Source organism: Papilio xuthus, unplaced genomic scaffold, assembly GCF_000836235.2.
Source record: "Papilio xuthus unplaced genomic scaffold, Pxut_1.1 DF825946.1, whole genome shotgun sequence".
Classification (NCBI taxonomy): domain Eukaryota; kingdom Metazoa; phylum Arthropoda; class Insecta; order Lepidoptera; family Papilionidae; genus Papilio; species Papilio xuthus.
In genome coordinates, this window is record NW_013532703.1 from 6,151,160 (window position 1) to 6,221,801 (window position 70,642).

General features: G+C 33.2%; 9 protein-coding genes and 1 long non-coding RNA gene across 14 annotated transcripts in view; 5 read left to right on the top strand and 5 right to left on the bottom strand.

The window, feature by feature from the left end:
* LOC106124721 (zinc finger protein 286A) overlaps positions 1-365 on the top strand; it is a 9,557-nt gene extending 9,192 nt beyond the window's left edge. Inside the window, exon 7 of one of the 2 annotated variants that reach the window (XM_013321645.1) lies at positions 1-365. This exon is cut by the window's left edge and continues 66 nt beyond it. In XM_013321645.1, the coding sequence (XP_013177099.1) occupies positions 1-25 (25 nt within the window). In that variant the 3' untranslated portion in view covers positions 26-365. The other variant, XM_013321644.1, reaches the window with a different exon arrangement.
* Positions 366-5,195: 4,830 nt separating this feature from the next.
* LOC106124035 (uncharacterized) lies at positions 5,196-5,772 on the bottom strand. Its single transcript, XR_001228180.1, has 3 exons — positions 5,615-5,772; positions 5,350-5,535; positions 5,196-5,271 (listed from the first exon to the last, which is right to left on the bottom strand). It is a non-coding gene; the product is annotated as an uncharacterized LOC106124035 (long non-coding RNA).
* Positions 5,773-6,103: 331 nt separating this feature from the next.
* On the top strand, positions 6,104-9,164 carry LOC106124949 (reticulocyte-binding protein 2-like; the record flags this gene model as incomplete). Its single annotated transcript, XM_013321993.1, has 2 exons — positions 6,104-6,456; positions 6,540-9,164. Coding segments are annotated over exons 1-2 (2,898 nt in total), but the record flags the coding sequence as incomplete, so codon positions are not given.
* A 339-nt stretch (positions 9,165-9,503) lies between these two features.
* LOC106124920 (breast cancer type 2 susceptibility protein homolog) lies at positions 9,504-14,988 on the top strand. The gene is made up of 8 exons (XM_013321948.1): positions 9,504-10,336; positions 10,588-10,765; positions 10,922-11,129; positions 11,238-11,347; positions 11,964-12,065; positions 12,697-12,889; positions 13,266-13,362; positions 13,833-14,988. Exons 1-8 carry the CDS (start codon positions 9,549-9,551, stop codon positions 14,935-14,937), a joined length of 2,781 nt encoding a protein of 926 aa, XP_013177402.1. The 5' UTR covers positions 9,504-9,548; the 3' UTR covers positions 14,938-14,988.
* A 761-nt stretch (positions 14,989-15,749) lies between these two features.
* On the top strand, positions 15,750-27,782 carry GlyS (glycogen [starch] synthase). Its single transcript, XM_013321579.1, has 18 exons — positions 15,750-15,948; positions 18,615-18,759; positions 19,575-19,652; positions 19,890-19,996; positions 20,446-20,637; positions 21,063-21,157; positions 21,336-21,438; positions 21,550-21,658; positions 22,016-22,169; positions 22,591-22,711; positions 23,073-23,239; positions 23,729-23,843; positions 24,229-24,306; positions 24,450-24,624; positions 24,972-25,101; positions 25,529-25,610; positions 26,143-26,275; positions 27,583-27,782. Exons 2-18 carry the CDS (start codon positions 18,621-18,623, stop codon positions 27,678-27,680), a joined length of 2,076 nt encoding a protein of 691 aa, XP_013177033.1. The 5' UTR covers positions 15,750-15,948; positions 18,615-18,620; the 3' UTR covers positions 27,681-27,782.
* On the top strand, positions 26,679-27,249 carry LOC106124673 (uncharacterized). The gene has a single exon (XM_013321580.1). It carries the CDS (start codon positions 26,852-26,854, stop codon positions 27,137-27,139), a length of 288 nt encoding a protein of 95 aa, XP_013177034.1. The 5' UTR covers positions 26,679-26,851; the 3' UTR covers positions 27,140-27,249.
* Positions 27,783-30,013: 2,231 nt separating the features above from the next.
* On the bottom strand, positions 30,014-35,323 carry LOC106123863 (uncharacterized). Its single transcript, XM_013320272.1, has 6 exons — positions 35,231-35,323; positions 34,774-34,946; positions 34,332-34,493; positions 33,489-33,839; positions 33,325-33,397; positions 30,014-33,248 (listed from the first exon to the last, which is right to left on the bottom strand). The coding sequence occupies exons 2-6, from the start codon at positions 34,901-34,903 to the stop codon at positions 30,014-30,016; spliced, it is 3,951 nt and encodes a 1,316-aa protein (XP_013175726.1). The 5' UTR covers positions 34,904-34,946; positions 35,231-35,323.
* A 1,536-nt stretch (positions 35,324-36,859) lies between these two features.
* LOC106125005 (uncharacterized) lies at positions 36,860-41,266 on the bottom strand. Of its 3 annotated transcripts, none has more exons than XM_013322093.1 (8): positions 40,899-41,266; positions 38,873-40,633; positions 38,656-38,775; positions 38,419-38,523; positions 38,050-38,085; positions 37,867-37,929; positions 37,439-37,556; positions 36,860-36,932 (listed from the first exon to the last, which is right to left on the bottom strand). In XM_013322093.1, the coding sequence occupies exons 1-8, from the start codon at positions 41,203-41,205 to the stop codon at positions 36,893-36,895; spliced, it is 2,550 nt and encodes an 849-aa protein (XP_013177547.1). In that variant the 5' UTR covers positions 41,206-41,266; the 3' UTR covers positions 36,860-36,892. The 3 variants fall into 3 exon arrangements, with proteins under 3 accessions (XP_013177547.1, XP_013177546.1, XP_013177545.1); XM_013322092.1 differs by having other exon boundaries at positions 37,439-37,553; positions 38,419-38,526; XM_013322091.1 differs by having other exon boundaries at positions 38,419-38,526.
* Positions 41,267-42,433: 1,167 nt separating this feature from the next.
* LOC106124969 (solute carrier family 22 member 13) lies at positions 42,434-49,649 on the bottom strand. The gene is made up of 13 exons (XM_013322017.1): positions 49,508-49,649; positions 46,064-46,214; positions 45,640-45,862; positions 45,265-45,451; positions 44,917-45,046; positions 44,613-44,741; positions 44,320-44,512; positions 44,120-44,225; positions 43,695-43,942; positions 43,471-43,550; positions 43,206-43,381; positions 42,696-42,868; positions 42,434-42,526 (listed from the first exon to the last, which is right to left on the bottom strand). The coding sequence occupies exons 2-13, from the start codon at positions 46,131-46,133 to the stop codon at positions 42,493-42,495; spliced, it is 1,749 nt and encodes a 582-aa protein (XP_013177471.1). The 5' UTR covers positions 46,134-46,214; positions 49,508-49,649; the 3' UTR covers positions 42,434-42,492.
* Positions 49,650-54,102: 4,453 nt separating this feature from the next.
* LOC106124092 (organic cation transporter protein) lies at positions 54,103-69,910 on the bottom strand. 2 transcript variants are annotated; one of them, XM_013320551.1, is made up of 12 exons: positions 69,772-69,910; positions 62,156-62,630; positions 58,824-59,016; positions 58,554-58,683; positions 58,288-58,416; positions 57,468-57,660; positions 57,220-57,325; positions 56,634-56,884; positions 56,339-56,418; positions 56,095-56,270; positions 55,573-55,745; positions 54,103-54,589 (listed from the first exon to the last, which is right to left on the bottom strand). In XM_013320551.1, exons 2-12 carry the CDS (start codon positions 62,551-62,553, stop codon positions 54,400-54,402), a joined length of 2,019 nt encoding a protein of 672 aa, XP_013176005.1. In that variant the 5' UTR covers positions 62,554-62,630; positions 69,772-69,910; the 3' UTR covers positions 54,103-54,399. The 2 variants fall into 2 exon arrangements, with proteins under 2 accessions (XP_013176005.1, XP_013176006.1); XM_013320552.1 differs by lacking the exons at positions 62,156-62,630; positions 69,772-69,910 and adding an exon at positions 61,464-61,580.
* Positions 69,911-70,642: the final 732 nt, after the last annotated feature.

Sequence of the window (70,642 nt, forward strand, 5' to 3'; positions counted from 1 at the left end):
GAAAATGCACAGCGACAGTGAATAGACCTTACCGCTAACCAAATAAGGTATAATATGCTTTGACATTAACACGTTCACCACTATCACTTTTACAATGTATCGAAGCCCGGTGAGGCGAGTCGTCGGCACTCAGCGTGTTAACACAAAAACTATTCTGAAGGTAATAGTTTACAGAAATATTACAATTTTGACACTTCAATACAAAAACGTTATGTCTTTGAAAAAAATATAGAATTTTTAAAGAAATTTTTGTAGGAAAAGTTATTTGGTTTTTGATATCACGAGTATTTGAGTCATTTTTTTTTATATTGTAAGTTGGGAAACGAGCGAGTGATCACCTGAAATCGCTGAAACAGCGAAGTGACCGTTACCCATAGACACACGCAATTGCATACGCGTTGCCTACCTTTAATCCACGGAGGAGAGGATGCACAGAAAGAAAATATCTTCCCTTTCCATGCATTCTCTCATCCGGAAAGTTCACTTCCACTTCCCGTCCTTTCCTTAAAAGAAAAAGGGTAGGAAGGGAAAAAGGACTAAATTAAGCCTCCGGGACGCAATTAAATATTTAATATTACGGTACAGAATGTTTTTAAATCACTATTATTTAAATGTCTTTCACAAATACATAACATAATCATTTGTAAAAAAAATAATATTTTTTGAAAAATAATCCTATCATATGGTTACCAAAACAGTACACTATACTTTGAAAATAGACAAATATTGGTCCTTTGTAAGAAATCTTATGTCAAAAGTGGTTTATTTAAATCAAAACTGGTAGCAAATATCCATTTAATAAATTATTTTAATGGCAACATTTTTTTTGGCTATATTTAACCAAAGACTCATTCACAATTTTTCTTTATTTAAAGTTTATATAAAATACTCATAATAAATACATTTTGTATGAACCATCGAGATGCTGCACATATCTGAGAGGAAATTCAAAGATATGTGTGAAGTCAACCAACCCGCACTTGGCCATCGTGGTTGACTATCGCCTAATCACCCTTAACTTAGGGTAGGCTCTGAGCCTCTCGGTAGGGACGTATACCTGATGATGATGATGATGATATAAGCAACCTGTCCATACCTTTCCTAACTAATCCGGAGTACAAAAGTGATACAAAAAAAGGACTCCGGCATTTTTTTTGGTTAAATCCTCAATTTTGTCATTTAAAATATAAAATAACAATTAAAAAAATTGACTTTCGCTTAGACATTATACTTGAATTAAAACTACATCGTTATATTAAATTTATCTATGAAAATCAGTTTTGATTTGACTAAAGAATTTCTTATAAAAAACCTTATATTTTTGTTTCTTTTAAAATTTAAAATGGGATAAATTAAGTTGATTTTAAACCACTGATAATAAATAAACTTTGACTTATTATTTTAGTTTTAAGTACATCAAAATAATATACTATTTGTCCGAAATTCAAATATGGTTGACGTCATTCATACGTCAGATAATTGACATTTAAAAAAGTCGCAAATAGTGTTACCAGAAAATAAATTTTGGACAGAATTATATTGATTTATATATTAAATTGGAAAGCATATATAATTTGTTATTATAAAAGATATAAGAAGTGTGGGTAGAAATAAAAATAACGATTTGTACAGTATTATTGTATTCTTCTAAAGATTTTTATGTGATTACATTTAATGGTCAGCGGGATTTTAAGATATAGGAAACTTTCATTTTAAATATAATATTTTATAGTCATAAACTTATTTTTCTTTTAAGAAAATAACATTCATAAAAACCTAATTGGAATTTTAAATACTATCTTATATTTCGACTAAAATGGTAAAGCTTTTTTTAACAACAAAAAAATGTAATGCTGTTTGCCGTTGGACTGATCAATCGGCCTAATAGGATTTTTTCCATACAGTCAAAAAAATCCCATTGGGCCGTATGACCGTTGGACCGATCGGACTTCGTTTGAGAATAACAATATGAAATTATTTGTTTAAATTTTCGACTTTTATTGAGAAATATAAACACTTTTGCTTTCTCATTTCTAAATATCATACATATCAATAAAAATATTTTTTTATAGAAAAATTTACGTGATTCCTGAAAACTATTTAATTTTTTTTAATAGTACTAAAATTTTTCAAATAACAAATGTCAAAATATCGTTGAAATTTTAGCTGTATGGATAGTGTGGCTAGATATTATTAAAAATATATTAATACTATAATGTAAAAGCTTAGAATTTATAAAAAAAAATCTTCGAATGTTATAAGGGTAGACTAAGAAAATTCAATAAATCATAAAATTTTGCCATATGCCTGAATGGAGATTTTTTCACAAATTTTAAACAGTCCAACAGTCAAATTTTTTGACCACATTATTTAGTTAGATGTTTTATATATGTAAAAATGACCATATAGATTTATAACATCGAAACTTCTCGAAGTTTCTAGTAAATACATAATACAGTCCAATTTACTGCCAATGGCCTAATGAATATCAAATACAATATTATAAAGGTACGTTTCCATTGGCCCGTTCCGCACGCACCGCATATACAGCCCGCAACGGATTGCTTGATGATAAATGCCGTCTTTCAATGCGGGCTTCGCGAACGATGAACCCAGCGCTATGTAAAATCATACAAAGCACACTAAAATCCGTTGCGGACCGTGCGTGCGGTGCGTCCGTCTTGGGCCAATGTATGCGTTAAGACAATAGAACATCACAGGAAATAATGATTCACAAAAAAGATTTGCCAACTTACAAGAAAAGTCTCTGGTTTATTGACTCATCTGACAAAATTGATGTTTTTTTAGATATTTTGGCAATAGAATACCAGGGAACATAAGACCATTATGTTGTAATTTGGCAAATCATAGTTTTAAAGATATATAGATATAATTATTAATGGTTGGGCTTAATAATAGTTATTTGGTGTCACAAAACATTTTGCAGTTTTGTACTTTTACAAAGATTTTGAGGTTAGATTTATTGGAGGGAAAATTATTTCGTTATGTTGCTATTGTGCAATTTATTGTATTTTATTGTTGTATAACCCTTAGATTTTATTTTATTTCAGTAATATTTTTTTTATAATTAATCATAAAGAAAGCTACAAAAATCTAGAAATTTACAAAAATCTTGTTGTAAAATTCCATTTGTATTAAAACAGAGTTTTTTTTTAATAAAATATATTGGCGGAGGTAACATGTGGAAATTCAATTATTTTTTTTTTTAGATTTTGTTTGTATAAATGTAAATGATCAGTTCTTCCTATTGTAAATGTATCTACTTTGTTGAGCACTTTGTTTTATGTAAGTATCTCGAATGTACCATATTTTTGTTATTAATTTCACTTATAGTCATAAAAGTGTGTAAATATTCCACAAACTTTATTATTGTACATTAAATTTGTATAGTATTTTTGTGTGTTTTTTTTATTTTATACACCATCGAGCTGACGCCCTTGACTCCGTCAGCGCAGTTTAAAAAAAAAACTTTATTGCCTATGTCTTATTCCAGACTATGTTTCTATATCTATGCCAAATTTAAACAAGATCCATGCAGCCGTTCAGGACATACCTTCAAACAAACATCCATCCATCTAAACATTCGGATTTATAACATTAGTAAGATTTAAATTCCTTTTTCACTTCATACTGTTATTTTGCAATAAAATGTTGTAAAGAAAAAATGTTGATGAAATTAATATTGAACCACCAATAGCCTAATGGTTATGGGGACAGACATCCAATCTTATGGTAGAGGGTTCAAATCCCGACTTTCAAAGCCTGGACCTTAGTTAAAACGGTACAAGATATACTAGTAAACAAAAATGCTACTTTACTATATTAAGGGGTAAAAGGAAACAATTAAAAACCAATTACAAAAATTATCTTATTTATTTAACTTATGACAATTAACAAAAATGAACTCAACCTGTGCACAAAATATGACTTCAATGTAAATAAATTGTGCACCAAAGTGCATTATACAACAATTGTGGATAAGAAAATTACTAGATATTAATAAATAGTAATACAAAAAAAGACCCATATAATGAAAAAAGTAGTTTTTTAAAGCATTTATCTGCCTACTTTATCAGTAAGTAGCAGGGCTAGAAGACACTCCAAAGTGATTCCATAACGATCTTCAAAAATGTATATAATCGACAATTTACATAAGTCACGTGATTTTCGAGCCTGAGTTCCATTTTTGAAATTCGTCATGAAACGCTTCCAAGCGAATGCACTTTGTCTAGCCCCGAGAATAAAAAATATATAAAGACTGCTTAATCTATGTGTTATAGATTAAGTCAGTAACCTAATGTCAATCAACAGAAATAAAGACACTACCCTTACTTGTAGTAAAAACATTTTTTAGTAAATTAAATATTTGTTTAGATTATTAAAAAAAATCAATGGTTCATTGAAACTTATGTTTATTTTATTATATAGAAAAGTATTGCTGTAATTTTTCATCAAGTGCTTTTTTTGTATCAAATTTAAAAAAAATATATGTGATGGCATAAAGTCAAAACAAGACTTACAAATTATCAGATAATGTTTCTTATAAACATTGACCGTAGATCAACTATTGTAAGTCAAAATAGACATGTATTTATGAAAACAATTTTATATGCTGTTTTGTTAGGGCCATGAGAAATCACACAAAAATTATTTTAAATATTAACCAAATTATCATTTTTACTGGATATTAATAATAGAATAATTTGAAGAACAAAGAGTTATAAACATAACTCTTAGTTAAATATTTATAACTATAATCTGAAATACTAAATAATATTTAAATTTGAGATAAATGAACTATCAAATTGATAAATTGCTGTTTTTTATTGTTACAATTTGTAGTGTATTTTTTACAAATTTACCAAACCTAATATTAAGCTTATAGTTGTATCACCAAATCTTATTAAAAACTGCACAAAACTATTAATAGTTTTAGTAGTTTAAACAGCAGTTTTGCTAATATAGTGGTCAGTCATCAATCGTTATTGCTTTTCCATATTTGTACCAAATGAATTTCTTACTTTTTCATCAAACTTACTGCTACTGCCCAAAAATTTTCAAACATTATCATTCAGTGTATTTTGCACCACAATTAAACTATACACAAACTTAAGATTACTGTCTCCTCTAGTCGCTTTGACCAGCTGCTTGACGAAGCAAGATATAGATTTTTTCTTTTATCCAATCTTTATTATATGGAGCATAAGTATTTGTTGATTTCTGATATACTAAACAACTGAGATCTGCTAGCTGTAAATAATTACGACAACATTAGCAACAGTACATTTATAATGTATCTAGAAGTATTTTTTTTGTAAACTACCTTACCTGATCAACGAAATCAAACAACTGGGAAATATCGTAAGTTATCGTCGGAGTATTTGGGTTTTTTCTCTTTAAATGCTCCTCGTATATTTTACATACGCCTTCCATACAGTCATTGACGCTCTCATAATCCGAGTACGTTCTGGTTTCTGGCCTGGAACCAGGCTGGACTAGAAGAATTGTGTGCGACTGAAAAATCAAACATAACCTTAGTTTTACCTCCATTTTTCATTTCCCGGATATTTTTCGTAATATTAAAAGTATCTACCATTTTAAGGAATGAAAAGCGCAAGCGTGGAAATTATTTTGCTTTTTGCAAAATAGAAGTAACAAAACTTCTAGAATTATCTGTAAATTCACAAAATATAGGTGTATTTTTTTACTCTCAAACTCTGCTACAGATTATATTCGTACCACAGAAAACATAAAATGAAAATAGGCGGTCAGAAAGACAGATTATTAAAATAATATGGACCATAGACAAGTTAATATTTGAGAAAAGAAAAGCAAGTTTCATAACATCAATTTTGATTTAAAATTATTATACTGGAACCATGAACGGTGGAACTGAAGAACAACACAAATGAAAAACATACATTTACATTTTGTGTTGCCTTTACTCTTAAAATTTATTATTTTAATCTGCTTAATGTTATAATCTGCTAAGATTCTGATGTCAGTGTCAAAAGTCAATGTCAATAGATTAAAACTTGCTTGGTGTTTGTAAAAATAAAAGTTAAAAAGTGGAAACATAAAATCTAAACAAAAACTAGAAGTATAAAACAATTAAATACTGTTTATTACTCTTTAAGTAATGTTATATAAATTTGTACAGTAATGGCTGAAGATAGTGAAAATGTCATAAATTTTGAGTCGATACTCAAAAACAGCAACATAAGAAAACAACAATTGATCTACACTAAAGAAGTTGCTTCTAAGCTTTGTTCCAAAGAACATTATACTCCAAAGGATGTTTTATCAAATGTTTCCAAGCAGTTGAATGCATTACAAAGAGCGGATGGTATTAAAAGCTATAAAAATAGGCTAAGACTTATGAATGTTGTAAAGCCAGCTTTGGAACCAGTTAATTTATTATTTTTAGACAGTAATGTAAATATATTGCTTACAAATTACGTACAATCGGACTTTAGACTTCTTGCATTATTTTTATAAATGTGTTTTTAATTTTCCAGAGACCACCACAAAGTTATCACAAGTTTGAAACCCAAGGTGTATCAGATACACAACTTATAAATATTGTTGTCAACGCTGAAATATTGGCAACACCAAAAGGTGCAACACAGGAATTTGAAAATTCCTTCAGTGAACATCATATTGAAGAAAAGAAAAACTTACTAAATGTGTCACCTGTAATAGCAACCAGAATAGAACCTAACTTAGTAGTGCATAAAGCACCAGATTCTATGGATAGTAAATTAGAAAATGTACCAAGTACATCTAAAATCTGTAATGATAAGGAAAAACAAAACACACATTCAATCGGTGAAGACTTTGAAAACAATGAAGAAGATCCTAATTCTGAAAATAGCATAACATTGAGTCCTATTATTGGTCATAACAAATTACAACTTCCTGAAACTTCCCAATCATTAATTTATACATTGGACGCTTTTGAAAATTTCGAAACATTAGCATTTCCAGTTATCGAACAAAATCCCGATGTTAATTTAGCTAAGGCAATTATAAATTCACAAATTATAGACAAAGAATTGTGTATAACATGTGTAAATGCCACTATAAGAAAAGAAAGATCTAAAAGTCCAATACTAACAAATAGAATATTAGGAAACACTAAGAATAATGAAGTAGATTTTAACAGAATAGATAAAGAACAGTTCAAAGAACCTGATAAAGTTATAAATGATATAATAGAAACAAAACTAAAGAAATCCTTTGAAGAAGATATATTTTGTAGTGATGAAGAGTATGACGAAGATGGTAATTTTATAAAATTACCAGAAACATGTAGATTAGAAAACTCTTTGACAAATCCATCAAATATCAGTCCTGTCTTAGACAAAACAATGTATGTAGGTTTTCAAACAGCTAGTAATAAGAGTATACAAATTCATACAGATACATTTTGCAAGGCTAAGAATATTCTGGATGATTTAGATCTGGATGATGATCACAATAATCCAACGATTATGGAGTTAGTTGAATTATGTGATGATACAAGTAAGAATCAATCAAATGATGGTGTTGACATAGATAAACCAGCATCAGTGTATAAAACGGAAAACCTTTACGGTAAAGAATATGGTGGCAATATTTTAAAAACTAATACAAACACTAGTTGTGCTACCAAAAAACTTAATTTAACAACCGAACAAATTAATTTTTATAACAAACTTGATGATGGTGATTTCAAACAAGTTGTAAATAAGCCTACAAACACAAAAGATTGTTTAATTGGATTTAAAACAGCAAGTAGTAAGAAAATCAATTTATCTGATAAAGCTTTAGCAAGATGTCGTCAGGTTTTTCAAGATATAGACATTAATGAAATATTTGATACTAACGAGCCAATAACTAATTCATGCAGCACAATACATAAAGCTGTAGACATTGATGGAACAAGCAAAATTAAAACTCAATGTAATAATAATAAAGATCAAAATGAATCGCTTGAAGTATCAGAACAAATAGCATTAAGTGATCAAACAATTCTTCAAGAATTTGAAAATGACTTAATAGCACCACCTATTAATGATCTACAGAAGAAACAACATAATAAGAGTGAAAATCCCATAGAAAATAAGAATAAAGGCTTTAATAAAAATATGATAGAAGACATTAAATCTAAAGAAAAGCTTTCAAAAAGTAATAGCGACAAATTACACATTAAACATAAAATTGTAGATATTAATAAAGAAAAATTTGTAGGTTTCAAAACGGCAAATAATAAAAAAATCAAAATTTCCGAACATGCTTTAGCGAAGACAAAAAATATTTTCGAAGATTTAAATCTCTTTAATGAAGTTGACAATGATGAAAATATAAATAGAGAAAAAGAAAGTCATAAAAATAAAGACGCAAATGATCAACTAAATCAAGACATAAATGAGGAAATTTCATCAGATATTCTATTAAAAAACAGTGTTAATATAGAATGTAACACAGCATGTGGGTTTATAACAGCTAGCAAGAAACCCATTGCAATATCATCAGAGGCTATGATAAAAAGCAAGAAGATATTAGAAGATATTGACAGTTGCATAAAGAGTGAAAGAGAATGTGAGACAAGACAGAGAAGAGATACAGAACGTAACGATATTAAAGTTACACTGGAAAGTAACTCCAATATGTGTAATCAATTTAAAATACCGAATACCAATCAAATGAAAATATCTGACAATATTCACACAAGAAGTAAACTTAATAATTTGATGGATGAATTTGTTGGAAGTTGTAAAGCAAAAATAAATTATCAAAGCAAAGAAATTATTACGAATCAATTTTTTAAAGGTTTTCAAACTGCTAGTAATAAGAAAGTTAAAGTTTCATCAAAATCTTTAGCTGCAAGTAAGAAATTGTTTGAATATTTACAAATAAGTGATAACTTCAATGAAACTAATATGAATGAGAGAAGTCACCCAATTATTCAAACTAAATTTGATAATATACAAACTGAAAGTGAAAATTTTCGTAACTTACCAAAAGAAATGCAAATCACAGAACAAGACTTTGCAATTCATCAAGGTTTTAATGGTTTTAGATCAGCAAGTAATAAACTTATAAATGTGTCAGAACAAGCTTTAGTCAAAAGTAAAAATTTGTTTTTAGATTTAGATTTAAATAATGATAAAAATGAAGAAAATAAAAACAACAGAGAAATAACTGAGCATAATTTTATAAATACTAATGAACGTGATAAGAAAATTAACGTATTTAAAAGATATAATCCCAAAAACAATCAATACATGTTTAAAGAAGAAAATAGAGATGTACCAAATAGTAAAAGAATTAAAGTATCCAATACATTTATAGTTGACAACATATCACAAGATTTAAACGAAGAAAACAAACAAATTCCCTTTAAAATTCCATCAATAGAAAATATTACTCCAATTAGTAAAATTTCAAGCAAAAAAAATAACTTTGAATTATTATTTAAAACTGCAAATAATAATAATATTAAAATCTCTGAAGAAGCATTTATTAAATCTAAAAGAATATTGATGGATTTAAATGAAAATGATCAAGTTATTGAAGATAATTTATCTCAAAGTACCCACAGAAAAAATGAGGGTAGCATAGAAAATATAATTAACACTCAATTATTGAATAACTTTGAAGATACTTTTTATACTGAAGATTTTTGTAATTATATACCAAATAAAAAGAGATGTGGTAGCCCTATTCTGTCGTGTCCAAGAGCTAAGAAGCCTAAAAAATTTGAGGTGCCATACAGTAAATGGGAAATCCCCGAAATAAAACCCAAAGAAAAAGATACTTATGAAGAAAATTCTTCTATAACGTTTACATTTGATAAAAATTATAAGAAAAATAATAAATTGTCTTTGAAATCATTAAGGAATATTGAGATTAATAAGTCTATGGTTGATGTAGATCCATATATTTTGACGTTTAATTACGATAACGTATTAAATTTCGAATTTGCAAATAAAAGAAATGAAATTAGCGACGTAACTTGGAATACAGAAGATTTGAAGAAATATTTTTTATCTTTAGTTAATAGTAAAATAATACCCAATGGTTGGTTAGACAATCATATGAAATTGGTAATTTTTAAATTGATTTCATATGAAATGGAATATAGAAAGTCTATGCAAGGAATATGTTCTGTTAAAAATGTATTAGAACAATTAAAATATCGTTATGATAGAGAATTGTACAGTGTAGAAAGGCCTGTGTTAAGAAAGTTGTTAGAAAAAGATGACGTGTCTTCAAAGACAATGGTATTAAGAGTGGTCGCAATTTATGTAGACGGTGTGATAGCAAAGAGGTTCGTAAATATAAGGTTTTATTTTAAACTTTAAACCCCTATACGAATTATTTACAAAACGCGACTTTGATCGTTTGAGACAAACTTCGCCTAATGCCTGAAAAGTAGCTTCAAAAGTCGCGTGGTTAGTTGCCTTAGAGGAATTAAGGTTTTAATATGTCATGACGTGCCGACTTATTTGTTAAATTTATAGTATAACCTCTTTAATTTCTTTAACACAATAATTATGCAATAAAAAAATAATATTACAGTATGCCTGATACAAACAATATTGAACTGCTTCTAACTGATGGTTGGTACTGCATAAAGGCAAGTCTAGACCAGATGTTGATAAGACTGGTCAAAGACCAGAAGATAAGAGTCGGCACTAAACTAGTCACAAATGGCGCTGAATTATTGAATTGTGAACAAGGAATTGCACCATGGGAGGTAATCTTTATTGATAAAAGTACTATGTCTTCTCTCTCTCTTCGCTTTTTCACTTTCTATCTGTTTCACTCTCTTTTGCTGCGTCGTTTGTTTCCACTCTTAGCGATTTTTAATTAGTTTTAATTTAGTTTATAAGAAACAGTCTCCATGTTTTAGGATATTTCTTCAGTAAGGTTAAAACTCTTCGGAAATTCAACTCGGCGCGCGCGCTGGGATGCCAAGCTTGGCTACCACAGCGGGGCGGCCATCTTGAGTCGGCTGTCATGTGTCCAGCTAGAAGGCGGGAAAGTGTCAAAACTATGCGCTCTTGTCACACGAGTGTATCCAACGCTTTATGTCGAAAAGTTTGATAATGGGAGTACAGGTAAAAAGTAATTTTCGATTATTTTTTTGATTTAAAAAAAAGACAAGTTGTTGTTTTTTTTCATGGTAACATTTTTATTACTGGCGATCTTAACATTTATCGTTTTAGTTACGAGATCTGAGCGTCTGGAACATCTGTACCAAATGAAATTCGAATCTGACAGACAGACTCTTCTGGAGAAGATTCACGAAGAAGTACAGAAAGAATTTGTGGACGAGGTAAGTAACAGAAGTAAAAGTTTTAATTTGAAAGAACTGGCTTGATCATAAAACCACAAATATTCAATAAAAAACTATATGCGCACACATCATTGACCTCAATAAATGGAGTGGCAATAAGACGTTGTAGTTTGTGCGTATTTGATTTTCGTCATTTTGACGCTTATCGTAGTGGTTTGTAACGGTGCTGTGGATCCGAACTATTAATATTAATAGAATTAACTGTCACGTAATATCAACAGGTGCGATTAAATCGGAACGAATAAAAACTGTTATTTTCAAGCAATCGCCTATCCATTTATAGAAATCAGTGGCACACATAAAACATGAGACTGTGTGCATTTTGTTTATCGGTATCAATCTTAGTAATATTATATATGCGAATGTTTAGTTGGATGGATGTTTGTCTCAAGGTATCTTCAGAACGACTGTACAGATTTCGCTGAGATTTGGAAAAACACTTAGGCTACTAATTATGTTTTTTTTATTCCGCGCGCACGGAGTTGCGGGCGACAGTTTATTATACTTGTTTTATTGCTAAGATAAAACAAAGACAGTGAGCAGTCTTCATAATAGCGACATCTAGTGGTAAATGTGCAAAACTTTTGTGTACTAGGAATCTCAAGATTCAGAAAATGATGTGGATCTCAGAAATATGGAGACAGGCTCACAGATACATAGAGTAATGAAGAGGAGTCGAGATTCCGGGGAATTTGTTGTATGTATCTTCATTTATATTAGAATTTCAATATCTCTGTATGTAATTATTATGTACCTATGTATTCGCGCGTATATAAGTTTTTATATAAATTCTTTGTGACAGCGTAAAAGACCTAACCGTTTAAGACTAGTGAGGTGTCATTCGATTCGTATTCTTCCCCGGAGTCATCATTATCATCAGCTCACTATACGTCCCCACCGAGTGGCTCGGAGCCTTCCCTAAGTAAAGGGTGATTAGGCCAACCACGCTGGCCAAGTGCGGGTTGGTTGACTTCACACATATCGTTGAATTTCGTCTCAGATATGCGCAGGTTGCATCACGATATTTTCCTTCACCGTAAGAACGTCGGATAAATGTACATATTTTATGTAAATCGGAAATCGAAAAACACATTGGTAGATGGCGGGATTCGAACCCAGGACCTGCAGATTGCAAGTCAAGTGCTTGACCACTGAGCCACCGACGCTCTTCCCCGGAGTGTCATAGACAATCAACTCTTTTTTTTAATTAATTAATAATATTATTCTAGATGAATATTGTCTTTTCAACAATTTAATATTATGTGAACTTTTTTTTAAATATAAAAGCTGTATAAATTGTACTTATAGACTAAAATCTGTGTCTTCAGGCAAATCTGACAAGCACACAATGTACTAGACTACAAAGATATACAGACAGACGGAGAGAGCATATCTTGCAGGCCCTACATGATAAGGTCAATGACAGGGTGAAGGAGCAAGGTTTACAATTAGCCAGGAATGTTGTCCCCGTGATGAAGATCAGGGTTGCAGATATTGGTGATGATGGAGAGGTTTCTAAAGGTATTGTGTATTTTAGTTTATACAGGTCTTGTATTGAGTTTTCTTTTGAAGTACAATTTTTTTATTATCCAAAGTAAAAATTTTAGTTGACTACAATACTTAGATGGTGACAAATGGAAAAAGTATGTGTTCACTGGTAATACATATGCTCAAAAACATATTATAAATACGAATGTTTGGATGGATGGATGGATGTTGGTTAGAAGGTTTCTCCAGAACGGCTGCATGGATCTTGCTAAAATTTAGTATAGACGGAGAACATAGTCTGGAAGACTACTTATAATTTTTTTTATTTCCGCGCAGACCTAGTCGCGAACAACAGCTAGTATTAAATAAATATAATATTGATTTAGTAATTGAATGTATTATTTTCCAGCGATGATGTCAATATGGCGACCAAATGAAGCGGTAATAGAAATTATAAAAGAAGGAACTTGGATCGACGCCTTCAATATTGTACCCACAGCTAAAAGGTATTAGCTTAATAAATAAAAATTTAACAGTGGTAGAGCCCGCTTTAACATCTTCGCACGAATTGTTCCAACTCGCCCGGTGAAATACCACGACCACACAGAAGACAGGCCTCAAGTGGAAGCAATTCCGTGTTTCGTCTGATGAGTGTGCGTCCCGGAGGCCTAATTTAGTCCTCTTTCCCTTCCCACCTTTTTCTTATAAGGAAGGGATGGGAAGTGGAAATGAACTTTCCGGATGAGAGGATGCATAGAAAGGGAATATATTTTCTTTCTGTGCATCCTCTCCTCCGTCGATTAAAGTTAGGCAATGCATATACAATTGCGTATGTCTATGGGCAACGGTCACTTCGCTGTTTCAGCGTTTTCAGGTGACCGCTCGCTCGTTTGCCGCCTTATTATAAAAAAAAGAAAGGCATTTTATTAGCTACATTCAAAATATGTATTAAGTAAAATTAATTTATATGTTTCAGATATTCAGAAATACAACTGTCCGCTGGGAGACAGACAGTTTTCAGTCGATCTAACTATAAAGTCAATGACAAAGATCAAAAAATAGTCGCAAGTCTCAAAAGAACATGCTATACTATTGAAAGTTTGGTCAAAATGCCCATATCTGTCACAGAATACAATGAAGTTGATGTAGCAGGATTAATATTTTTAATAGAGCCATCTATCGCTCAATTTGAAGCAATAAAAGGGCAACACTTCCAAAATGTCTACTTGACAGATACAGATAAAAATATAATTTGCGTCAATTTTTGGGGTGGATTAAAAAAGTACGGATATGAAAATATACTCGATGTCGGTTTAGTTGTCGCTTGTATGAATCTACAGAAGAGGACGGGAAATTCTAGAAAAGGTATACCACAGTATAGAGCCACTGAGTACTCTTATTTCACAAAAACGTCTAAACATTCCAATGTTAGAATAATTATGGACGATTTAAACAAAAGATTATCTTCCATAAATATTAAAGAACTCTGTGGAAGTTGTGTTGCCATAAAGAATAATAATTCAATGCTTAAAAATGTTGAAAATATTTCACCTTACAGAATCAACTATAGTGACTATAATATATCAAAACATAAAGCATTTATTGATTCTCCATTGGCCCGTAAGCCTGATCACGTTGATGATATTTTGAATCTTAGTGGCTTAGACTTTGAGTCGACTTTCAAACAAATCGACACACAAGATGTACCGGCTGATTTATTATTAAGAAAAAAGAAAATAAATGAAAAAATAGCAAAACTAAAAATGTACGGAGAACCTCCACCTTTGAAAGCCATTCATATAATAAACAAATCGATAAATGCAACAAAAGAATTCAAGAGCCCATTGGCTTCGAGAAATGATAATTTAAATAGTGTTGCCAGTGAGAAATTACATGAAAAATCAAATAGCAGCATAAGTTGTACAGAATCGACTCCCGAAATGTGTAATAAGCATATGAAAAGAAACGCAAATCCAGTTAAATTAAATTTTTCTAGTAACCCTCAAGTGATTGACGGCGGTGAAAAAGTTGATCCGTTTGCGGAAGAATTTGACGTCAGTCCACCTTTGAGTTTGGATTGAGTATTGTTTAGTTTTAAGGATTGTACTTGCATTTTATTTTATACTACACACTAACTACAATAGAGTAAGTTAATTATTCGCAAAAAAATTACTATGATCTACCTCAAAACATGATTAGTTGCTTATAGTTACCATGGGGAAATTGAGCTGTGCCTTTAATTTTCATATAATTTGGCTGAGATTGTCTTTAATATGTAAATAGTAATTAAGTTTGCATATAATGTAAAAATTGTACATTTCATTAGACGTTTATTGCGATATAAAGAATCAGTATTTTAATTGCCTAATTCTTGATTGTTATTTTTGTTGATTAATATATTTTCTTTCAGTACTGTTGTTTTCTTTTTATTAGCTATCTGAACGATTTTCTTGTTTTTTTCTATTCCCTCTTAAAGTAATAGTTGAATTATTAATAAAATACGAAAATTTTGATCATTCTTGAGTGAAAAGATTTGATTGAAAAAGTAAGAAAAAAGGCTAGAAACTGAATATTTTAAAATATTTTAGTTTCCCGTTGCTAAATTTTGGCAGTTTTTATAGCAAGTGTGGGTAACACCGTTCCAGAAGCGCAAACGAAATATATGTTTTATGTTCAATAGTTTAATTATGTTAATCGCTTCACTTATTTTTTAGTTTCTCAAAAGATTTATGAATGCAACTCTTTTTAAATTGTAAAATTTTTAGATGCTATTAATATATTTTAATGTTATTTTACAAGTAATGTCTTCTTCGCGGGAGATTTCATAATCTGGCAACATTAGCGTTCATTGTCAGTTGAAGGTCACCTTGATCTTATTCCAGTTTGACGTTTCATAACCTACAAAAAAAAATCATTTGAATTTTCTACCCGCGCAGTCTTGTGTTATGTGTCCGTAACGTACTAAATAAATACGTATGTGATAAAAGTTGCAAAAAAAGTTCGATTAGTGCCACGTATGCAGTGAAATAAGTGATTTATTTATAAATAACGCAGTTCTCAACTATCGGCGTTTTCGTATTCATTTCTAATCGGTGAGCGAACTTTTTTATGGTCCATTGGCCTCCAACTCTTCTTCTTTAATTAACTTTTTGACGTGGTTAAAAATAGTTACGATTAGTACTAATTTTCTTTCATAAAATGTGCCATTCTAGTGTTTATTAATTTAAAACTACAAATAAACAGTATTAATTTTTTTTTCGAAAAAGTAGGTAGATATCTTGAAAAATTAATAAAATATTTGTAAACTAGAATATTAATAGTTTGATGCTTTCGAATAAAGTTATAGAATTTAATAATATTTTATATATTATATTTTTAAACAAGTAAAATGTTATCAATATCACTGTAATTAACAAAAAAATCTCAATATATATATATATATATATATATATATATTGAGATTTTTTATATACATATTAGAAAATTGACTAAAACTGTATAAAAATAAATTCAAATTTTAAAATTACAAATTAAGGTTAAAACATTTTAGATGGCTTTTTTCAATTCTGTATTATTGTTTCCGAAATAAAATATTAATTTTTAAACTTTGATAACTTAAATAATAATTAAAGATAAAGTAAAATAATTACGTTTCATGAATGAAATGAATACTTTGCCAAAAAAACACTCTGATGTAATGTAGACACACCCGAATATCAATATGTAGACAATATTAGTGTCAAATTTTAATACTAATTCTTCACTAAAGGGAGCTATTCAAGAACTGTGAGTGTGGAAGTCAATGTACTTGTTGAATTAGACCTTTAATTCACTTGACAACAAAATGTAATATGTTATAGCTTGATAATAACTTGTTATTCTCAAGATAACATGTTTATATAACTGGTATTTCGTTATCAGGATATGTCAAATGTAAATGATATAATTATAAAGCCGTAAATATTAATATAATGATAAAATAAGGGGTAGACAGAGAATTAGGATTTTTGACTGGAATGTTTGACTTTCTGTCAATATGAAGTAAAACATTCATATAAAAACATTTTATTGCAGTTTAATTCAAAGATATTGACAGTGGGTTTCTGAGTCCAAAATCTCCAATTAAAATATATTATTATCTCTGTTATGTCAAAGATAATGATAGGGATGACAATATGTTTTATACAGAGATTTTGATGTCAGAAACCCACAGTTCGTATAATATTTTTTACAAGTTTCAACTGTTGTTATAATCTGATAAAGTATCTATGTTCATTGTTGCTTTAAAATAATTAAATTCGTGTCATATTACTTGTATGAAATATCTTGTTACTGAAACGAACTACTTCTATATATTATCAGTCACGGTCATCCGACCTTAATTGATAAGATGTCAACCTGTATAGTAAATATTTATCAATGACTTTACTATGTTATATCGTAACCTTAAAATAAGAAGCACATGGCAGATTTAGTTAATAAAATGTAGTATGTTTAATTAATTCTTGACATTATCAAAACTATGGCTGTAAGAGGAGCTTTTAAAATGATCAAATTATATGGAATCACTAGTTGTCGCCTGCAACTCCGTCCGTGCGGGATTAAAAAATAAATAGTAGCCTATTCCTACTGAATATAGATGTAAAATTTTATAAAAATCGGTTAAGTCATTTCGGAGGAGTACAGTAACTAACACTGTGACAGGAAAATTTTATATATAAGAATAGCTAACCAAACTAAGTCTGTCCGTAAAGATTATGTATCATTGGTTTCTGAGACTAAAATGTGGATAAAATTTATCTCGGTTTTGACAAAATGAGAGGGATAATGATATGTTTTATACAGATATTTTTGTCTCAGAAACCGACGATTAGTCCTTTAGAATTGTAGTCATACTAGTTTCGAATCTAGACTTAATTTGACTTCGGTATCCCGAATTTGAACACTAGTTACGGTCGTTGACGTAACGTAGGCGAAGCGTGCCACAGTCTTACTGCCGTCCGCGAACATCGGTCGCCCTTACTGTTGTAAAATGTGGTAATTATGTCAAAGTTAGATAATCTGATTGTCGATATTATATACTCTGTGGTAAGTAAGCTTTCGTTTCTCACGTATTGACTTTCGTCTAGTCTCTGTTTACACCGGAGTTATATTACACCTTTATAATGTAATCATAAACAAATCTTTTAACTTTCGCTTACCTATATTAACATAATATGATTTGATTGTTTGTATTACTCCGAAACTACTTAACAGATTTAGTTATTCTATTTGAAGAATATTGATTACTAGATTTTATTTAATTCCGCGTGGACGAAGTCGTTGGCAACTGCTAGTCTTTTATAGAAATGTTAAGGTGAGTATAGACTAGAGCATTAACTTGTAACAGATCAACGAGCCACTCTATGATACGTTCTAGTGTATCACCTTTTCAAGAACCACATTTGTTTTGGAATCTATGCTATCACCTAATACATAATTCGTAAGAGACAAAATGCTCTAGTGTATATTCACCTTTAAATATAACAACACACCTACAATGTAATAACAAGTGCATCTTCTTGCATTTATTTACATAATTTTCCTGACGTCACAGTAAACGCGTCTTTGGAACACGCCCAGATTTTAATATAAGATATATTTAAATAGTTTATTATTCATTCTTAAGCAAAAAGACGCAAACAACTTATATTAATATTTGCAAAAGCAAATAGGGTGCACATACCAATGTATTTTAAACTCTATTGCCTTGTTTTAGGTGACAATGTCGCGCGACAGGTCGTCCCGTCGCTTTTACCGGGCGGAGTCCACACACGACTTGCTATCGTTTATGGACCGAGGGCAAGCAGCTATAGAGGAGAACAGATGGACATTTGAGACTGCTTGGGAAGCGGCTAACAAAGGTGAGAATCTATGCTCTTCCCACCCTTTCGTTAGTAAAATACGGTAAGGAAGAGGAAATCCAATACATCATTATTGGCCGATTGCAAAATACTCTACTTCATCGTGCTTGTCATTGCTTGTCTTCTGTGAGTTTGTGGTATTTTACTGATAAAATTGACCCATCCAATGATGTCGGCTATACCACTGTTTATACTTCTACTAGCCCGCAACTCCATCCGAGCGGAATTAAAAAAAAACCTAGTCGCACCTCACACTTGTGAAGACGCTTACGTTTTTACAGCAGAGGTGAGGTCTGTGAGGTCGTAAATTTCGCCATGTGTCATGTGTTACATATATCCTATACGTTTTGTATTATCTTGTCTATCAGTTATTTGACTCCTTTGGCGTCTCTGCAATGCTCTATTTCTCACAAGGTTCTGGATACAATAGCCTTTTGTTCGCTGGACATTTGCTCGGACACTTGTATTATTTGAAACCAGTTTGACTTGTCCGTTCTACGACGTTGTATTTACCATTTTACAGTTACTCATAATACAGGATGTTAACCTAGTTTGCGAATAATATTCCGTATGGTCATTTTGGCCATATGTTGAATGTATTTTATGCAGCTATTGGCCTCAAAGCATGTTGTAAACGAAATAAATTATTATTTTTATAACGTACTATAGATGCGACAAATTGTTATTGTGATACGAAATAAAAAAAAAGAATTAAGTATCAAAAATATAGTCATGCCATTCGTACATTTTACATTCATTTGACGACAGGATTATTGTAGTTATTAAGTAACTAAACTAAAGGATGTTGTTTTCAGTCGGTGGTATCTACACTGTTATAAGGTCTAAAGCCTATGTCTCCACGGAAGAAATGGGAGAGAACTACTGCCTACTGGGTAAGTGAAAACTCAGACTATATTTAGTAAAAAAAAAAACAAAACTGCGACAATTTTTTAATGGTGTTTTGAAAATAAATTTTTAATAAATCTATATGATGATGTATAAACATCATCCTGTTTTTTTTCTTAAATTTATTTGTTTCTTTTAAAATGCACCTAAGAGATGGCGCTAGTATGTATCCAATGCTGTCTCTGTTAGTTCTTGTTGTTTAAATATGCTCTGGATTTGTCCAGGACCATACAAAGAGCACTGCGCAAGAACCGAAGTGGAGGAGGCGGAGTTTCCTCCAAACTCCCCTCTCACCACAGCAGTCAACGCCATGCGTAGTCAGGGGTACAAGGTAAGAGCAGGGGTCTTGTTATATCGGTTAATTGTTCACGCAGGTTCTAAGGGTTTAATATAAAATAACTCTAGTAATATTCCAGGTATTGAAATAGTGAAACGAATCATTTGTCAACGGCAACTACAGACTATACGAACCAAGACAATTCTAATTACGTCATTGTATACTTGTGTTAAGCACTTGACTTATAATCTACAGGTCCTGGGTTCGAATCCCGCCGTGTATGTGTTTTTTGATTTACATATGAACATTTATCCTACGTTCTTAAGTGAAGGAAAATATCGCGATGGAACCTGACATATCTACGAATTCAATGATATATGTGAAGTCAACCCGTACTTGGCCAGCGTGGATGACTTTGGCCTAATCGCCCCTAACTTAGAGTATGCTCCGAGTCTCTCAGTGGGGTCGTATAGTGAGCTGATGAGTTATTCCCTGTTTTCCAGTTGCACACTGGTACTTGGCTGGTGGACGGCAACCCGCAGATCATTCTGTTCGACATCGGGTCTGGTGCGTGGCAGCTGGACGGGTACAAGCAGGAACTGTGGGACACCTGCAGCCTCGGCATACCGCATCTGGATGTGGAGGCCAACGATGCGATCATACTCGGCTTTATGGTCGCACAGTTTGTTACTGAAGTAAGTATGTGGTTCTATGGGAAAGTGACGGAACTCACAATTTTTATATTTACGTATGTATATTTTTTGTGTTTTTAACTTGATACTAACATTGTGTTAATTTTAAAAGTAAAATTATATTTATGTTTCTGTTGTCTATCATATGTTGATTACGGATTTATTGGAATGTTATAAATTTACTAGTTATCGCCCTGACTCCGTCCGTGCGGAATGAAAAGAAATTAAAGTTTTCTTCAAGACTATGTTTCTACATCTATGCCAAATTTCAGATCCATGCAGCCGTTTTGGAGATACCTTCTGCACAAACATACACCCATCCATCTATTCCTCCATCCATTATGGTCCCATTTATTTTATTAGTAAGATCCTTTTGTAAATTATGTAAGTGTATTGTCATAAATAAGCAATTATGTATGAAATTCTAGTTTAGGAAGGCGGCTGAGAACTACAGCGACACTCCGCCGCGGGTGGTCGCACATTTCCACGAGTGGCAAGCTGGCATTGGACTTATTGTGCTCCGGTGAGAACTATATACCTAGCTTTGTCTTTTACAATGAGAATGAAAGGGATACAGGAACATTATGGCACAGCTACTTGGGGACTTATAGCGTGGCTTGTAGACTTCTGCCTACCCCACTAAGTTATGACTGTTTGAGATTTTTTGATTTATTTTTTTAATTTTCTTATCTATATTTCAGAGTACGTCACGTGGACGTGGCCACAGTGTTTACAACACACGCCACATTGTTGGGCAGATATTTGTGCGCTGGCAACACTGATTTCTACAATAACCTTGATAAGGTGAATAGAAGAATTTTAACATTCATTTTTATTTCAAAATTGCTATACTGTTTACCGTTTTTTCTGTTATTTTTTTAAAAGGGCGTATTGTCTATATTTGTCTCTTTCTAGTTCTCAGTGGACGAGGAGGCGGGAAAGAGACAGATATACCACAGATACTGCATGGAGCGCGCCGCCGCACACATGGCGCATATATTCACCACCGTCTCTGATATCACAGGTTTGTCTATGGTTATACCAACAATTATTTTAAAGACTAAATTATTACATAATTATCCATGTAGCATATTTAAAAATAAAGTAGCGGTCATGTGCGATTTCCTAGCCTTAAAATTAAAAACAAAAAAACTTAAGTTACTCCCGTTTACATCAAGTACCTTCTACCTGCTACAAGTTCTGTCAAAATTAGTCTAGCCGTTCTTTAGAAAACCCCTCCTCACCTTTTTCTAACAAGAGAAGGATGAGAAAAGAAGGTGGGATTGTCAGGGGTAGAAACATACTAAAAGGAAATGTCTCTTTTCTGTACGTCTTCTCTGTCCAATAAAAAACAAGCGAACATAACATGTGTAACTTCCAGGTTACGAGGCGGAACACCTCCTGAAGCGCAAACCAGACATCATCACCCCCAACGGTCTGAACGTGAAGAAATTCTCCGCACTCCACGAGTTCCAGAACTTGCACGCGCTGGCTAAAGATAAAATACATGAGTTTGCTAGAGGACACTTTTACGGGTTAGTTCAAAATTAATAGTTTTTTTTTATATTAGCACAAAATCTGTTACTAGCGCCCTCTATGTTTTATTTATAAAACTGAATAAAAGAGAGTCCAAGGGAACGAGATATTTTTCTCGTTTATACAGCTTCTCTCTAACTAGAGTTTCTCGCTTATGGAGGTTTCACTATATAGCTGTTTTATTTCATACCAACTGTCGCCTGCGACTCTGTCCGCGTGGGATTGAAGAAAAACTGAATTAGTTAGCTATGTATTCTTCCAGACTATGTTCTATATGTATGCAAAATTTCATCAGATAAGTTCAGTCGATCTGGAGATATCTCCAAACAAACATCTATTCATTTAAACATTCGCATTTATAATATTAGTAAGAAGGTCTAGGTACTTAATATAATTTCTTATTTTATGTTTATGTTTTAGACACTTCAACTTCGACTTGGATAAGACGCTGTACTTCTTTATCGCCGGTCGGTATGAGTACGGCAACAAGGGCGCAGACATCTTTATTGAGGCCCTTGCAAGGCTCAATCATTATTTAAAGGTAAATATTTAACTGTTAGCAATATTTTACATAACACTTTCAATGACTTTAACATCATAAACAAACTCACACAGCGATTGGGCAATAAGTGTGTTAACTTCTGATTTATTTTTCTTACCTATCCTTTTTAAGGATTTTTAATTAAGAATAAATTTTTCTTCATATTATCTATAGTCTCTTTTATTATACGTAATGTCCGCAAGAGGGCGTTGTCATTTAAATTGGTAAAAACTCTCCTTTAAGAAGGACCCTCAACGAGTTCAGAACTAGTGGATGATAATTCACAGGATAATTTCACGACAATTGGCTTTCTAAATCAGTTGTCACCAATGCTTAAAAAATATAATTTATTTCCTTCCAGTCATCAGGTTCGGAGACGACAGTGATCGCTTTCCTGATCTTCCCCGCGAAGACGAATAACTTCAATGTGGAGAGTCTGCGCGGTCATGCTGTCACCAAGGCCCTGCGTGATACCATACAAGACATTCAGCAGAAAGTCGGCAAGCGGATGTACGACATATGTCTTAGGTAATGCTCAAAATGCTTTGTCACTCCATGTAAGTAACAAAGTAACGTCGGATATCCATTTCTCTGACTTTATTCTATTCTTATTGAATAACTAGCGGACGCCCGCGACTCCCTCCGTGCGGAATTAAAAAACTTTATAGCCTATGTGTTTTTCGAGACTATGTTCTACATCTGTTTCAAATTTCATTAAGATCCGTTGGGACCATGTCAGAGACTTTCAAACAAACATCTATCCATCCATATAAACATTCATATTTATATAACTAAGATATTGTGCCAGTTATACAATAAAATTCGTGAATTTATAAAACAGCTCTTATGTACGAATAAATGGCAATAATGCTCATGGATGCGTTTTATTATTTAAACAAAAGATGGCGTCATTATTAACAAAAAATAGTTTAATTATTTTACCAAAAGATGGCGGTTTTATAAACTGAGAAATGAATATCGCTAGATGGCGCTACACGGTGCAATATATTTTTACAGGGGTCATCTACCAGAGGCGTCAGATCTTCTCCACAAGGAGGATACTGTGCGTATGAAGAGATGTATCTACGCGCTGCAGAGGGACGGCCTGCCGCCTATCACCACGCATAATGTTGTAAGTGATACAAGATCTGCAGATCAGTGAACTTATTCCCAGATCAGTTTGTACCTATATATATAGTTATTTTATTTTCGAGCTGTGAACTGCAAGTCATCGGCGAGTTAGCAACTTTTTGACTTACATAGTTATAGTGCATTGGTTTCAGCTGTGAGCTGCCAATCTGACTCGTTTGAAGTGATTCAAACCTGATGTGGACTTTTCATTAGCCCGACTATGGTGTTCATGGTCCACTTTAGTTAAACGGCTTAATTGATTTTAAATTAGGATGATATTTAATTCGTATTATTGTAATTGGTGTCAAAGTAAGAGTTATCTTTTTTGATATTTGTCACTACGTGTACGATTAATTACTTTGGTGTTAATATTTTTCTGTATAAAGGTTGACGACTGGAGCGACCCCGTACTGAACGCGATCCGAAGATGTCATCTGTTCAATACTGTTAACGATAAAGTCAAGGTTTGTATCATTTTCACGTAAAGTACGAATTAAAATAATTAAAATTTCCTTATAATTTTTGTATAGGCTGAAAAAAATGTTTCCACTTAGGACTAGGACAGTGGAAATGCGGCTTTACGGTTGTAACTTAAGATAATTTGCAGGTGATCTTCCACCCGGAGTTCCTGACGTCCACAAACCCGCTGTTCGGTCTGGAGTACGAGGAGTTCGTGCGCGGCTGTCACCTCGGCGTGTTCCCCTCATACTACGAGCCCTGGGGGTACACACCCGCTGAGTGCACCGTCATGGGCATCCCCAGCGTCACCACCAACCTCTCCGGTCAATACCAACCTTACTTAAAACTTTGTAGTTTTTCCTCGGTTACTTGCTTGAAAAATACGGTTTCTGACACTAAAATACTTGTATAAAACATATCGTTAGAGATGTATTTTAAACATGGGATTTGGTCTCAGAAACCTGCGATAAGACCGTTTATCTTAGCCTCTATCACTAGACTGGTGATTACTTAATATCAATAGTTTTGATTTTTTTTTAATTTATCATGTGTTTCCATTGTCCAAATACATGTATAAAAACATGTTATTTTCTCTGTTTTAAAGATTAACGACGCTCTATTTCTGTGAATACATCCAATTTGTTGATATAATATTAACGAGAGTGCGCAGGTTTCGGATGCTTCATGCAGGAGCACATCGCAGACCCGATGTCGTACGGTATCTACGTGGTGGACCGCCGCTACATCTCGCTGGAGGGCTCGGTGCAGCAGCTCGCACAGTACATGTACGACTTCACTAAGTCAGTATACTTCTCTTATTACTGCACTACACTAGGTGTCGCCCGCGACATTAGTACCGTATGTGTTCTTCCAGAACAATTTCTACATCAATTTAGCTGTTCTATTTAAATTTTTATAATATTAATAAGATTTTCATTGAATGACTTTAACAAAACTCATATTATGTAGATACATATAAAATTTAGTTCTTTTTTCCCCTTCCATCCTTTTATTATAAAAAAAGATAAGAAGGGAAATACATTTGACGAAGAAATTAACGCATAGGGAGGGGTAATATTCTCTTTCTGTGAGTCCTTTTCTCTATGGGTTACAATCGCTTCGCTATTTCGGCGAATTCAGTTAGCCGCTTACTATTTTATAGCATAAAAAAACATATGTCTTTGTGTGTGTTTGATGTATTATATTTAATGTATTGTTTTCACGCAGATTGTCTCGACGTCAGCGCATCATCCAGCGCAACCGCACGGAGCGCCTCTCCGACCTCATGGACTGGAGGAACCTCGGCATTGTGAGTTTCACATACAACTAATAACTTTAAAAATAACCTACGTGTAAATAAAGCAATCGCATTGCCAATGGCATTAGAGTAGGGCGAGGTGATCGGGCATAAGGACGCCTGCAGTGCTATCTTTGGAATATTTCCCCTGACACCCAAAAAAAAGTGGGCGCCGTAATGACCTCGCCCAGGGCACTGGAAATGCTAAAACTGTCATATATTTACGTGACCTTGAAACGCAAATCTGTATTAAAATCATCTTCAAAGACGAGATTTGTGACGTGTTATTATGAAAACGTTCTCACGAATATTGTTCATAAAATTAGTATTAGGATTCGTGCAGCATCTTTGTAGAGCGTTAAGTATAACAACTAATTCCATACTAATTTTGACATATTTGTCGATAACGTTACCAAGACGCGTGTCGCAGATATTCGTACTAGGCCCTCTTATATTAATTTTATATAAGTTCAACTATTTGCGTATAAACTTTCCCATAATTGTTAATAGCAATTGGTTTTAATTAGTGATATAAAATTTTCAGTACTACAGACAGGCGCGTGCGCAGGCTCTCAAGATTGTGTACCCTGACTACGTGGACCAGATGGACATCGAGCTGGGCAAGCGCTTCAACTACCCCCGCCCCATCTCCGAGCCCCCCAGCCCCACCCACTCCAGTCAGTATACATACTTACATACATTTTCACTTGGCACGTCAGGTACAATACTACTCTTCTGTTCCATGTGCCAACTTACTTAAAGAGTTGAGACGTTGAAATAACATTATCGTTACAATAAAAATTCCGTCACTGATCTCTATAAATATATACGCGATTACTTGGATATTTCCAACTTTTACTTAATTTAGATAAATCGCATTTACTTTGAAGTGATTCCATAACGAATTTCAATAATGTATAAAACTGACGCGCGATAATCACCTCACTTATCGAATATTATCGTTACTTTGATACATTTTTGAAGTTCCTTATGGAATCGCTTTGAAACGAACACAATTTGTCGAACCCCATATGTTACGTCACATTTAATTCTATATAAATTATCAAAAAAATCAAATACGCACAAAATACAACGTTTGACATCCAGTCCATTTATAGAGGACAGTGTTTTCTATAAATTTCTCGTCATGTTATAAAATAGTCGTCTATTTACCTTTCCTTGTATAAAATTAACAAAAAAAATTATAACAAACAGTGCGTCTAACAGCAAGTCGTCTCACCGCCTCATACAACATGGACACACAGAAGGAGACAAAAGACGAGGAAGTTCAGACAAGCCGCGAAGATGTAAGAAGAAATCCTCTCACAGTTCAGAAATCTTTAGAAATATTGGAGATAACTGATGAAGATCATGACGATGTTGAAGTCAGTTTTGAGAAACCGTTCACAGAATCTGAACATGAAAACTATAGAACACCGAACGAGAACTTTCTAGAACCTTTGAATAAAGCTGTGACTGAACAAATCGATGAACTTATTTCCAAACTAAGCGATTGTATTGAAGAGAGAAGAGACGATTAGGTTTCTTATTTTGTATCGGCACTAAATTTGTTTTATATTATACAAACTTTACGGCGATTTGTGATATAATTATTGACAGAGGAGGAGACCTATAGGAAGGGGAGATATACGTCCTCTCCTTTGTATGTACAAATGTTTAAAACAAGAAACTCATCTGTAGATATTAAAATTAGCGGTTTCTTCGCTATTTTAGCGAAATTACCCACTTACTGTCTATAATTCAAGAAAAATCTAGTAAAATCTTCTAAACCGTTGTAAAGTTTGGATAGCACCGTGTTTTCGGTTTTACGCATAATAACTAGCGTAGTTGTTTTTTTCACAGTTTTACGGTTCGTGGTGGCACATAGTCACAATTGTAGAATAGTACAGGAGTCCATTATAGTACAAGAGTTAATTTAAAAAAATGCATATTAAATATATTTTTTTTTTATTTCTTTGTGCAGGAGCTACAACTCCCGCTGCCTCTGTTCATGGTTCTGATGATGAAGACGAAGTGGACGAGGAAAAGGAGCTGGCAGAGTTAAGGATAAGCGATAAATAGTTATTGTAAGATAATTTCATATAAAGACGTTATTTGTGTGAACGAGTTATTACAGATATATATTTATATATCTTTAAAATACATATATATATATTTGCGTTCTTATACTTACATATAAATCATTATGTAATAATGTAATTTTTATTATATACTTGGGTTCAATTCGATAAAATAATTGTACGATTTGTTTACGTTTTAAATTAATTTAAAAGGAAAGACAAATTATGATAACATTTTTAATTCAAATATTAGTTTTTGAAAGTAATTTTTATTATTATTTATTTATTTAACTGAAATCAATAAATATTTAAAAATCTTGTAATTTAATATATTAACTATAGAAAAATATCATTATTAAAATTTTAAAATTTAAAATATATTTATGATATATAAATAGATTTATACTATTTATGTACTTCTTAAATTTTATATGAAATAAAAAAAATAAATATTTATTTAAGAAATCACATCAGAAAAAATTTAAAAACTTAAATATGCAGCAGGGGTTTAAAATCAAAATGGTTAAATAAAAAAAACTAATATTTTATTGGATTACAAAATATAGCTCTAAATATTAAAAATGAAGCAATAATTCTATAATACAGTCTACTACAGTACTTAGACAAGCGAGAAACCTCTAAGCGAGAGTCTTCCAGTTCCGACGGACGACCTTCATAAACGAGAAACCAAGGTTACAGAAAAACCTTTATTAGCGAGAATATCTTGAACCCTTCTCGCTCATTTTGAATATTAAAAAATCATAATATACTCTTATCCTTAAGTCTTATCCTGGATAAGCAAGAGTCATCTAGTCTGATAGACGACCTCCATCAGCGAGAAACTTTAAAGAGAAAACCTCTTAAAGCGAGAAAATATCGCGATTTCTCGAACTCTCGCTTATCCAGCTTAAAAATTCGGCACAAAATTTATTTTGATTTTAAATCCCCTGATAAGCATATTTTTTGCCCAGTGATTGTTTTTGATGTTACTTATATAAAAAAATATTATAAAATTGTTTCTCTCTATTTCGTGTTTACACAATACTTGCCAATTTATATTTTTTCTACAGGGATTTTTATATTTTTGAAATTATATTTTTATTCTAATCATTATATTTTTTTAAATGAATATTATCATTAAAGTCAGTTTATAAAATAATGGTTATAGCACTACATAAGCACAAATTTTTTTACGATATTTTAGCGAGATTTATTAAGCTAATATATTCAAAAATAATAACGAAATAATATAGAATTATATTTTTATTTAAAATAATTAGTTGATAATCAAATTATTTAATATTTTGTATATCAAGTTTTCGCATGTTTTTTTTTTAATTAAATGAGTAACATTTTTATGAATTTAATATTAAGAGTTTGATTTGTTGTCTCGTTTCCGCTTAGCTGCAGCTTACTAGTGCGAAAGAGATAGGATTTTAGTGTTGCACTATAAAAATATTCTTTTAGATTTAGGAGTAAATGAAAACAACTGCCATAATTAAGATTATTTCTAGAGCGTTCCTACTCGACCAGTGCACGGAATGGTACAAGTTGCCAGTGAATTGTCTATTTTATTAATATTGTAGTGAGAGCGGAAATTGTTTGTTCGTCCAGATGTGCGCTGGTCGTATATTATAGTTATAAGTACACTTAATTCTAATCTTCCAGTTCCCAGGCAGCTTTATTAGTCGTGTGTGTCACTAACTACCTCTGTATCCGTCACTGTCAGATGTCATTTTGACATTTCGTGTCTATGGTTTGTAAACTTTTGTATCGGTGTTGTCATCTTATAAATTTTGGGAATATTTTTATATATTATGGAATATAAATTGATTCTATTTAAGATGCATTCTTATTTGTATGTAATATTGTATTTTTATAAAAATACATGTCTTTAAACTTGAATTTTATATTTTACCGATTATATTCCTGCTCCCTTGTGCCATACATACTGGAATTGTTATTTAATATTTTATTAATAAACGTATTTAATTTACAAAACTTTTAGTTTATCTTGTCGTTCACCTCACCGACCTCAGAAATTGTTGCTATTTTGTTTAACTTTACAAGAATGTTGCCATATATACACTAGCTGTCGTCTGCGACTCTGTATGCGCGGATTACAAAAATAACAATACGCCTATGTGTTCTTCCAGACTATATCATCTGTGCTTAATATCAGCGAGATCTATGCAGTCGTTCTGGATATACCTTCAAATAAATATCTATCCATCCATCCAAACATACATTTATATTAGTAAGATAATATTAAATTCAAACTAAATACTAAAATGGTAATAATTATTTAATATAAAAATAAAAATAATAAAAAAATCAATTAATTTGTGTTACATTCACAACAGAAGCTGGGAACTCTGTCTTCTGTACGATTTTCGATGGAGTCACGATGACGTCACGAGCTAGACTATCTATAAAGAATTTATTACCCTCATGATTACCACTAGGATTAGTAGTGGGATGATTATGTTTAGAATTACTAGTGTTAGTGTTATACTTCCTTGCATCATTTGCATATTTATGTAGATTATTCGCATGAATGTGTCCGTGGTACACTATTTTAGCCATCGGCAATGGAGGTTTGTTTGGTGGTAAATATGGATGTTGGTAAGCATAGACAAAGGGTATAGCGTAATGAGACTCGTTCTTATGGATGTGGTCATTGAAGAATGAATCGTGCAAGTGATGTAGACCCCAGTCTTTTAAATCAGGATGTGCCCTTAAATTATTTTCTTCTGTAACACGTTCGAAAGGACTCCGCGTTGTCTGTGAAGACGAATGATCAAATTTATCTGACAGTTTCTTTAAAAAGCATTGTAATATATCTGTATTTTTATTTATCTGTGATAATATTTCGTTTGTTAGATGTTCATTGTCTTTTTCTTTTAATGCCTCGATTTTATTATTTTCCGGTTCTTTGGGTGCTTCTAATTTTATTCTTATATCATGGTTTGTTATAGGTATTATTATGTTTGATTCTGTTATCGGTTCAACGGTTGGAGTGTCGTGAACATGTAGATGACTCATGTCGTGCAAGAATTCCATGTCATCGTTAGGTTTGTTTTGCTCTAAATGCATGAAATCTTTAAACAAATCGTGTATATTTCTCTCTTTAATGCCGTCTCTTTCTCGCAATATACTTTCGAGTCCTTCTTTTTCTTTATTTAAATGTAAAAGTTGTTTTTCAATTTTTTCTTTCTGAAGTGCCAGCAGTAATTTCATATTTTTCTCTTGTTCTAACATTTTTGTATCGTCTGTTGATTTACTGTTATTAGTATTATCATCAATATGTTCATATTCCTTTGTTTTATTTATTTTCTCTATTTTAGATATTTCAGATACATTAACAAGAGAATAATATTGAACACCGTTGTTATTGTACGTTTTATTTATAACTGTGTGCATTTCTTTGAAGCCTGAAGGTGCGTTAGTTAAATTTTTGGGTAAAATTTTGACAGTGACTTTGTAGTTATTTTTCGAAGGCATTATAGCGTTAACAATGTCAGGTATACGTCCGTCCTTTTCTGGAGGGTCGTTGTCTCCTTCGCGCATTCCTAGTAAGTTTTCTAGCTTTAGTTGCTGTTTATTGCCTCTCTTAAACATAAAATCGTTGTCGTTAGTAAATTGTACTTCTTTAGAGTCACGCGCGGTGCCCGGAAATATGTGAGGATACTTTGACATTAAACCATTTTGGCTGTATTTAGTGTCGAATATGTTTGTAATGTAGTTAGGTTCCTTGTTGGGACTGTTAGGATAGGGTTCGTCGAACACAAAGGGCACGGTGTCGTCACCGCGTTGCTCCCCTCCCCCGTCGTCTCCTGTGTCACTCTCTGGCAGTTCTATCTCTCTTAACGATGCTCTGTTCGTAAAAAAGTTTTCCCCCGAAAGCACATAGACATTTTCTTCAGACTGCCTAGACGGGCCTTGCGATTGGTCTGAAGCGAATATCCTTATCTTATCAACGTTACGCTTATTTCTTTTATTTTTAAAAAATACTGATTTGGATTCCATTTTTTTAGTGTTTATATATCTAGCGAGTTTGATCCTGGACTTCAAGTTTGTGATTTTTTGAACGTTCAGTGAGCGTTTTTCTCTATTTTTCCTGCCTTGTAATAATAGGTTTGCTAAACTGAAAATTTCTGATGGTCTCATTTTCTTGTCAAAAATTTCGTCGTTTAATACAATTGGTAGTGCTTTAATTTTGATGTCCTTTGTAAATATTTTAATATTCTTTGGATTGTAGTCGTAGTTTCTAATCTTGTATTCATAATCCGAGGGTATCGTTTTACGGCTCGGTGTATTTAAAACATCTTCATATCTGGCGTAGGGCAACATTTTCTTATCGAAAATAATATTATAAGCGTCTGATCGGTAGTCATTCTGCACTTCTTCGATAGATCGACGGAACAAGATATGTCGACTTTTGTCTGAGTTAACGTCTCGCTTCATCAATTCGTGTTGTTTTTCTGGTGAATCCTCTATTTCGTTAACGTTATTGTTTTCATTATTATTTTGATCATAGTCTTCGTGGTATGTTTTTATTAAATTTTCTAATCCAGAAAATAGTTTCATGCTGTCTACATCCGGAGGTTCGTCGACGTATTGATTGAAACCTACTGAAAATCCACTTCCATCGATGTCTTTTATGAAGAGTGTTACATTACCTGCATCTGCGTAAGAGTTTTTTAGTTTTCCCGGCATGTCTGGATGCTGTAAGTTTAAGGGTACTTGTATTCTTTGCGGTATGCCGCTGCTTAAAATATTATTGAATTCAGAATTTCCTGCTTCTGCCGAGTTTTCCATATTTGGTAAAGAAAAGGAATTTGGACCTTGATACGGTTCGTCCAAGTCATCGACAGATTTGACCTCTCCGTCTTGTAGAAGATCTTTGACTTCCTCTATTTTGTTGATTGGATTCTGTTGTCTATGCTCCACTGAACTCATCTTCATTATATTCTTGGGTTTTTGTTTGAGAGGATTTTGGATTCTTTTCTTTATTTGTAAGTGCTCGTGTGTTTTTTTTCTATCGCTTTTAGCTAACTCATCGGATCTTATAGCTTTTTGGATTCTGTCTATGAGACTTTTTACAAGTTTTTTCTTTCTTTCTCCTTTAGCACCGGAGCCATCGAAATGAGTTTCGATTTCAACGTACAGTTCGTCATCAGCTTTCTTCGTAGTTTTACGAACTGGTTTTATTTTAGGTGTGGTAGCGTCGTAATCTTCATATCTTACTTTAACTTGCCTTTTCATTCGATCTTTGTTTCTCTTACCCAGTCTGACAAATGCAAATTCTTCCTTATTATATTGTGAATATTTTCTCAGATATTCCAAAGCTTTATTTAAATAGTAATATTGATTATGTTTAGGAATAATTTCGAAAACTCTATGTTTTTCGTAATTTTTCTTGTTCCTTGAGTTTGGTCCCAGAATTTTTAATTTCAATATAGTTTTGTGTTCGTCGATGCTTAAGTTTTCTCTATCTATATTTTGAAGATTATGTAAATGTTTATACTTGATTTTATTTGGACTTTTGATTTTTTCTTGAGAATTACTAGAAAGAAATATAATCGTGGTTAGGTTTTGTTTTTCAGTAAATTAATTTTGTATTTTAGTTTTCTTTTACATACCTGATTTTGTTCTTCACTTCAATAATATCCAAAGGTTTTATTTCTAATATTGTCTTCACCATGACTTCGGGATCTATATATTAGCGTAGTTTAATGTTATTTTTAAATATATTTTTAAATCTCTTTAAATAAAAGAAATGAAACTATAAAAAGATAAGTCCTACCTTTCTCTTGTATGTTTCTGTGTCCTCTACTATTATAATTCTTCAGAACTTTACTAATAGTTTTCGAAATATCATCAACATCCTCATTTTCTATAACATTTTCTTGAGGAACTCTATGTATTTTAAAATGTAAATCTTTTTCAGGTATTTCTTTTCTTCTAACCTCATTATAGTTAGAGATATAATCTTCAAAAGGTATTTTAGCAATATCAATGTCGTTATTTTCTTTCCTGTTAAATTCTGCTGAATATATTTCTCCTTTGTTATCGATATTTTCAAGTAGTTTCGTTAATTGAGCTGCGAGTACTTTTATTTTATTTTTATGATAATTGGATACTATATTTTTAGAACCTGTGGAAATATTTATCTATAAAATGTTTTGGAGATTTATTCAAGTATGTAACGATGTTTAAAGTATTGGATCGAACATTCCCATTTTTTATACCATTGTTTCTTTATCTTTCATCGCCCTTTTTAACCAAAAAACTGTAACTTCTGTGTGGTTATATTTGGCGTTTGTATTGCTTTCTTACATTTAATTATAATCTCTTTGCATTTAAATAAACACTAGCTGTCACCCGTGACTCCGTACGCGGAATTAAAAAAACCTAACTAGTAGCCTATGTGTTCTTCCAGATTATGTTCTACATCCTTGCCAAATTTAAGCGAGATCTATTTAGCGGTTCTGGAGATAACTTCAAATAAACATCCATCCATCCAAACATTGACATTTATAATATTAGTAAGATTTTCATTTTAAGACTAAGGTACTAACAAGAACCAAGATTTTATTGATTATAAATATCTGCTTATTGCTAAGAAGTAATTTAAAATGAAGCTTACCTATTGATCTTTTTGTTCTGTATGATGTTTCCGACTGGTCGTCTATATAATTCTTTTCAAATACATTGTCTGTGGTTGTATCGTCAGGAGGGTTGGTTGTTTCACTACTTTTGATGTTTTCTTTATATTCAACATTGTCTGTGGTTTCGTGATTTTGTTTTCCTATAAAAGTATGAAATTGGTAGGAAACTAATCTTTATTAATATGATAAAGAGGAAAGGTTTGATTGTTACTATACACTGGATAGAAAAATAGTGAACAGATTTAAAAAAAAATCTTTCACTGTTGGGAAGCTACACATACCCCGGATGACATAATTTACTCTCATACTCTAGATCAAATAAATTGATTCAGACATCCACCTGAATTCTAAAAGAGAGAGTTAATGACGTTTGTTTCGGTTTTCTTTCTCGAGTGTGATTGTAGTACGGTATGTTCTTACCTTTCTTGGCCAGCAGACCATCGATGTCAATAAAGACATTAGTGAGGATGACTGTGAAGGTGAAGGCGGTGGCGAGGAGCGTCACGCAGAACACCCTGTAGAACACGCCGTCGTAGTCGCATCGTGACATATAGGATGTTCTATATAACCTTTTCACGTTTTCTATACTATGTCTGTGTATAAGGTAAAAATTATTTATTTTTCAAATCAATAAATTGCTGGCCACAAACCAGTTCATTCACCCTGTCAAATTTTTAATTCAAGTATTTATTTAATTAATAAATGCAACAGTATCACATATTTGTTATGATTGCCGATTGACAGTTGGAAATCCGTTAATACGTAGGATAATGCTATTTATTATGCGTGGACGAAACTTCTTTAAAATTTAATAAAATAATAACTATTTATAATTAATTATCAACATTAAAAAGTTAGTAAAAACTGAAGTACTCACCGTTTACAAGAATGTAAAAAAATATTTTGTACACCAATGTCTGATAAACTTAACGACTCGAGTAAGACTCTGGTTTGACTAAACTCCAATAGCAACTTTGGGTGCATTCTGTGCCATTGTTTTGTAAACATACAGCCCATTAAGTGTTCAATACTTTTGCTTTTATCACGGATTAAAAAATATAAAAAAAGTTCTCCAATGCATTGAATGGATTTTACTTGAATGGGTGTTAGGTCACGATTTTTGAAGTTTGGTAGCCATGGGTTTAACGCTATCCGGATATTGATAATATTAAATCTTTATGTATGTTTATGTATATATTTTTAAGTTATTATATTTTTCAATTGCTAAATAGTTATAGTTATAGTTGCGTTACATGTTATATAATCTTTTATATAAAATTCTCGTGTCACAATTTTCGTTCCCATACTCCTCCGAAACGGCTTGACCGATTCTCATGAAATATTGTGAGCATATTGAATAGGTCTGAGAATCGGCCAACATCTATTTTTAATCCCGCGCGTACGGAGTCGCGGGCGACAGCTGGTTAATATATAAATGGGTTGTGGTTAAACATCCTCTGAATAAAATCGTACACTTTGGTAATTTAATAGATTTCTTGAATGTTTGTTTTCTATCATTTTTAAAGCTCCAATTAGAAATTATTAAAAATAATAAATGTGCGATTGTTCATATAACATGTAACCTTCCTAATATTATAAATACGAAAGTTTAGATGGATGGATTGTTGGATCTCTCTGAAATTTGGCATAGATGTAAATAGAACATAGCTTGGAACTCATATGCTACTAAGTTTTTTTTTCAACGCGGGTTGATTCGCGATCGGCAGCTAGTTATAGTTTAAAATGGAAGTCATGGACGTCAATGTATACAACGATGTATATTTCTTTGAAAGTCAGTGGTTTATAAATAGTAGCCCTTTAAAATTGTTTTATAGAAACATATGATCAGGATTTAACAAAGTATATTCGTTTCTGTTTGATTCGCCGTCCACGAATTGATTTGTTTGGGTGACAATGATTTTTTTTTATAAGAGAAGGGGGCGCAAAAGAACAGCGAGGTGATCAGCGACACCCATGGACATCTGCAACACCAAAGGAATTGCAGATGCGTTGCCAATAGATTTCTTAATTGAGGGGAATTTCTACGCCGGAACATTTGTCCCGTTACAATTATGGACACCATACAGGGACGGTGTTGAGAACTAGATAAAGGCATTGTGTGCCTTGGTAGTTGGATTTCCGTATGCTCAAAGTATTCTAGATTTCGTCTAACTAATATAGGAAAGGATTCATTTATAGTAGACTCTTCAGTGCGATGGGAACGGTTTTAAACCTGCCGATTTTTTGTGTCGAGAAAATTTATTTATATTTTTTTTCTTTATTAAAATTAAGATAAGTTACAAGAAAAAGATTTAACAAATAAAATAATTCTGTTCATAGTTGATATTTATTTAAATAATCAAAAGACATTAGAAATTTTTTTTAGGAATAAATGGTATAAAGAAAAAAAGGAAAGGAAAAGGATGTAATAACAACCTGGTTTTAAACAACATTACGTTTATTAATATATTATAAAAGAGACATAACATTTTCATATTTTAAAGATTGTTCACAATAACTAAACATTATAGAACTTATTCTACCCTTGTTTCATTTTCCGCATTATGTCTTCGTTGATCCTGAAAAATTGAATATTATTTTACATTTTCACTTTACTACCTACAAGAGTAGGATATTACAAGTTGACTGTTTTAACATATCTATTAAATGTTCGCTAAGGAAGACCCTGAGTGCAGATATAGTATGATAAATCACACCATTTAATTACTCTTAGTGTTTAGATCTATTTTCTACTAGCATGACTAACCACGCTACTCTTTCCGGTTGCAACTGGTAATTCAGCAGTGCACGATTTCCACTGGCGCGACTAATTCGAAACGACAATCGTGTGATAAATCGCTTAGTGAAAATATAGTTAGCGAAAGAGTAAACCAGACCTTACTTTTAAAAAGAAAATCCGAAAATGTGGCAGTGTATTGACCCAACACTAGCTTTACTAAAATGTCGACTTTTGTGTCCCCTCAAGATTCATTCTGACATTGGACTTTGTAACGAAAGCACGTCATTCGCGCCAAAGAATTCTAACTAATAATGTCTAAAAGATTAAACCAGACATCAATAATACCTTCGAACATAGGCTCGTCTTTTCTGCTGCAGGTCGAGGGCCACAGGGTCAATGTCGACTCGCGAGTCGCTGTCCATGTCCGGCAGCAGGTCCGATACGCCCTCGCTATCCGGACCTTCTTTAAAAAGAAACAAAATACAGTAATCAAAAATAACAATACAAAACCCACGTAATATTTTGGTTGTTAGACATTATTAAATTTATGCGTAACTAGCTATCGCTCGTCACTCCGTCCGCGCGGAATTAAAAAAAAACTTAATTAGTAGCCCATGCAGCCGTTCTGGAGATACCTTCAAACAAACATCTATCCATCCTGTTTGTAAGTACAGTTGCAAAGTAGTTTAGTGTTGTACAATTACCATATCGTTATGATCATTTGAATGTGTTTTGGTTAATATTAAAGCAAAGTTTACTTTGTGTGTACTCACCAAATTGACTAGCGTGTACACTGCCGTCGTAGTAAACAGTACCTTCTGTGTCTCGGTTAAATTCTAAAACAAATATATTACTTTACAATACTGGTAATTAAAAGTTTAAGCATGTATATATGAAACATTAAAATTATGTTTAAGTTTAACTTTAATTGAGTTTTTAAAATGTTAAGTAATTACCAAATTGTTTTAGGTTAGTCTCCAGTTGGTCGTTATCTGAAACAAGAAATTTTGAACATATAAACTTTAATTTAACAAAGTTATTTAGTAAGATTATATTTTAATTATTAAATGTCTAGTATTAGTTAAGAACGTAGCATATATATCTCTTATTAGTACTTTATAGGTTATTTTATTGTAAACTTGGTGAAAGATAAAATACAGGACATCGCAATTTAACAAATAAAATAATTGAATTCAATTTATGGTGAGAGAGAACTGATGTTAAGGTTAGACCCCATTTGCACTAGCGCGATGCTATTCGGTTAGTGGTAAAGAGGTCTAAGAGGAGTTTGAAATAGAAATTACTAGTTTTAAATTATAAAATACCTGGGAAGAATAATGCAGAGTCTGTGGGTTCTTGTGAAACTGTACTACTTGACTCACTCGTAGGTGCCTCTGTAGTGGTCGAAGTTGTTGATGTAAACGTTGTTTCTGCTGAAGAAGAAATAAATATTGAAAACCACTAGAAAACAATGAATTTTTCTTATATTATACAAATGTTTGGATGTATGTAAGCTAATTCTAAACTCAGTAATTAGTTGGTAAGAAAGTATTATATTTAACCTCCAAATAACGTAGTCATAATGACACCCTCCGAATTCTTTGGTACATTTCGCGTCGGCGTAGCTTTACTCGTGACATCCGTATGTTCTGCAACGATTATTGGCCGTGCTGCTTTCATTTCTAGAAATTAATATTTATATAAATTAAATAAGTACTAACAAAGACAAATTCAAAAAGAGAAGACAAATATTATAACATTAAAAAGCTTGTAACTTACCAATTGCACGAAGTCTTCTCAACGCTTTTTCTATACACCAATGTAACATTTGATCATTGTCGTTTTGACCAATCTCATTACAAAAACTAGACGCCATTGTCATGAAAGGATCTTTCGTAGGTACGTTTTTAATCTTCTTTGGAAATGGCCTGTCTTTGTAACTAATGTTAGTTTTATTTGTTAGTTTCATATCTTCTTTCTTCAAAACAACGTTAAAATCATTACCGATGTGTTTTCTTTTTCCAGTTTTTTTAGAATATTTAATCCAACGTTTACCACGATTCAAATTAGGAGACTTACTGACTTGATTATAAGGTTTGATTTCGTTTACAGGTATAAGATTAGTGCTTTTCGGTACAAATCTGGGACGTTCGTTTCTCTTATTCTTGGCATTACGCGTGAACGAATTTCCTGGACTTGGTACGAAACTTGATAAGATTTTATTCTTCATTAAGACATCAATGTATGTGTTATTGAAATAATATTTGTAGATTAAATCATCTACAGGATGATCGTCCTTTTCCTTCAATAGTTGGTTGTCGTAATTTACAATGCGACTGATTGAAGGTACTGAAAATAAATTGATCTTCACTGATTCAGTGTTTGGTGCTTGAGTACTAGTTGTGGTTACAATAGGTTTATCATTGTCATTATTTTTAACTTCATTGTTATCTTTAGGCTTCGTTAACATCGCACTTAATTTTTGTGGTATCGTATTTTTAGTATCGATGTAAATCTGTTTTGCTTTCTTTAAGATTCGAGCGAAATTGTTTTGCCTCAGTGATATTTCGTTTTGAGTTTTCGCTATTAAGTTTTGCTTTAAATTTATTTTTTCGTTCTGTGCCAACATGAGTTTTTGAATATTATAAAATTGTTGTTGTTGGATCAAGAACTTTTTCTGTTGGTTTTCGAATTCAGCTAAATTCTTCATCAATTCACTTTCCTTATTGTTGTAAAAATCTTCTTTGCTACGTAATCTTGCTTCTAAATCCTTTAAGTTTTCATTGAATTTCATCAAATACAAGTATTTTACATCGAAATCTTGAAACTTTGTCATTAAAAGCTGAGCATTTTTCATAAATTCATCATTAATAGATGTAAGTTTTGTATGTATTCTTTTAATATCGTTATGTTGTTTCATTACTTTCTTGAAAGTTTTTGTTAACATTGATAATACTTTCACTAAGCCTTTTTCAGTCATTGGCTTATTCTTAATTGGCTTAGTTTCCTCTGTTTTTGGTAAAATCTTGTAAGCATTGACGTCGGGTAATGGTGCCGTCTGATGCCAAGCTCTGTCGTCACCTTCGAATACGTTTCGATCCATTTTATTAGATTCAAAACTGTCTTCTGTTTTGTTCATTTCCTCGCTGAATTCAATTTTCTTTATAATTTCTGATTCATAATCACGTTGCATGCTACGTTTTGGGATCACAATTGTTGTATTTTGGTAGGTGCTTGTATCGTTTTGATTTTTTGTGATTTGAGATTCACTTTTGACTAAATTGTCTATACTGAGAGCTAAATCCGGAATGATTTTTGAAAAGTTATATTCTCTTGTATCGTAAACATCTTTGGAAGATGATCCTTCAGATTTTATTAGCTCTCTTTTATTATTTGTTAACATTATCGCGACGTCGTACGGAAAATCTTTAAATACTTTTCCTGGTTTGAATTTTGATGTTATTTTAGATTTTGTAAATGTTGCTTTGTCACTTTTTGTATTCTTTTCATCGGTTGTATTCTTATTTCTAATATGTCCGTCTGCAACAAAAATTTAAACGAAATAAAGTTATGAAGCACATGTGAAATTAATTAATTTTAAAGACAAAAGTAAAAACAAAGGGCAGTAAGACATATTTTAGGTCATTTTAATTTTAAATTATTTTACTGTAAAATTTATTGTAAATAGTAGTTAACGAGTTTAATAAGAATGTTATGTAGGTACTACACTTACAATAAATACTTTTGAGGAAAGTCGTGTGATACATTGGGTATGTTAAAAGTTTATATATAACAAGTGTTTTACCCTTTGCTGATCTTTTTGTCCTTTCTATATAGTTGGGGACCATCACAGAGTCTGGCATAAAATTCTCTCCGAACGGATCAAAGTTGTTACGAAGCAAACTATCTGCATCTAGGGAACTTTCCCTGAATATAAAGTCACCTAAACCTCCCTTTGATGGGTGATCGTCCCCTGCTTTTCGTATCCACACACCTTTGTTTACGATCTTGTTCTTCTCCAGTTTGGGCTTCATGAATGATTCATTTTCCAGATACGCTGCAGCGATAAAGCCGATTGAACAAATTATCGATAACAATGTGATTGTTGACATCACTACAGTTCATATCGCGCGGGGACCGTACTGAATGACTGTTCGCCGTCTTGTGAGGAATTCCCTCTGTATGTCAAGTGATATCCGAAACGAAACACCGTTTTTTGTCTGTTTGTAAATAATCGTTGTGTGTTGTACCTCAACTTCGATATGTTATCGATATTTTTAATTTTTACACTTTGAAGTTTTTGAAGCTGTGTTAATTATTAACTAATTAGTTTTACCTTCAACTGTATTTTTTTTAATTCGAGACCTCTTGACGTTCTAATGTAATATTCTAATGACTCCGGTTATAAATTTTATTCTTTCCAATGTCTGAAATATCATTTTCGGCGTTATTAGGAGTAAAGATTTTGTCATTCAACTAATTACTTTTACAATCTACTATCCTCTTCCAAAATAGGAGTAAAAAAATATTTCGGCTGTTTGTGTTTTAGCAGTGAGAAAACTCATGAAGACGAGACTTCCCATAGCAAAACATATTTTTATTCAATCATATCCAAAAATATTTTTATAATCTGCCGATTAATTAAGAAAGATTATCGATATAGCACATCACTAGTTGTGTTTACGTCGTACGCTGTCGTACTCTTTATTTGTTTTTGTTTGTTTTGGGATGAATTTTATTTTTTCCTCGGCTCGTGAATATTTCGGCGTCCTTTTGCTGCGATACGCGTGTTTATAAACAAACGGTACCTCAGTTTCCACATACGTATACTTTTTTTTAACTTGCTTATATTGAATATAGTGTGTCAGTGGCTCAGGGGTTTCAGTCCTGGGTTCGAATTCCGCCATGTACCAATATGTTTTTCGATTTTCGATTTACATATGTACATTTATCCGACTTCTTACGGTGAATGAAAACATCGTGATGCAACCAGCACATATCTGAGAAGAAATTCAATGATATGTGGGAAGTCAACCAACCCCCAGCTTCGTTGGCCATGGCCTATTCACCCCTAGTGTAGGCTCCGAGGCCCCAGTGAGGACGTAGTGAGCTGATGATGATGAAGCTGATTGATCTGTTAGCTTTTATCTTGTAGTTATTAGATTGTAAATCTTTTGGGGTGGTAGACACATTTATGTAAGATATAGAGTTATTTATGCCATAAAGAGCTGTAAATTCTAGGTTAGTTTATTACTTCTTTTTAGGAGGTTCAACAAAAAAAGCTACAAGTACATAGTAAAATTATATATTTTAATATTGTCATTCTACTACATTATTTAACATATAACATTTGAAAAAAAAAACTATGAACACTTCAAGCCGCAGTTATTTTCAGCATTTCAACTTGGGTCAGCACTCCCGCGCTTGGCCTTTCTGCAAATAGCAACCATATTATAAATTAGTTTTTTTTACGTTCCACATACGAAATTGTTGTAGATTTCTATCTGAAGATAGAGCGATATTTTTCATTATTTCTGCGTCTATAATTAAGGTTTATAAGAAAAGCTTTTAATTAATTTTCTATTAAGTTTGAATCCGTTACCTATTGAAGCAGGGCATGTCCCAGAACTTCTGTCCCCGGCCGTAGTCTTCTCCATCTTGCAGGGTTTGCGGCATGTCCCTACCTGTAGACTCAGGCAGACACATGCACAAGCAACCTCCAGCTATTGCTATCGTGCCTAAGATCAGCAGTGGAATTTCAGTCGCTATAGTCGCCTAGATTGAAGCAAAAAAAGTTACATTAGTCTGGATGTGATAGATTTATTTAAATTCTAACTGTCGCGAGCAACTCCGTTCTTGCGGAATTAAAAAAACTTCATTAGTAGACTATGTTTTCTTTCAGACTATGTTCTACATCTATGTCAAATCTATTCTAAATAAAGGACTAGTCGGCAATGTCAGTTTTCATTGCTAATGTGCAAATATAAGTTGCTGGAGTGCGCTGAATGCGGCCGGTATAGAACCGGGAATTGTGGTAATCAATGGCCATCGTCGTGCAGTGAAGGACTACTCTCTAAATGGAGGGGTGTTTCCATTTATATGTTACCCTTACCATATAAACAATATAGGGCACGAGTATGGTAGCGATGTAGCCTGTCATGTGTATGAGGGCGAGGCCCTGTGCTCGCACCACCGTCGGCAGCAGCTCAGCCGCGTATTGCATGCCAATGTTGTACGATATGTTTACTGAGAACCGGCCCACAATCGCCAGCGATGCTGAGGGGATACCTAACAAAAGCACAAGGGTTAAAACAAATATCATTAAGGAATTAAGATATTATTTGATTATGTCAGTACAGAATGTAGTCGCAACTTACCTAATGGTACAGTGGTAGCTAATAAACTGAATATTCCACTTATTACCATGGATCCAAACGCCAGCCAGCGACGTCCCACTCTGAAAACATACTTGCATTTATATGGCACTGAAATTTAAATGTGGAACAATACTAACATTTTCGATAAAAAAAACTAAAACTACTGCCCCGAAAAAAAATCGTGAACCCTCTACATCTTACAATAATCTGTAATTTTTACTAACATATCCAGCGTGAGTATAAGAAGTACATCAGCGGGGAACTCTGTCGCGGTTGCGACGGTGAAGGTAAGGAAGATGTCGAGACCGAGAGAGCCGACGTTCCTCACGTGACCATCGAACGCCATCGCGATCGACATCCAGATGAACAGCAACAGTATACTGTGCCGTCGCAGCCGCGGTGTACGAAATAGATCCAATACTGAGTAGTTCTTCACCTCTTGCTCGGATCTAGCTATTTCTGATGCTGTTTCCTGGAAATGAAGCATATTATGTAAATATTTATTTCATCTTTATATAATCAACTTCCTTGGACGTAATACCAGTAAGCTGATGCTCAGTGTCGTTCTGTGGCCACAAGTTTCGATATTTCAAAAAACGAAATGAGAAACATGGCCACGATTGTAAAATGTAACCTTTAATCTGTATACCTTAAATTCCTTTAAGACTCCTTCCGGTATTTTTTTTCCATTGACCCTCTCGCATTTCTTTAAAATCTTGATCGCTTCGTCGAAACGTCCCTGTGATATCAGCCATCTGAAATACAAGATAGGATGACGACGTAATCATCATTAGTATATTGTTAGATAGTTTTCCAAGACCCCATCGTGTTTGATAAATTTTTATTAACCTTGCACTTTCTGGTACCACGCAGGGTGTGAAGATGGAAAGCACCAGTGGTACACTGGTGATGAGCGTGTAGATCTTCCAGTCGGCGACGGCGAGCGCGATCCATGGCAGCAGGCATGCCGCGAATGTGAAGTACACTGCGATCGACATGTTCGCCACAAACGTACGCCATTTTGGACCCACGTACTCTACCACTGTGGACAAATACATAGGGACATTGTTAATTAAAGTATTTTAAGATTTGTTTGTTTCGTGATGATTTTAAAATCTAAATAACTACAAAATGTCCCTTACCAACGATATACATGATAACAAAGCAGTTGTCATAGGCAAGGCCTACCAGGAACCGGCACAGGCAGAACGACCAGAAGCTGTTGGAGAACGCAGTGCCAACGCCCGCGAAAAAACCCGTCATATTTGTACCTGGAACATAGGTTATAATAATAAACCTCTGAGTAGTCTAGAATCTGAATCCAACAAATGTGGTTTGAATCGCTTAACGTGATTTAAATGCAAATTGGATCCTTCAATTGTATTTTCCTCTTCTCTTTCCATGGTAAGAAATGATTATTCTTAGGTATAAAACAATGAAACTTACCAACTAAAGCTGGTATTCTCCCGTACTTATCTGCAATCCATCCGAACAGCAAGCCTCCGATAATAGCGCCACAGAAGAAGACCGATTGCGCAGTCGCCGGATAGTTGTCTTTGTCGCATACCCAGCCCAGCTGTTGATTTTGGATAAGAAAAGTGATTACACGCTCGTCTTTCTTGGTTTATTCAAGAGATAGGTTTTCACATTGAGAAATAGTGGTCTAGTAGCCACTTATTTTCAATAAAGGTCATTTTGTAAGGTATTCAGATTTGCCCAGGTTGGCACTAGATTTCACAGTGGTGTGTGATGCTAAAAGGATGCTGTCATATAAATTTAGGTGCTTCTGTTTACCTGTGTAGCAATTGTTTCATACGGGACATCGGTGAAGTTAAATTCCCATTGTTCTTCACACTTCTTTATCGGCCAGCTCCTATCCGGTTCTGTTACTCCGGTCTCCAATATCTTCTGCCAGTCTACATCGTACACATGACATCTGTCATATTTGTTGTCTTCTAGAAGAGGGATTGATAAATGTTTCCTGAAAAGAAAAAAAAATCTACTTATATCGCTTATCAAGCAATACTCTTTCGAATTTCGCTTTCTCTCTTTCGAAATTCGCTTGCTTGATTTTGTCTATTGCATTGGTTTCAAGTAATACCTTTAGATGGCAAATAACTAGAGATTATCAAGTCATTGTAATCAAGATCCAAGTTTCAAATTCCTTACCGTTCTTCTACAGTCAGATTACTGAGCGCTGGCACTCGACACCAGTGCTGCTCGGGTACTATCGTCATGAATATCTGCGCGAAGTAGACAAAGGCGAAGAAGAAGCTGAATGGTATCATGAGGATGAAGAGGATCCTCTGGTACCAGCCGAAGTCGCCGATGTACGGGAACAGATCGTCCAGATCCTTCAGTCTTCTGGGACTGGTCACTTTAGCTGAGGATACTGTAATTAAGGTTTACATTTAAAAATAAAATTCGAACATTTAGTTGTTGCTAAGAGGCTTTACTCTAAAACGGATTTGTTATAAAGATAATCTTTTTTAATTATATTAAACTGAATTCCATGAAAGTGATCTCCATCGTTAGCATTCATAAATTATATATTAAAAAAAAGAAAAGTTAAAATATATTTGTATAGACTTACCATCGCTCATTTCAAAGGCCGCGTTGTCGATAGCGGACCTGAATTTATTCTCCTTTTCATGTGATTCCATTTTGGAATAGAGTTTTTCCCTTAAAAGACACTTTCCTCGACGTTTTTCTGGTTACGGGAACACTAAGCTGGATTCGCTATACTGTGAAAAACAAATTATAATCAAACATTGCGTCACGGAGGCTTAATTTAGTCCTCTTTTCCTTTCGACTTTCCGGATGAGAGGATGCATGGAAAGGGAAAATATTTTCTTTCTGTGCATCCTCTCCTTCGTCGATTAAAGGTAGGCAACGCATATGCAATTGCGTATGTCTATGGGCAACGGTCACTTCGCTATTTCAGCGATTTCAGGTGGCCGCTCGCTCGTTTGTCACTTTATTATATAAAAAAAAACATTCCACTTTCGAACTTGGGCCAGAAAAACCCACCCAAGGACCTGGACTACTTAACAAATCAACGTTTTGATATTCCATTTACATATTACGTAAGCAGTTAAATTATAACTTTGATCTAAATAAAGTAATGACATAGTAACACAAAGTTATTTATGGTACATTACGCATTGTCTATCAGTCTGTTACAATCAGTTCGTGATGTTGACCATCTATAGAACAATTATTAGCATCACATACTATGATGTCATGTTGCACGCACACCGAGAACATCTTGACACGTGTCTAAACGTAAACTGATTGCTGAATCATTTGAACTGATATTAACACGTTGACGGACAGTAGGAACAAGCGAAGTTCGAAAATTGACACTATATGTTTTTGTGATTTTTAGAATGTTAGAAGTATAGTTTTACTCTTTCTGCTTAAATAAACTTAATTTTGATTAATTTGGTACCTTTAATTAGGTTGCGGCTATAACCGTCATGGCGCCAGCGGACTCTATACACTAAGTGATAGGACGATATATAACAGGTGAAATATGGACTTCAACCTAAAAAGATGTTTTCAAAACACTACACTATGCTTCTACGTATACGCCAGTAAGTGCACATTTGTACTGCTATAGCCGTAGTGTCTAAAAACGACCGTTTCGTTTTGGACGGCTATAGCAGTCATGCCACATTGTGAACTTCGCTTTGACGGCTATAGCCGCAATTGTCCGTCAACGTGTTAAATTATGATATTGTTCCTAAAATCAATGCTATGTCTGGTAGATTCTTAACTTTTAACCTTTGTTAAGGTTAAGGTTAAGGTTATCGTTTTCACGCGTTATTAGAAGTAAAGATTTTATCATTATTTGTATTGTAATGAAAATTAATATTGGTATACACTTTCAGTAATAATTACAGGAAAATCATCTTCATTATGAGATGTCTGGAGAGCATCGGTGGCATAACGCGCTTGATTAGTAATCTGCAGGTCCTGGGTTCGAATTTCTTTTTTTTTATAACGGAAGGGGGCAAACGAGCAGCGGGAACACCGAGGTGTTCAACGACGCCCATGGACATCAGCAATACCAGAGGAACCGCAGATGCGTTGCCGGCCTTTGAGGTGGTGATAGGCTCGTTTCTTGAAGGACCCTAAGTCGTATTGGTTTGGAAATACCGCCGAGGACATACCGTTCCACAACGCGGCTGTTAGGCAAGAAGTTGCGCGAGAATCGCACCGTTGTGAAATGCCAGCCATCCAGGTGGTGTGGATGGAACCTGGCGTTCTGTCGTTTCGGCATACCAATGTGTTTTTAGATTTATATTTGTCAATTTATCAGACATCATTACGATGTAAGAAAATATCGTGGTCAAACCTTCAATTATCTGCGAAGATATTCAAAGATATGTTTGAAGTCTACCCGCACTGTGCCAGCGTGGTGGACTATGGCTTAGTTACCTTTGAATTAGGGTAGGCACTGAGCCCCTCAGTGGGTATAGTGATCTGATGATGATCAGGCGTCATATTTAAATTAGTTTTCTTCTTAAGTATACCCTCATAAGTACATTTCATATGTAAAAGACATAACAAAATAATAAACACACGCAAGAGAAGAGACGTTGCTACAATTATTAAACATTGTTAAACATAATGTTGATTACTTCAAAGTGAAGCGACGTGCTATTGCATATAATAAGTATATAGTATTTACATAACAACTATTTACTTAACAGCTATAAAGTTTTAATGTCATTTCTATGTATAGTTATAGTTGAAGCGTGGATAAGAACAAGGTGAAAAGATTATACGTATTAGATAACAATACTGGGATTTTTATGGTTAAGCAGATGTTTTAATAATCACATTGTAATTCGTCTGCGGTGGGTCAAATAGATCAAGAGATAGTATTCGTTGTACCAGTATAAATTAAGTACTAAATATCGATATGCCAAATTTATTTTCTTATTATTGGGAGCATATAAATAACATGCTTTCTTATTCATAAAAAATACAGTTCCCGCACTTCGTCAGCGTGCCATTAAAAAAAAACCTTAGTAGCCTATGTGTTCTTCCAGTTTATGTTCTACATCTATGCCAAATTTCATCGAGATCCATACAGTCGTTCTGAAGATACCTTCTTACAAACACCAATCCATTTAAATATTCACATTTTTATATACTAACATTTATTTATATTTAATGATAATAATTTAGTAAAGTTAAAGGTTTTGAGAACCGCTCTTCGGAAAATTAATTCATGCAGGAAACTTTAACTAGATTTTAATTAAATTTAAACAAAACCAAATTAACAATAGCCTATTTTATGTGTTATTAGTATATTTTTACTTGGTTGAATCAAAAAAAACTTGAATAAACTGTTCTGAGGGACATAAAACAGAGATTCCTAAAATAGAATAAGCAAATTTTATTTACTACCGACGTGAAGAAATATCTATTCATCCCTTTCATTTCTTCTAAAAAAGTAGAGATAACTATATGTTTTCCTACAGGTGTATCCACTGTGGAAACTTATAATGATGAGCATGTGGCGGTGGGCTTGCTACTGATCTGTGACGTAATGACCTTGAGGCAAAAATATGTTTGAATTTAGAATAAAATTCAAATTAATATTTAATTTTGAAAGTAATATTCTTCTGTAAGTTATTTTTGTGATATTCTTTTTTCCCGCGCAATTTGTTTACTTTTTTTACATTTTATTTGGCGTTGTGAAACAGCCAGTCTTTAAAATATAGTCTAAAATTTTTTTGCTTGTTGTTATTATTCTTGTTTCTTTTCCTTTATTATTATTATGTCCATCCTTATATTTTTCCATTAAACAAAATTGATGTATTACTAAATATTATTATAGATTAAAATTTAATATCGTATATAATACAGCGTCTATTTTTGAAACTTTATCATGTTGATTTAATTTTTTTTACTTATAACTTACGATACGGTTAAGGAAAATTGAAAATTATATTGGATCTATACTAATTATACTGGCTTTATATTAAATATTTTATTTAATTTTGATATGGGTCTCACTTACCCGTTATTTTACTAGTTGCCACCAAAGACACTATGACACAAGAAATGTTCACAAAAAATAAAAGCTAAGAGACTTGTGTCTCCAAGAGACTAAGAGACTTGTGTCTCGTCCGGTTGCTGATTACAGAATGGCGCTAAGCAATTAGCTTCTCTTTTGTTATATTTTGCGGTTTCGCGACGAATAAATATGTATATTAAGGTGGGTTTCCACTGACAACAAACTTATATAACGTCATCTCTTACATACGCTTTGAAAAAATAAGTAATAGTAAAATATTAAAACAGCAGTCAAGGCAGTTGAATTACACGCTTAGGTAAATATGCGTAAATAGTGACAAAAGTTATTTTTAGTTATCGTCAACTGAAAGATAATAATGAGTTTAAATTTTTCACAGTTTCATGAATGGTTTTAATGAATTTAGTCTACCATTTAAAATTTGTGTTAATTGTTAATTAGATCTTAAAAGGTTTTGTCGACATAAACCAAATTGATTAAAACTGGTTCGGAGATTTCTGTATATAACATATCGCCATCCCTATCAATATCTTTGACAAAACAGAGACAACAATATGGTATAAAAGGGATTTTGCTTTCAGAAACTCACAGTAAGAGTTGTTAGTCATTTTGTAAGAAAGTGAGAAGAGAGTAAAGGAAAAGGAATGGGTCTGCGACAACTTATTCTATTAGTAAAATTGTATGTTAATTATGATATAAAACAGTCTACCCCAAAGTGGGCGATAACGCCCCCTTGTTTGTGGGCGCTGCAGGTCTCAATTTTTTTTTGTGACTGATTGCCACTGTTTGCCTTGAGGAGGCATTTACAGCTTCACCGGGCTTGAGGTGGCCGAGCGCAGATGGCACTCAGCCTAAACCTCGTTTAAGAGTAACTAAGCTCGAGGGCTCCCTCAGGAACCTCGGCTCGGGCCGTTACTTCGTTATTATTACCGGATTGGGGCAGGTCTCAAGTTGCGGGTTATAGTAAAAGATTCGTTTAGAATTCTCCGTTAATATACATATATAGGTCACAATAATTAAATCATTTAATTTGAAGTTATAGTGGTTTTTAAATATGTGAAAAAATGGGGGCGCTAAAAAATATTTATTCTTAAAGTGGGCAGTAGACAAAATAAGTTTGGGAACCACTGATATAAAAGAACAATAATTCCACTTAAACGAGTAGGTACTCTAGTATGATTAGTAAATAAAACTAATGGAGTTTAAAAAATAACGCAAGAGTTTCATAGAAGTAAAACTTAACACATACTTTTATGGTTTCTCCGGCATTATTGTTTTTCTACTAAGTTAGAGACCCCGTACCTTAGTATATTAAAATGTGTATTTATTATTTTCCCTTTAGTCACCCTCCACGTGTCTAACCTTGGGTTTCTGACTCGAAAATCTCCGTTTATAACATAACATAATCTCTGTTTTGTCAAAGATGTTTCATTCAGAGATTTTGTTATCAAAAACCAATGGTAGGTTTCGTTCCTCCATCCATTACTTTCTTAAAAATAGTAGTCTTGCTCTATCTCTGACTATTTGCGTCGTAACATCATCATCAGCTCACTATACGTCCCCACCGAGGGGCTCGGAGCCTACCCTAAGTTAGGGGTGACTAGGCCATAGTTAACTATGCTGGCCAAGTGCGGGTTGGTTGACTTCACACATATCTTTGAATCACTTCTCAGATATGTGCAGCATCACGATGTTTTCCTTCACCGTAAGAACGTCGGATTAATGTGCACATGTAAATCGGAAATTGAAAAACACATTGGTACATGGCGGGATTCGAACCCAGGACCTGCAGATTGCAAGTCAAGTGTTTGACCACTGAGCCACCGACGCTCCACGACGCGTCGTAACATATCGCCATAATTTTCAGTTTTATTGACCCAATCTATATTTTTTTTTACATCTATGACGTCACAACATGACGTAGTTTAGGTACTTTCTTATTGGAAAAGTACTGTATTATATTGACTGATGAAACTGTTACCATGCGGTTCGATTAACTGAACATTGCCATTGATTTAGTGATGTAGACTTAGTAATGTGTAGAATAGACAGTCCATTCTCGGATGCAAACTTTATGGTGGCTTGTAGGAACAGAAAAACCCTCTAATCGTAATGTCGCCGAAAACCATGTGCTTTTATTAATTTATATTTAAATAATAGCGCAGGTTTTGACCGAATCTATATTCACAATTTTACTATTAATAATATTAAAATGGACTTATTTTGAATCTCGTGCTAATTTTGAAACTTGTACCCCACTCTTAGTCGCCGTGCCTAGTTCACAAAACGCTGATGAAAATAAAAAAAAGAAAAATCAGAGGATGTTAGTCATGACAATTTCGATAGTGTCAAGTCTAAATTTTCTTATCTCTATGACAAAGTTGACGCGGCTTGTACATTTCAATTAAAGTTTAATTGTTCATCGCAACACTTGCACAGATAGGACGGAATGCATCTCAAAATATGCATTCAAAATTATCCTTTATTCCAATGGAATTTAGTTTAAATTTATTTAAAATTTATTGTTGATTAAAACATTTTGAATCGGGAGCTAATTGTGAAGATGTGCAGATAAAAAATAGGAAGGTCGTTTAATATATTGCTATTTAAAGATACATTTATTATGAAAGATCGAGGATAATGATAATCCCATATAACTAGCCGCCATACAACTAGCTCTCGCCCGCGACTCCGTCCGCGCGGAGTTGAAAATAAACTTAAATAGTAGCCTATGTGTTCTTTCAGACTATATTCTACATCAAGATTTATTCAGCCGTTCTGCATATACATTCTAACAAACATCCATCCATCTAAACATTCGAATTTATATTAGTAAGATTAGAAGACGAAAACATATTCCATCTCATTCATTTCATTTGAAAGAAAAGAGAAAAGCATATTTTCACGAAACAATAAGTAACCATGGCAGAATAATATTTTAAAATCAAACATTTACCGTAATATAATGTAGATATTAATTATCATAAAATCTTTTTCAAATACTGAAATAATCTGTAAAATATAGTTCTACAAATTAAATCTTTTTAAATTAAACAAATATTAAGCAAAGTCAGTTTCATCCGGTTATCACTGGATGACGCAAATTGTTGAAAAATAAATAAATCTTACTAATACTATAAATGCTAATGTTTACATCAGTCTTTCCCAAAGTGGGCGATAACGCCCCCTTGTGGGTGCTGCAGGTCTCAAGTTGCGCGTTATAGTAAAAGTTTCGTTTAGAATTCTCCGTTAATATACATATATAGGTCACAATAATTAATTAATTTAATTTGAAGTTATAGTGGTTTTTAAATATGTGAAAATATGGGGGCGCTACAAAAATATTTATTCTCAAAGTGGGCAGTAGACAAAATAAGTTTGGGAACCACTGGTTTAGATGGATGTTTATCTGAAGGTATCTCCAGAACGGCTGAACGGACGTCGATGAAATTTGGCTTAGATGTAGAACATCTAGAAAGAACACATAGGCTACTTATTAAGTTTAAGTTTTTTAATTTCACGCGGACGGAGACGCGGGCGATAGCTATCTATCTTCACTCTTATCGACTATCGTACTGTTCATCCTGATTTGTGAAAAGTGAGTTCGCATCGCTCAAACATTAATATAAAACATGTTTTTGTGAGAGATTGCGACAGACGAATTCCTGTGTTCACGATTAGTTACCATATCTTGACTGTTTTGAACAACACAGGAGCTTAATCAGATCTTTAGCCCATTTCGATTTATATTATCAACATTTTTAGTGTAACCATGAGTTTCCATTGCCGAAAGACTTGTCTAAAAACATGTGAAAACTAAGATATTGTATAGTATACTCGTAAATAGAAAAGAGTCATAGTAATAATTAAAAAAAAATTAAAAAATAAAACACTATAAATTTTGTACTATATTTTATTTTATATCACAGAATTGTTTTCCAATTGTCAAACGGTTTTTCAGAAATAATGAATTGGCAACAGAAATTTCTGTTGTACATTTTATTTTGCTTAAACATAACTTAGACATAACTTTAAATATTACTTAAGTCACTATTACTAAAGTCCGATACAGGCATTCATTTTTAACTAAGCAGTTAAACTGTAAAACTGAATAAACTGAACGTATGTAGCGGACTTAAGTTAAACAAAAAATATATAGATTACTATATATAAAATATATGTTAAAAAAACATGAAAACGCAATTTTGAAATTAACATATTGTCGATATAAACAGGTGGGTTTTGTACCAAAAAAAAATTAACAAAAATTCAAAGAAAATAAACAAAATTTGTTATTAATTTTAACGTGACTTAAATAACATTTACGTAAGTTAATTAAATATATTTATAATACTTATATTATAAGATAAAATAATCTAAAATCAATTTACAATATAAAAAACTAGGATTCATTTTTACATAAACAACAACTTTCAAATTAATTTTGTTCGTTCAAATATGAAGATATAAATTTTTTTTAAATTTTAACAAACATCGATTTCATTAAAGATAAGAATAAATAATTTTAATCACACTTTTTCTACCAAAGTAAAGTACCAAAGTAATAAAATCACGTTGAGGCAAGAAATTGGGCAATTTTTTTACAAATCAAAGTATTAGGTATCCACGCTATGGATATTTTAGGCAAGAATGATATTGGATTCAAAAATGCCAGAGTCAGCTGCTCTTAACCTATGTTTCATAGATTTTTGTACTTCTACGTATTTTGTCTCTGCATTATATTTGAAACAGACTTTCTAATATTTAGTATATTTATTATGCTTGTCTTTCTTATATAAATGATTTAAAATTTGTACTAAACGTGAAAAAACATTAACAATACATTCGAGATCTTTCCAATAAGTTTCCTATTAGTCTTATACCACTTCCCTCTTCCTGCTGACCTCTCGCTTCCTAAGGGAGCCCCTCGCGGAGGCCCTGACCGAGGCCCTGATAGAGGCCCTCGAGCTAATAGCACTGGGCAGGGCCCTAACGAACTGAGGCTCCTCGTGCGCAACTGAGGCTCGTTTGGTGTACCTCTCTGGACTCTCATTATCGACTGTCTTCCTGTAATGTGTCAAAATTTCGTTTGATAAGTATGTCATGAATAGCAAGAATAGGCCTTATTTTACTCCTCTTTCTCTCTTAAAGGACGGGAAGAGGAAGTGGATTTCCGGATGAGGGAATGCATAGGAAAGGAAAATATTCTCTTTCTGTCCATCCCATCCTCTGTCGATTAAAGGTAGGCAACGCATATGCAATTGCGTTTCTATGGACAACGGTCACTTCGCTATTTCAGCGATTTAAGATGGCTGCTCACTCGTTTGCCACCATGAGGATGAAGTCCTCGACAGATTTACTTTAATATATTTAAGAGAATAATGGAATTTTCAGTAATTTAAATTTAATGTTCAATAAATACATTGCGAAATAATTATAAGAAAATTTCGGTCCATCATGCTATGTGACTTTTAACAATATTTCAATGCTTTTTAGTAACTTTTAATTATTAAGAAATAGCATATTTTATGTGTAATTTCTACGATTAACATGTACTAAATAAATATTTCAAACATGCTAATACTTAACGTGTATTTATTGTTATTTTACCATGTCACTTATTTTACCGTCGTTTAGTTATTGACTCGTACTTCTATTGAATCAGGGAACTAGTATAATCCAGAATAAACTGGATTTAAGTTATAGACATTACCTTTGCTTAGGAAACAGACTATTAATTATATATGACAGATGGTAATTAAATATTTACGAGAATGTTATGTAAATGAATATGTCATTGTTATGTACTTAACCTTGTTAGATTGCATGTACATTTACTTATATCCCAAGTTCGAATCCTGATTACTTAATACACGATACTATAGGAACTAAAGACCCTCAGATTAAGTATTAAAAGTCTTTCCTAAGGGCTTACCTAAGTAATAATTACTCGATTTTTAAAGTGTCTGTATCTGCATGCACAAAGTGAAAATACAGTTTATGAATCTCTGCATTTCCGAAAGAGCTAGTAATAGTAGTAATAAACGTACCTGGAGAAGCAAGGATTATCCCAGAATTTCTGGTCTTTTCCGAAGTTCTCCCCGTCCTGCAGAGTCTGCGGCATCTCAGTGTCCATTGTCTCTGGCAGGAAGAGGCACAGCAGACCTCCCATCACGCCCAGCACGCCCAGGATCAGCAGAGGTAGGTCTTGTGAGATGTTAGCCTGGATGAACAGAATTCAGTAAGGTATACAATTGAATAACTTTATTAGTAGACTAAATAAATGTCAAACATTTGCTGCAATCAGAAAAGTACGACATATTTGTTATGACACAATTACTCAGAGACAGTATGGGTATAGGTTTGTTTCCTTATGTCCCATTATTATAAGGAACAAATCAAGTACAAACGGAGGCCTTCAAGAGTAGAGTGGAGAAGCACCTTCTAAACTAACGCGTACCATCTTTGGACTACATCAGCTTTTAACATGAGGTTGGATCGTGATTTGGTGCTCTCTATTCATTAAAAAGATTATTTTTTTTACTGAAGCCGTAATTGTAGTCTATATTTACCAGATAGACAACGAATGGTGCGACGATGGAAGCGACGTAGCCCATGATATGTATGAGGGCGACACCCTGAGCCCGCACCACTGTCGGCAGCAGCTCCGCCGCGTACTGGAGTCCGATGTTGTAAGAAATGTTCACCGCAAACCTCCCCATTATAGCTAATGATGCTGATGGTCCACCTGGAATGTTAAATCATTCGTTCATCGTTCCATCTTTTGGTCAGTCATTCATTTAAAAAAATACTTACCGACTGGTACAGCCGTGGCTAGCAAACTGAAGATACCGCTGATGACCATGGAGCCGCAGGCCAGCCATCTTCTGCCCCACCTGCAAGAAGTAAGAACTAAGACTTATACTCTGTATGCAAAATGTTCTACCACAAAAAAGTAAATTATCCTTTAACCTAATATTGAACTTTATTGTTGATTGCAATACAAAGGCTTCATACTTATTTAAGTTGTAAATGAAGATTTAAGTATTACTATGGAAGGGAAACGAACAATCAACATTCATAATGTAAACGACAAGATCCTCCTATTTACCTATCAAGCACCGCTGTCAAGAAGGTATCAGCAGGCAACTCAGTGGCAGAGGCAATGGTGAACGTAAGGAATATGTCCAAACCCAGAGAGCCCACATTCCTCACGTGACCGTCAAACACCAGAGAGATGGCCATCCAGATGATGATGAGCAGGATTGCGTTCTTCCGCAGACGAGGCGTCTTGAAGAGATCCAGCACGGAGTAACTGCGGGATTCCGCTTCGCTTTCTTTAATCGTTTTTAGAGATGATTCCTGGAAATTTAAATAGATACTTTAAACGTATAGTATTCTGTTTAATACCCAGGGATGTCTTAACCCGATTGCGGGCGTCAGACAATGGACGTAATACTTTTAGGGGCACCAGAACGGTTGACGCATCCGGGCGCGCAATGTGAATTAGACGATTAAATTGTTAATTCAAGATGTCATAAATACTCTCCAAGACCAATAACTGTGTAACGACGACATAACAATTAAAGGAAAAACGCGAACCAAAGATGATTCTGAAGGTAAACTATTAATTAAACAACAAACAATTATAGATAAGTTAAGAAAAACAAGAAACAGATACTTAGGATGATACTCACAGTGAATTCGTTTAATACTTTATCGGGTATTTTTGTCTTGTTGATACGTTCGAACTTCTTCATTATGATTAAGGCCTTGTCTATTTTACCTTGGGATACTAGCCACCTGGAAAAACATGACATCACATCACATCTTTACTTTAAAATAACAGTTTTGAATCTTCTCAGTATAATACATTTAGAGGACTTCGATCTTTATTGACCATCGGTCCTTGTCAATCGTAGTATCTTTATTCTTTTAGCGTTACCTGGCACTCTCAGGGACCACCCATGGGGTGGCCAGGGCGAGTATGAAGGGCGCACTGGTGACAGCCGCAAACAGCCTCCAGTCGTCCGCCAGCAGCGCGATCCAGGGTAGCAGCGAGGCCGCCAGTGTGAAGAAGAGAGCGATCGACATATTCGCCACGAATGTCCTCCATTTCGGACCCACATATTCCAAAACTGGTACACAAAGTCAGACGAAAATTTCAAAATTTGGTAACACCACGCCTGTTAATTAGGATTTCTATTAAGCCAAAGTAAATGTCTATAATTTCTTTTGAATTGTTTAATGTGAGCTTTATTCTTAAAGCCTGTTTATTGGACTTAGCTTTGGCTACAACTTAAAGTCCATCTTTTTGGGGCTGAATATCTTGATAATATTTTTTTCTATATACTAGGTATCTCGAACAAGGTTTCCGCCTTGACGACCTAACCTCGTCCTCGCCAATCTACAGCCTAGGTCTAAATCTATTGTAACACTAATATGAATTAGATCTTTTAAGAAAAATAGTGTCAATTAATTTGTCTAACTAGTATGACTCAACATTTTTTTTAGAGGTTTTTAGGTCTTTGCCACAATAGCCGAAACTTTTGGACAAGTTGTCAAGATTTAAAACAGACTAAATAAGGGTAATGATTAATTTTTGCATAAGACATGTGCAAAAAGCCATTATAAAGAAAAATAAATAGCGGTCGCAATCTAAGACACTTTTTTAACTGTCTCTTTAATTAAAAAAAAAACACACAAAGAAGTTAACATCTACAATTTACTACCTTAATAATTAAGGTATCATTTCTATTTCTTACCGAGGATGTACATCATGGTAAAGCAGTTGTCGAAGGCGAGGCCGACTAGGAAGCGGCACAGCGCGAACGACCAGAAGGTCGAGCAGAACGCGGTGCCTACACCAGCCGTGAAACCTATCAAGTTTGTACCTGGAACGAGTTGGTTACTGGAACACTATTTTTACTAATAGGAGACATGAAACAACTAATCAAAGACAATTTAATTCGTTTATTTGTCAGTCCCACTTTTTAATACGGAACGAATAAAATCCAATTTGAAAGCTTACCAACTAGAGCTGGTATCCGTCCATACTTGTCTGCTATCCAGCCGAATACCAATCCGCCCACGATGGCACCGCAGAAGAAGATAGCCTGTGCGGTTGCAGGTAGGTTGTCCTTCTCGCACACCCAGTCCAACTAAATTAAGAAAGTTATTCATGAGCCTTCGAGTACTTGACATTTATTTTCGACACAATTTTAGGTAAAACACTTTTTTCTTTTTCAATATTTTAATATTATTAAATATTGCCCAAATATTTTTTTAATTCCATCATTACCTCAGAGGCGATGGTGTCATATGGCACATCGCTCTTGTTGTACTCCCAGCCGTGGGCGCATGGTATAGTGGGCCACTCGTCGTCGGGCGTGGTACGGCCCTGTGCGAGCGCTGCTGCCCAGTCCGCGGAGTACATGCGACATCTGTCGTGCGAATACGGACCTCCGGACTTTGGTGGTATAGCTAATGCTCGTCTGTAAATAGTAACAGATTAGGATTTTTTAACATAATCCTTGGTTTTATAATTTTGTGTATTTTAGTAGAAAGTTTTTACTGGTAGGTTTGTACGTGGTTGCGTTTTTGAATCTTATTTCAATGTTAACGCCTGTTACATTTTTGCTGCAATAATGCACACATGTGATTATGCTATAGTTTCATGGTTCACTACTCTATTTTTGGAAATAATTTTCTGTGTTTACCTTTAATTTTGCATCTTTATACAATTTGTCATTAAACCCAACATTCTTTGATTCGTTCTCGTTTAATTTTTATTCTTTACATCTTGTACTAAAAAAATGGCAACAAAAACAATCCTATCTGCACACATCAGTAATTTAACTAACGAATATGAACCAATTTAGCTGTTACATGAAACGTGTCAAATTGACGTGACCGCTAGACGCTTTTGGTCGGACTTGTCTGACCAACAAAAACACAAATCAAGGTCCATACGGTACGAAGGCCCTTCCTGCAACTACTGGACTTTTAATAGAACCGTGACTTCGAGGAATTTAATAAGTTTTACTTAGACACGAAAAGTTAATACGTGTCCACTGTTTTTGATAGATTGACTCAGAGCGTAATAATCAAAAGTTAGTGAGAAAAAGTCTCTGATAAAAATGGGTTTATTGCAGTGTGAAAATAAAAATTTTCGTATATAAGCTGGCTGGTAAGTTAATATTTAATCGCCAATAAAAAAGAAGTTAATTATTAAATCACTGATTAAAAAATCTGACAAACATTGACTTGTCAAATATGTTGGATCAAACTATTCAACAAACATCTAATGAAGAGAGATGTTAAACAAAGCTGCAAACAAAAAATTTGACAAATATGTCAAGAAACTATCATTTGCCATACGTTTAAGAAAAAAGTTACATAAACATTTTAGTGCAGATCATCCTTGAAATCAATGAACAACATAAAAATAACTGACAATATTATCATCGTGTTAAAGACCGTAACAATGTGCGTAACATTCAAATGTACACGGATTTTTTTATGTTAACAGTGAACTTGGATAGAGGTCAATTGTACAATTTAGTTATACAGACGTCGGGGTCAGAAATTGCGTGTTAACGGCAAAACCCGACAAAGTTAAAATGGCGCAAAAACTTGAAGTAAACAAATAAACTATCGAATTCAAATAGACTTGACTGCTAAACCGCTTGACGGAAAACGGCTACACCAGTGTAAGATTATATTATTAGAGTATATTTCTATATTCTTATGGCTTTGCTTTAATTCGATGTTTATTTTTTTATTCAATATGCATCTGAATAATCAATATTTAATAGACACCAAAAATATCGTCTTTAAAATAATATCGTAAGACTAAGTAATGTTTTAATGCATATCAATTTGTTTACAAGAAAATAAATTAAAATGCATAATATATTTAATGGCAACACTACCACTGCTTACCATATTACGGAAACAGATTAAAAAAGTCGGAACTAACTATTATACGCTTGATTTGAATCAAGCAAAGGTCATTACTTCAATACTTTGATAATGGAGACAGATCGCTTTTTGTTTTGCGATAAAAAACTTCAAATTCAAATTGAACGCTACTATTGAAATCTATTACGTATTTAATTTAATTTTACGTGCTAAGTATCTATGATAATGATCTTAAATCTTACTAATATTATAAACTAGCTGTCGACCGCGACTTTGTCCGCGTGGATATATAAAAAAAGTTAACTAGTGTAGCCTATGTGTTCTTTCAGACTATATTCTATAAGTATGCCAAATTTAATCGAGATCCGTTCATCCGTTCTAGAGATATCTTCAAACACCCATCCATCAATCCACATCACATCCATCTAAACATTCGCATTTATAATATTAGTAAGTTAAATAAAAAGCAGATCTTCAAGCCATTAATTAAAAAAAAATGAACAAATAGCATCCTATGTCCGTATCCTGGCTCTAAGCTACCTCCTCACCAATTTTCAGCCATAGCGGTAAAGCCGTTCTTGAGTTATAAATAGTGTAACTAACACGACTTTCTTTTACAAAAATAAAAATGCGAATGTTTAGATGGATGGTTGAATGTTTGTTTGAAGGTATCTCCATAACGGCTAAACGGACCTCCATGAAATTTGGCATACATATAGAACATAGGCTACTGATTATGTTTTTATTCCGCGCGGACGGAGTCGCAGATTACAGCTAGTATAAACATATATAACTAATTACAATAACAAATATAAACAAAGTGTTAAATTGTATTTATGCGTTTTTAATTTAAATAACTTTGTTAATAAGATTCATCGAACACAATGAATATTCAACAGATGACTTTCGTGACGATATCAAATAGATCAGACTTGTTTATACGAAAAGGTATTTAAAACAATTATAATTGATTTGTTCTTTGTAAATGTAATGAATAAAATTGATTTAAAGCACTTACTAATTACTTCTCAATAGCGTCAATGATTTAAAATAAAACCGCGTCCTGTTTTGTGAATTAATCAAAAAGAGCGAAAAAATTAGACTTCAGATTTAGATTTTAGTTTTAGGTTAACATTTTGGAGATAGGTTGGTACTATTTTATATTTACGATAATTATAAAACACGTACAAAAGTGTTAAAATATGAAATTTAAGTATTTTTTTAACTATTTCAATTAGTACTAAGCCACAGATTATAACCTATAGGTATTGCGTTTCGTAACGTTTGACATTTAATCGAGAATCGATTTTCGAAATGTCATTCTTATTTTAAATGACAACACTAAGAGTTACACACTAAAAGGCTTTTCACTTTTGTGCACCGGATTTATAATCTATAGATTATAAATCTACGTAATAAGCATTACAGCATCTTTATAATTTTTCTAGTACACATAAATTCTGCTCAAGTTTGAATGTCGAATACAAGCAGCAAACACTATAATCGAGGTCAATAAAAACGACTTACTTAAATCTTTTTTTTGTTAGTTTCACTTAAGATTTTAGCTAAACTAACAAACATGTAATTCCATAAATGTTCTGACCCAAATAGTCACGACGAACCTTGGTCTTAAATTGCCGAATGCATTGTGGAAAAAATCTTATCTGTTTTCTTTTTTAAATAATATTTTTTTCATAGTTCTAAACTCACCTTTCTTCAACTGTTAAGTTCGCCAGCTCAGGAACCCAGCACCAATGCTGCTCAGGAACAATGGTCATGAATATTTGTGAAAAATAAACGAATGCGACAAAAAATGCAAACGGTATCATTAACAAGAACAACATTTTCTGATATAACCCGAATTCGCCAACATAAGGCAATAAATCATCAAAGTCTGTCGGTTTCTTCACGTTGGCATTTCCATTATTATTTGCACTATCACTTATTTTATTTGTTGTATTACTTGTATTATCTGTGCTGTCGTGTGTAAACGCTTTGTTTAAAAAAGTCCCGCTCAAATCGATGTTTGACAGATTGTTGTCTATGCCCGCATTTTGGCGGGAATCATCCTCCTGCTCACAACAAGAAGTTCGCTCTTGTGGCGCCATCTTATTTTTGTATAATTTTAAATGCTTCTTTTATGTTGGATATTGTACATGCTCTATTTAATTTTGAGTGATTTTATCTGTAACAAAAGGAAATTATTAGTAATTACTTACATTGAGTTAATACGACTAAGCTTTGTATTAATCCTAGGATAAGGAAAACGGAATTGAATTTAAAACTAGGTAATAAGATGTCCGTAGACTTGATCACTAAGCTAATGGCTAATAATTTATTGTTATTTATTTATATCAAATTAATTAAAAATGATTTCAAAAGGTAATTGGATCATAACGTATCTCATAATTTTCATAAATGAAATGAAGTCATTATCTCGTTCAGAAACCGAGAAATACTGATGTACGCTTAATGAACATAATCCTGTTATTAATTGTTTCAAATATATAAAGATTGGCTTCTATTTCCTTAAATATGATGTAGAAATAATAATTATAATAATAAAACTTTACTACCAAACCTTTAAATTAATTTATCTATATGGTCAATTTGACCATATAACATTTTTGCAGACGAAGAAAATTTTCTTTTTACGTTATTAACAACATAAGATAATATTTTAAAGGAACAAAACAAAAATACTTAATTTATGGTCATGGTAATATTATTATAAAAATTCTAGTTATTTTTAATGATGGAATAATCTATTGGATTATTATTAAATACAATAACTTTAATAACAACAATACGTTACTTTTTTGCAATAGAATTGTTAAGGAGATTTAACACCTAGGAGGCAGTACCCTAGTAATAATAATATACCTCAATACCGTAAAGGAATGTAAAGAAGTGTAGTGATTTGAAAACTTTTTTAGTGCAGAATAAACATTTTGCCTAAGACGTGGCATAATGGCCAATACCTTTGCCTTTTTTACTATGAAAAAAGATAGATGTAAAAAGATGTGAATAGCGCGGGAAGTGTTACTAATGTACGCGGGACTAGTCGCAAATATTCCTCGATGCAATTATCAGTGTAAAAATGTATATAGTTTTAGTGTAAGGATTATAACAATGTAATAAATGCATTTTGGCTCCTGTGCTGCTGTTGCTGTTTTTAAACATATCATGCAACTCTATCCGAAAACTATAAAATCTGAAAACGTTTCTAGGCTATAAACGAATTAGTAAATATTTCGTTTAATAGTTTTCTTTCGTTTTCTTAAAAATGATTGAGACTAAATCAAAAATACAAATCTAATTATAATTTATGTTAGGTTTATGAAACATTCGTCTTGTTAGTTTATGCATTTACTTAGACTAAATACAAACGACTATAATGCCCCGATACAACCTCGAGAAATGAACGCACTAGCTGTTGCAATCCTCTAAAGTCATACGTTATCAAAGTCTTAAGCAATCGGACAGTTAAATTGTGACTCACTACAATTTACATTATAAGTAACTAACATTGTTAGCCATAGACAATAAACAAAGAATCCGAAATGTCAAAATCAAGTAGTAATTAACACGTCCAACAATAATTCTATGTATCGAAAACAGCACGGCAGCCAAAATGCATTTATTTATTGTTAATATCCTTATACTAACCTATATACATTATTTAAATTAATAATTTCCATCAAGCACTATTCGGGACTACACATTTCCCGCGCGATTATCTTCTCTTCACATCTATCTTTTTTATAACTAAAAAGGCAAAGGTTCTTGCCATTATGCCACGTCTTTGGCAGAATGTTAATACTGCAAGACTGTATTAAGTGACACGTTATTTTCCGGAAATATTAGATATCTGGGGACACGATGAAGCTCCCGCTAAATCCACCAAACGTTCTTTACGAATATTTTTTTACTTATTATTTTTGTCTCGTCACATTTATTATTGTCTGATCGGAACTGATTAATGCATGAATTCGTGCCAATTTTATTTTGTTGTATTATTTTTTAAATTATATTAAGTATTTTTTTTTAATAAAATAGGAAGATGTTCATTCTGGTTCTATATGTTTGATGATATTTCTATTTCTATGCAGTTTTTAGTGATTTTTTATTTATACTTGTCAATAATAAACAAGGAAACGATGTAAAAGCGTTGAAATATAAAAACGTTTTATTTATTAGTTTTTTTTGTGTTGATTTTAATAAGAACTAGGAAACTATAACTTACATCAAGGTCATGTCATATATGTGTAACATAGATATTTGCTAATTAATAATAGAATTATGTCGTCTAACGTATACAGATTCTATTACGTATTTAAAGCTTTCCTTACAAAGAGATGGTAAGTGTCACTATGGATGTCTCTTTAGTATGAAAAATCTACACTTAGGGACTGTCGTAAGTAACGATTAAATCAATGAAATTGGGCGGCAGGTAGAGTTTTAATTATCTTAAAATAAAATGTGCGTTTAATATCTGTACAGTTCACAATTTTCCGATACAGCAATTCTAGTCGCATTATAAACTAACGATGTCCACATTCTATCGGTGACATGAACAACAAAAAATTTGACGCTGAATTAAACTTATTCCCTTCGTGAACTTTATATAATTCTATTCCATTAAATTTGAAATAGTATACTCTTAAAAACAATTTTCCAATGTCCGAACACGACACCTGCTCAAATTACTAGATTGTTACTAATTTTTACTAGGAGCACTAAACTTTACAACATTATTAGGACAATCTAATGAGATAAAATTATAAAAATATTTTTTAATTTTCAATTTGTCAATATTTTTGACTCCTATTACAGCCAAGTTTAATTTATGCTATAATTTCTTATATTTAATTTTGTTTAAATGCCCTTTCTCTTTGTCCTATTTATTACTATTTTATGGACAATCTACTATAACTAGATGTAACGCCAAGGTCTCTTGCGCAAAGAGTCAGCAACTTTGAGCTGTTTGTTATGTAGGCTTTGTCTCAGTCGCAAGGATCCGGTACAGTCGTGACTGTGACGTGATTTATATGTCTTTATAACCATCGCTACCGTCCCGAACATACCAAGAAATACCAAGGTCGCATAACCTATGGCAGTACATTTTAATCCTAGGTCAAATTCTTATCTAAGTTGCGTGCTGCGACTCTAAAGATTTTCCTCTTAGTCGTTAAATGCGCTACTGTCAAGGGGTTCGCGTCAGTGGAAACCGGAGTTGCAGTTAGGTGTAGGTGTGAATTTTATTTTTTGACGCAGGCATAGGGCCGGTTTTTGTATATCTACCCTGGGCTGGGATAGAGTAACTTGGGGGCGCCACAGGTGCCCTATTATATCCGACTCTTGCGTTTGTGCCCCTTTATGCCCAGTGCCCTGGGCGGTCGCTCCACTTCGCCCTACCCTAACGCAGCGTTATCATAGGCAAGCTTAAAACTCTTCTATGTAAAACTAGTCTTTGAATACTGAATCGTTAATCAAAATCTGTCAAGAATTGAAAGTTAATCCGAGCTACATTGTAACATTTAGAAATTCCCACGCGCAACATAACATATAGTTCTTTTCAAATATATTGGTGGCCAAAAGTCATAGGCGCGCTGCGCAGTGCCCTCCGCCCTTATCCCGCTACGCTTGCTATGCCTGAAGTTAAGAGCCGCCAAGATATTTGAAACCATTTGTACTTAGATTCTGTATCACGTTTCACAAATCTTAGTAACTGGATTATAAGAAACAGCTTTTAGTAACTGTATAACCGTTAACAAAATACGTGAATTATTAAATAACTAAAATATTACATTCACTTTTGTTGACTGAACCTAACTTAATTATTGTGCTAGTATTAAAACTAACCAATAAAACACACGTTAACATTCTACAGCTAAAAAAACTTATCAAAATGCTTTGTGATTTTCTGTCCTTCTAATCTTTTTGCCACATTAAAATAAGATTTAAAATTGCTTGTAATTACTGCAAAAGTAATTGTGTGAAATTACAAACTTATATAGAAATTAATGTCGATCGAAATTGAACTTTATAATAAAAGAGTAAAGAATAATAACAATTATTTTGAATGCAAATACAACGTTGGCTTGGCGCGGTGGCAGTGACCCCGATGCGCAGCGATCACGAAGCAATTGTTCGCTTCTCGGTCACCACGGATCTGAGAAAATGTGGAGTAGCCAACATTTTATTTATTAACAATCTTTTGCATCTGGTGGCGTTCTGTAGATACCTTATAACAAACATCAAAAAGAGATGGTCAAAAATATAGTTGTTAAAAACTTATTAAAATCAAATGCCCTTGTGTTTTATTGATTTTTTTTAAATCTTTTAATTAAAAATTTTGTAGCTAAATAACAGCTTAGATTTACAGTTTATAAACAAATTATCCTACCTATTTTCTAGTTTGTTCAAAATTATGTTAGTTAAATTTATGACGTGTTTAAATCTTTATTATAAGATGCACATCTTGCATAATCCGGTCAGATTGCAATCATTGTTAATTGGTACTTAAGTAAAAAAATAAGCGAATATTTTAAAATTTGTTATTTAGTGTAGCATAGTGAATGAATTTAATTTTTTAATGTAATGCGTAATAACATAACTGAACCGTAACAGTTAGAAAAAGAGACAAGGAAGTATTTATAAAATCTTAAATCTTTGTAAGTTCTTTTTTACAAATTACCGCATCCATTTATTTTAGAATCATTGTCCCGCACCCGTGAATTACAATGCATTTCCTTGAATGCAAAGCCTTCAGTGTAGGGTCCATCGCCGATCACTGAACGGATTTAATCCTTACAGACTGAATGAATGGATATAAAAACCTTCACGTCAATCACTTATCGAAACGTATTTTGCATTAGATATAAAAATCATTTATTTATTATGTTCGTCTCGTGCGATTGAACGTCTTTAGGCTGAAGGCAAGCGTGCGGCACTCCTTTTTCTAATAAAAACTAACTGTCGCCCGTGACTCCGTCCGCACGGAATACAAAAACTTTATTAACAGCCTATGTATTCTTCCAGACTATGAACTATGACTATATATTACATCTATTTCACATTTTGGCTGAACGATTCTGTTTCCTAATGGATGGTATAATACGGTATTTTTTTTGGTATTTAGAGGGAATCATAACAAAGATGGCTTTGGCCATGGGGGGGGGGAAAGGTTATATGGGGGTTTACCCATTAACAACACGCACCGGTGTCCCACATGCTACGGTATACCAACGATATTTTTTCACGTACGGAAACTATCAAAGTATAATGAACTTTGGACAATAAGCTACTTTTGAAGTAAAAAAAATGAAAACTCGGATATGTACATACATTTTGAATGGAGGATATCAAAAAAATCGTGATAAAATTGCTGGGAAGATGCATGCATTTAAAACTTTTTTTTGCAATTCTTGTTCTAGTTAATATAACTAACAGGTTTTATTGTTGTTATTACATATTATAATGTCCTTGAAAGTTATTGAGAGCTTATTAATTAAAAATTCAAATTCTAAATCCAGTAGTGTAAAAATCTTGAATTAATTATAATTTTGAGTTTATTAATTATAACTATTTTTTTTTTTTCGAAAAAAATATTACCATAACGTTATATAACCTCGTTTCAAGGATTTTAGAATAAAATTAATCTATGCGGAAATTAGTTAAAGTCGCAAATATTATGATTTCAAGGTACTTATGTAGTGGTTACTCATTTATTTTTTCCTAATTGATTTAATGATTTGAACACTAGCCACACAAGTATGATGTACTATACTAGTAAGACTGTATGGTATAAAAAACGAATGATCGCAGTCTATTTGACGCCCGCGAATCCGAACGCCGCGTCGTTTTGAAACATTTAACAGTGGTAGAGCCCGCTTTAACATCTTCGCACGAATCGGCCCGGCTCGCCTGGTGAAATACCACGACCACACAGAAGACAGGCGTGAAGTGGAAGCAATTCCTCGTTTCGTCTGATGAGTGTGCGTCCCCAGGCCTAATTTAGTCCTCTTTCCTTTCCCACCCTTTTCCTTATAAGCATAGGATGGGAAGTGGAAGTGGACTTTCCGGATGAGAGGATGCATGGGAAGGGAAAATATTTTCTTTCTGTGCATCCTCTCCTCCGTCGATTAAAGGTAGGCAACGCATATTCAATTGCATATGTTTATGGGCAACGGTCACTTCGCTATTTCAGCGATTTCAGGTGGCCGCTCGCTCGTTTGCCACCTTTTAATATATAAAAAACATAGATTTGGGGATTAAATACTTATTTTAACAACACAGCCGATTAATGTGTGTCGGGGCCTTAATTTTAAACGAAATTATAAAATATTTTTTACAGTTTATTAACGCCCGCGACTTCGTCCTTGAGGAATTAAAAAAATCTGATTAGTAGCCTGTGTGTTTTTTCGAGACTACATTTACGCATTTAGCTAGGTCCATGCAGCTGTTCTGGAGATATTTTCTAACAAACATCCATTCATCCAAACATTCGCATTTATAATATAAGTAACATAATAAGATTAGTAAGATCGGAGGTAGATTAAACTACGTTAATTAGTTAATTTAATGTTTAATTTATTCCAATTATTTCGTTTATATTTCGTTTTTTTTTTATGAATTGCAACTGCGGTGAAATGTCTTTAGCAATTATTTGATTTGCGTTAAAATGGATGATGAGGAATGATAATTTTTGTTTTACAATTTAATTTATATAATTCAATAGTATTTGTAGCAATTGTTTAATTAATTAAATTTTCTTAGTAATAATTTTTGAGGTTATAGTTTTTAGAGGTTATATATGAACGCATTCTATTGTGCCCTTCTGATAACAGTCGACTCAATTTTTATGAATCGTTCGTACCAATTCGTACTTTTCTCCAAAATATCATAGTTCTGTATAATTAATTCTTAAATACCAATAAATCTATTTAATAAAAATGGGACCAATGTCACGCAATAGAAACGGTTCAGTTAAATTATTGAACATTAATAAAATTGTTAATTTTAGTAAATTTATTGTAATTTTTTATGGCAACACTAAAACTGCTACACATAAATTTTTGTTGTTGGCAATCTTCCCTTTTCAGTTTTGTTCCCCGCGCATAGTACATGGTTTTGTTCAAATTTATTTTAATAAAGCTCATTTGTGCTACAAATACACTTTTATTCCTACAGAAACTTTACAATAAATAAAAATAATTATATAAATCGAACAACTAGGGATGGAGTTACGGACGAAAAGAAACATACAGATGAATTAAAAACCTCCTTTTTGAAGTCTGTTAAAAAATAAAATTTTAACTTACCGTTTTCCTTTTTTATTAAAGGTTTCAGTACACTCAAAATTAAAAAAAAATCACAACACTATCCAATAATAAAGCCGAAAATAACACAAGTAACTAATATACACATAAATTTACTTGATAACTTAGCAAACGCAGCGTCCGCCGCGTCTACCCGACTGCCCGCCTGCGGACCAAGCGTCCGCTTAAGTAACACCTTAACTTATATCATTGAACATAACTTGACGTAATCAACCGCTAAATACACCATTTTTATTTGACCTCCAATCCTGTAATATTCGCTTAATAATTTCCTAAAATTCATCTAACAATTATTCAGGCGAAAATTACATCAGAGATCATGTTAAGTTGGTTATAATCTTTTATTAGATTTCATAATTTTTATGAGAATGAGAAAAATTATGAGAAAATTAAATTTAGAAAGGTAAAGGAAATTAGATATCTGTTAAATAACATCTAGGTATGATCTGGAATGAAATAATAATATCATCATCATCATCATCAGCTCACTATACGTCCCCACCGAGGGTCTCGGAATTTACCCTAAGTTAGGGGTGACTAGGCCATAGTCAACCACGCTGGCCAAGTGCGGGTTGGTTGACTTCACACATATCTTTGAAATTCTCTTGATATGTGCAGGTTGCATCACGATGTTTTACGTATGTACGTATGCAAATCGGAAATCGAAAGACACATTGGTACATTTTCGGGATTCGAACCCAGGACCTGCAGATTGCAAGTCAAGGGCTCGACTCCTGAGCCACCGACGCTCTACATAATAATATCTTTGAAAGAAACTAAACCTTTCTTTTATTTCAACATATCTTTCTATAATCAATGGCATGCATCAATCACACGCGGGGTTCGCGAGCTT

Coding starts and splice junctions, on each gene's coding strand:
- LOC106124920 (XM_013321948.1), top strand. CDS start 9,549: ATGGATTTAAATGAAAATGATCAAGTTATTGAAGATAATTTATCTCAA. Junction 12,066..12,696: donor GAGATTCCGGGGAATTTGTT/GTATGTATCTTC, acceptor CTGTGTCTTCAG/GCAAATCTGACAAGCACACA. Junction 12,890..13,265: donor TGATGGAGAGGTTTCTAAAG/GTATTGTGTATT, acceptor ATTATTTTCCAG/CGATGATGTCAATATGGCGA.
- GlyS (XM_013321579.1), top strand. CDS start 18,621: ATGTCGCGCGACAGGTCGTCCCGTCGCTTTTACCGGGCGGAGTCCACA. Junction 21,439..21,549: donor TCTACAATAACCTTGATAAG/GTGAATAGAAGA, acceptor GTCTCTTTCTAG/TTCTCAGTGGACGAGGAGGC. Junction 26,276..27,582: donor CCCCAGCCCCACCCACTCCA/GTCAGTATACAT, acceptor TTCTTTGTGCAG/GAGCTACAACTCCCGCTGCC.
- LOC106124673 (XM_013321580.1), top strand. CDS start 26,852: ATGGACACACAGAAGGAGACAAAAGACGAGGAAGTTCAGACAAGCCGC.
- LOC106123863 (XM_013320272.1), bottom strand. CDS start 34,903: ATGTCACGATGCGACTACGACGGCGTGTTCTACAGGGTGTTCTGCGTG. Junction 33,840..34,331: donor CAGAACAAAAAGATCAATAG/GTAAGCTTCATT, acceptor ATATTTCCACAG/GTTCTAAAAATATAGTATCC. Junction 33,249..33,324: donor GAAGTGAAGAACAAAATCAG/GTATGTAAAAGA, acceptor ATTTCTTTCTAG/TAATTCTCAAGAAAAAATCA.
- LOC106125005 (XM_013322091.1), bottom strand. CDS start 41,205: ATGTCAACAATCACATTGTTATCGATAATTTGTTCAATCGGCTTTATC. Junction 38,527..38,655: donor TATGACTACGTTATTTGGAG/GTTAAATATAAT, acceptor TTTCTTCTTCAG/CAGAAACAACGTTTACATCA. Junction 37,930..38,049: donor GACTAACCTAAAACAATTTG/GTAATTACTTAA, acceptor TATTTGTTTTAG/AATTTAACCGAGACACAGAA.
- LOC106124969 (XM_013322017.1), bottom strand. CDS start 46,133: ATGGAATCACATGAAAAGGAGAATAAATTCAGGTCCGCTATCGACAAC. Junction 44,513..44,612: donor TGTTATCATGTATATCGTTG/GTAAGGGACATT, acceptor ATTTGTCCACAG/TGGTAGAGTACGTGGGTCCA. Junction 43,382..43,470: donor AGCTACCACTGTACCATTAG/GTAAGTTGCGAC, acceptor TGCTTTTGTTAG/GTATCCCCTCAGCATCGCTG.
- LOC106124092 (XM_013320551.1), bottom strand. CDS start 62,553: ATGGCGCCACAAGAGCGAACTTCTTGTTGTGAGCAGGAGGATGATTCC. Junction 58,417..58,553: donor ACGGATACCAGCTCTAGTTG/GTAAGCTTTCAA, acceptor AACTCGTTCCAG/GTACAAACTTGATAGGTTTC. Junction 56,271..56,338: donor AGCCACGGCTGTACCAGTCG/GTAAGTATTTTT, acceptor TTAACATTCCAG/GTGGACCATCAGCATCATTA.